At 45.1% G+C, this 55,543-nt stretch overlaps 3 protein-coding genes across 4 annotated transcripts; 1 reads left to right on the top strand and 2 right to left on the bottom strand.

Annotated features, from left to right (window-relative positions):
* Window positions 1-2,655: 2,655 nt before the first annotated feature.
* On the bottom strand, window positions 2,656-15,696 carry SLC45A1 (solute carrier family 45 member 1). The gene is made up of 10 exons (XM_065737872.1): window positions 15,660-15,696; window positions 9,864-10,276; window positions 8,953-9,045; window positions 8,316-8,540; window positions 6,786-7,525; window positions 5,447-5,600; window positions 4,653-4,829; window positions 3,967-4,172; window positions 3,017-3,901; window positions 2,656-2,983 (listed from the first exon to the last, which is right to left on the bottom strand). Exons 2-9 carry the CDS (start codon window positions 10,261-10,263, stop codon window positions 3,617-3,619), a joined length of 2,280 nt encoding a protein of 759 aa, XP_065593944.1. The 5' UTR covers window positions 10,264-10,276; window positions 15,660-15,696; the 3' UTR covers window positions 2,656-2,983; window positions 3,017-3,616.
* A 22,143-nt stretch (window positions 15,697-37,839) lies between these two features.
* Window positions 37,840-42,205, top strand: ERRFI1 (ERBB receptor feedback inhibitor 1). 2 transcript variants are annotated; one of them, XR_010622311.1, is made up of 4 exons: window positions 37,840-38,956; window positions 39,065-39,141; window positions 39,699-41,681; window positions 41,968-42,205. XR_010622311.1 is itself a non-coding variant. In XM_065737835.1 (3 exons), exons 1-3 carry the CDS (start codon window positions 38,835-38,837, stop codon window positions 40,895-40,897), a joined length of 1,398 nt encoding a protein of 465 aa, XP_065593907.1. In that variant the 5' UTR covers window positions 37,840-38,834; the 3' UTR covers window positions 40,898-42,205. The 2 variants fall into 2 exon arrangements, 1 of the variants encoding a protein (XP_065593907.1); XM_065737835.1 differs by having other exon boundaries at window positions 39,699-42,205.
* Window positions 42,206-48,151: 5,946 nt separating this feature from the next.
* PARK7 (Parkinsonism associated deglycase) lies at window positions 48,152-53,536 on the bottom strand. The gene is made up of 6 exons (XM_065737837.1): window positions 53,311-53,536; window positions 52,561-52,662; window positions 51,882-51,941; window positions 50,984-51,053; window positions 49,276-49,362; window positions 48,152-48,568 (listed from the first exon to the last, which is right to left on the bottom strand). The coding sequence occupies exons 1-6, from the start codon at window positions 53,398-53,400 to the stop codon at window positions 48,408-48,410; spliced, it is 570 nt and encodes a 189-aa protein (XP_065593909.1). The 5' UTR covers window positions 53,401-53,536; the 3' UTR covers window positions 48,152-48,407.
* Between the last annotated feature and the right edge of the window lie 2,007 nt (window positions 53,537-55,543).

Below are 55,543 nucleotides of genomic sequence, written 5' to 3' on the forward strand. Positions count from 1 at the left end.
ATTAAGAAAGACATCTCGGACCTGAGGACAATTTCCTCTTTTTTTCTTTTCCAATAAAAAAGTGCATCTCCAATTTAGTACATGATGATTACTTACATGTTAGTAGGAAAAGCATTTAAAATAACTCTTCAAGTAGTTCCTCACGAAGGCTTTGGGGCGTCTGGGTTTTTGGTGTTGCTGTGGCAGCTGAAGGAGTGTTGGTTCTTCTTACAGTCTATTTATTTTTTTCCTGGAAAATATCTTTTCCTTCATTCAGAGATCCAGCAGAAGTTCCACAATCATTAGGTTCATTCTTCTGAGGCATAGCACAAGTTGAGTGAGCTACAGATATGCTGAAATGGTTACTAGCTAAATTACAAACATGAAGCACTTCATTAGGTACTTCCTCTGCCCTCTCCCCATATTCCCTTCTGTACATGTCCTGTAAATACAGATGAGCACCACAAATAATTTCCATTAAGCAACCTTTAATGATAATGACTTAGTAAAACTTAAACTTCATACGGACTAAACTATGGCACAGCATGATATCACATTCCTGCCTCAACTCTTGCATCTTCTAAGCAGCAGCTCACAGATTCAGACTGTTTGAAGAGTCAGCATTCTGTGACGTAAACATCATACCGCAGCTCACAGTTCAGCAGTGACCACACAGTAATTTCTGTGAAACAGTGTTGTGGTTTTGATGCCGGTATTCCACATCAGAGCATCACGCAGCAGTGAAGGAGTTAATGCTGTGGGAGCAGCAGAGGGGCGGAGCTCCGCACCGGATGCCCTATAGCCGCCCCATAGCTACCCCATAGATGCCAGGCGGCGCTCTGCCTGGGCGCGTTGCTCTGGGCTGCCGTGGAGGTTCAGCACGTGTGCTCCCCCTGCAGTTCCTCCTTAACGTCAGCTCACGGCTTTTGCTTTGGAAACTTTCTCTCAATTGTTCCATTTTATTACATTTAGTAAAGTTCCCGTTCCTTCTCAGATCGTGCCGTTGTTTTTGTAGACCCATCTCTTCCCGCTGTTTCCCCTTCCCCCCCGGAGCGCGGCTCTGCTCGGGCGGCCGCGCGGCCACTGACGCAGTTTCTTTTTCTCTCCTCTCTCCCTTCTCAGTTTCCCTTGGGTCACTGTCACGGATAACACCGTGACACACAGCATGTATAACAAAGAATAAGCAAATAAGTAATTCCTGTTGGTTTTTAAGTTGTTTTTATGTATTTAGTGCAACTTCAAGGAACTCCGCATCATGGTGACGCACCGGACACCACCAATATCACCAGAAACCCAAATTAAGATACTGAGTTTAAAATAGAAAATGTAACATATATTCAATTGTGCCACGCACTTCGGCATAGCAATAGTTTTATAATTATATGTAAATTTATTTCCTACTCTTATTTACAGAGGGAAGGAGTGACAAATGCAGCCATCAAATATAATCCCAGAATATCCCAAGTTGGAAGAGACCCACAAGGATCCCTGAGTCCAACCCCTGGCTCTGCACAGCACCACCTGAAATCCAAACCCTACATCTGAGATCACTTTCCAAATGCTTCTTGAACTCTGGCGCCGTGGGGCTGTAACCACTGCCCTGGGGAGTGTGTTCCAGGGCTGGAAAACACACTGATATATACGTATTGACATATAGCTTGATAAATACATAGATGTAATCTTTTTATTTTCTTCTGTTTTTTTTAAAGATCCTTGTTTGCAACAAAATCATCTCAAACCCCAGCTACCTCAAAAAGGAAAGTGCTCACAATCCACTCAGTGCAACAATACTGTCTACAAAACTTAAAAGGAGAAAACATTTTGAGAACTAAGTACCCCTTCAATAGGAACAAAACAATCATTTTTGAGTTTAGAAGTTTGCTAAGATGAGGAATTAAAGGTTACACAGCAGACCAAGAAAAATTCCACAGTCACCTCTTTAGGTCGTTAGAAATCAGGCGCTTAGAAGCGCCAAACGTGCTGCTCACACCAATTCCAGTTCCATCCCAAACACTGTTGGAGACAAGATATCCCATAATGTCAGCAGCGTTACCCAGATGCTCCTGCAGGTGTGACAATGAGCCATGCTCTGTAAGCCAAAATTTGAACAGTCACTGACCTGACATTCCTCTGTCTCTGAGTGCTTGGTTTCATAACTTCAGAAGTGTTCATCCGGGGAAATAAATAGCAAACCACATGAAGCCTGCTTCTCACCACAAAATATCAGGGAACTAATAAAAAAAATGAGGGGTTCTCATACATTATGTTTTAAGCACTATAGGACACCACAACAGCTAAAGATTACATAAGTTATTTCATCTCGATATTGCACATCAAGTGTAAAAATAAACTTAAGTCAATGGTTGAAAACAACTCACTGAAAAAGGAGTGAACCTCCAGAAAAACTGCTTCTTCCAGCCCTGCTAGAAAAGAACAAGAGCCTCTCCAGGGATGGCCATGCACAGTGCTCCTGAGCACTAAAATGCCCCTCAGTCACAGGAAACCTTGGCACCCTACCTGAATAGGGAAGCAGGCTGACACGAATCCCATAAATGGTTCTAGCTTACCTGTTTTCATCTTTGTTCTTCAATTTAAGGATTCTAGAGATTAACTGGAAATTGTGTAAGATCTCAGGCATTCACCACCTTCCACAGCCAGAATATTAAGAATTTCCACAGGTAATGAAACACACTGAGATATACAGGATGTAGCTCTAGCTGAGAAATCATCAATCCCTATGTTGATTTTAAAGCATCAAAAGCTACAACTGTATGAAAAACAAGGATGATGTGCTAGTGGCTTTCAAATAAGTGATTTCTCTTATATTCTTAACCTAATTGTGAGAGGAAACTTCTACCCAAAGAAACTTGACACACAAAAAAAACCATCCTATGCATCCTGCTAACATATCACAAGCCATTGCAGTGCCAGTTGTATGTGCAGATCAGGAACCATCACTGTGGACCACAGCCCATCCCACAGCAGTTTCTTGGAGCAGTTCTGGCTGGAGCACATGGAAGCCCAGCCATGGGAATACTTGCACTATGCTCCACAGTTCTGAAAAGGGCCAGGTCTGACAAGGGCAGAGGGGGAGACCCACATATTGCCCCCACTGATCCCTGTGGTCCTGCAGGAGTTGTAGCCCTCAACCAAGGGCCAGGCATCTTCTGCTTACAAAGCTGGTGGCACACCACAGTCCCAGTGCTCCCACAGCAATGGAGCCCCATCCAAGACACAGATCCACCTTCTCAAGCACGGGTTTTCTGGGTCCCGTGCCTCAAGCCAAGAAACACTGTCCCCCCTGAGGAAAAATGGCACCGTATGGTAGTTGGAGGGAAGGTCCCACACTGCCACCAATGCTTCCCACTGCTGTGACCACGTGTCCTGGAAACACAGATTGGCCTTTACCAACTTGGAAAAGATGCACGGTACCAGGCACTGCCCTCCTGCAGGCAAGGAAAGTTCAGCAAAACCAGCACACACCTTTATGTGGTTTCCTATGCCCACTGCCAGCACCGTCACCCACAGCCCACCTCCAGTCGCTGCCATCCTAGGGCACATGAGCCCACCTTACCATGATGGTGGAGGACAAGAATGGTGCAAGTGAGGTAGCCAAGGCTGCAGCAGCTTCTCCCATTCACTGGTCCTGCACACAGCGCAGGAGTGGGCTCTGTTCCTCAGTGGGTGGCAGCTCCTCAGCAGACAGGGATGGCTCATAAATGACGCACAGGGAGGAGAAGAGACAGCCCAGGAAGGACACCAGGCTGGCAAAGTACATGGTGCCACTGGCACTGCCCACAGCTGTCGTCAGTGGCCCCATGGTCAAGGCCACCAGGATCTGTGCCAAGAAGTACTGGCAGCTCAGCAGGGAGATATCAACACCCATCCCACGCCGCGTGCCCTCCGCATGCGAGCCTGCAAACTGCAGGGAACAGAGTGAGAGGAGGTGTCACCAGAAGCCCCATTCCCCATCCTGCCGGGGCTCACCTCACAGCTCTGGTAGTAGTCGCAGAGCAGAGAGTAGGGCAGCGTGCAGAGCGTGGCAAAGAGAATGCCATAGGTCGTGCACAGTGACAGTACGACATAGATGTTTCTGGAGAGCGTGGCCAGCCCTGTACCCAGCCCAAAGGCCAAGTACGCAATGAAGTACAGCGTCCGCGTGCTGAACCGCTCCTCCAGCTTCTCCAGTGCAGCTGCAAGACAACAGCAAGGAAACTCACAATGAACCACGATGTCCCCTGCAGTTGGCAGGACTGCATCTTTGGGCCCCACATGCAGCAGCAACCATCAGAGCTTTGTGTAACAGTGGCTTGCCATGCAAGCACAAAGGCAGACACGCCGTGCTGGCGGTGCATTACACCACGGTGCTCTGTCACAGGCACGTGGACACTGAATGCCACTGCACCCAAACTATTGGAATTGTACACTACAGAATGTGTTTCTCACTGCTGTTAATTGTTGGGAGTTGTTTTAAAGTTGTTTTTCTCAAGGCTCTCTACCAATGGTTGTGTGATATTCTCTGTACGCCCCTGTCTTAAACACTATAAGAATAAGGCTGTCTGGGTAATAAACTGAAGCCTGATCACTCATGGACTGAGTCCTGCCGTGCTTCCCTGCCCGAGAGCAATCCACCTCGGACCCTGATATCCACAGCAGATGACCACACTCAGTACCTGAATAGAAAGCAGCACTGAATGCATAGATGCACATTCCCCAGCAGCCCATGGTGACCCCAGCATTGTACTTCTGATACTCCTCTGAGTTGTGAGGGGCTTTTGGATTCCCTTGAAACACTACTTCTCCCATGAAGTCAGTGTAGAAGAGCAACATCCCCTCGAATGACAGCCATCCTGAAAAAAGCCAGAAGTAACCCACTAGGACTGCAGATTATCATCCAAACTGAAAACAGTTTGTGCAGCGTGAGTATTACAGTGTTTAGACACATTTATCCAAGACTGCTGCTCCCTGGGCATTATGCTGTTTGTCAAAGATGCTCATGCTTTTAATTATCGAGATTTATCCTTTGAATTCACATATGGAATCCTATAGGCTTAATGCTGGCCATGGGCTGGCCACTTGTTCAGCAAGAAACAAATAATTTTGTGAAATTCTGCTCAGCAACTTCAGTTTCAAAGCATTAAACAAACCACGTCGTTGCAATTCAAAGTCCTTCTTAGGTCAGTGCTGTTTTTCATGGTAGCATAAACACTCAGTTTAACAGATGCACTAATCTAAACCAGTGTTATTCCCTTTCTAAGGATGTAGGTTTTACACTTCTGAGGTGTTTTTTTCATTGTAGTTTTTTCCTCAACATTCTAAGAAACTAAATAATAGAAAGTAGCTTATTGGAGAGTGCACATGGAACAAATTACATTCTCTTCAGTTAGCAGCCATTACAGTGATAAAACACAAAGAATCACAAAACAGACTACCTCACGGTGAAAGCAAGAGCAAACTTTCTCATTACCTAGGAAGTGGTTGATGCAGAGGTTACGAAGAGCCTTGGGCATGTGGCAGATGGTTGAACAAAGAAGTTTCATGGAGAGTGGTTGCTCAGGGATCTCACCGGATCCATTCAGCTCACTCTCATACTTTACACCATCCAGCAGGATATTAGCAACCTGCAACATAAGAACTCCCAGATCAACAAACACATTAAGAATAATCCAACTGACCTTTGAGCAAACCTGTGCAATATTATGCATCTATCTAATGATCTGAAGGTTAAACTCTACTGCTCAGTGGTTCATAAAGGGATTAAGAACAGTGTATTCAGCTAAGAACATCTGCAAATTCAGCCTCAGAACAAGTGCTAAAGGGCAGCACTGTGCTACAGCTTTCAGTGTACTTGAAACAGTACTCTGCACTGATCTAGAGTATTTGGCAACCATGTTCAGATGCTAGCATAGGGAAAGCATAAATTTACTTCATTTTAATATGAGCTGCACCCACAGAGAAGTGAATTCGGTCCCTGAAGTTTTAGAGACAGTGAAAGAAAAGTGGGTAGTTTTAACTGAAACACACTGTCACCGCTCACTGCCCTCAGTGGCTGATTTCTAAATGCACAGTGCATATAAAATCCTGACCCTAACAAAGCCTGCTCTCACAAACTGAAAGTACAGCAACAAAAAAAAAAAAAAAAAAAAAAAGAAAAAGCAAAACCAAAAATAAATAAACAAAAGAAACCAAAACAAATGAAACCTCTCCTCCCTCCCTCCCCAAAGGAAAAGAAGGAAAAAAAACTAAGCAGAGGACAGTTTACCTCATCCTGGATCATAAAAAAATGGGTCAGCACACAGAGGTCTCAGACATTCCAAGTAATCACCAACAGTGGGAGGTGAGGTCAGAGTCTTATTCCCTGGGTAAAGAAAACCTCACCTCCCTGATGAAACCAGATGCAATGACTGCCATAAGGAGAAGCTCATGGGAGATTCCTATCCCTGGCCCTATCTTGCAGGTATTTCTGTGGAAAGGGAAGATACAGGCTCAATAAAAATGCGTCCTTTTCTGCTCTCAAATGGTAGCTTCCTAAGTTGTGGAGGGCTAAAAATGCCAACCTAACTTTCACACATGGCCTGAAGGAGGGGTATGCTTCCATTTCTTCCTTCTTAACAAAGGCAGATGACAGGCATCACAATTCATATCCTACCCACTACTCACAGGTATTCTGTTCCCCCAATAACTTTTATAAGCAAACTGTCACGAGCAGTCTTTAACAATGAATTTGTGCATTAAACATTTAAAATCAAAGAGATTAAACAAACACTTGGGTTTACATGGTCATATAATTGATTTTCTGCCCTTACCTGTTGGCTGAAAGTTACATTTCTTCTTCTGCTACTTTCTGGACAATGTCCTGTTACAATTTCTGGAATGGCCAAACTCTGAGGTCTTTTCAGAATGCCTGATGACCGTGGCTTTACTGCATCCAGGGAGCCCACCCTCAGTGCCTCTCCGTCAGGCCCCGGAGTTACGCTCCTCTCCCCTTGCTCCAGAATTCCATTTTCTTGTTGGTAGCACCCATGTGGCACCCGAGGAAAGCTGACACTGACAGGCTGCCTGGGCAAGCTAGCTGGAAGTGCTAAGTAACTACTGTGCCCACCTGTAAAGCAGTCTATAAGCACACTGTCAATATTTGAAGTCCCAAATGATGATGCAAATTCATTAATTCCTGTCAAGGAATTGTCTCTGCTGACAAAACTGCCATACTTGGGTGTGAGTGGGCTGAGGGGAGAAACAGGGCTTGTAAAACTTGCATATAAGTGAGCTGAGTTATGAGAAGAAAAGTTTTCATTTACACCCTCTTCAAAGAAGAGAGGTGGAGAAGGAGGGAGAGGAAGACTTGGACTCTTCATCACCTTTTTCTTCCTGCTAATGGACCCTAGGGGTCTTTCTGGAATGCTAATTAGAGTCAGCACAGTAGTGATAGTCAGTATTATTGATGTGAAGACATAGATGACACGCAGTTGCCCTCCCACAGCTTTTCCAAAACTTGTTTTATCCCAATGTATTCCTCCAATAACATAACCAAAGCCACCTCCAAGACCTGGTGGAAAAACAGAGCTAAGATTATCTTCCCTAGCCAATCCATGAAATCAGTAACAGCACAGTACCATTTACCTAATGATTTACGAGTAAAACCCGATGTGATACCTCTGTTCTACCACTTACTCCCTTTTCAACTCAACTGCAGTAATAAACAGTTATTATCTGCACCACATGGACAGTCTTTCTGTACAAACAGTGTACAGTAAGAGGGAAAAGGTTAGTGATGCAAAAGCAATATATAAGTAATTCTAAATGCAAGATCTTTCTTTGCCAAGGACAAATCGCTTTACCTTCAGTAATTTCAGTCTGTAAAACAGAAATGTTCACCAACCTCGTGGCAAGGCCTTGCAATCAGTCAGCCAGGACTGTTTTTCTGAAATCTATTTTTCTTCATTCAGTTAGAACACAGATTACCTGTGTCCAAGACAGACCAAATTACTTCAGAAGTGTAGCAAGCTCATTATTCAGCAATGTGTCAAGCGTATGAAAGTGCCACTGCACTACTACAGATAAACATGAAAATTCTGATGCACCCCGTATCACAGCATTATGACACTTTCTTACAAAGATGTTTGAGAACACAAAACAGTCTCCTGACAGACAGGAAAACTAGAGTAGGACACCACAGAAGTAAGAGAGAAGAGTGCATGGTATACATGCTTTGCTCTCCAATACAGCAATTAAGAAAAAAACATTTCCCACACTTGTGATAATCTGAACCTGCTTTCCCACAGCAAGGCTTCTTTCCTCAGGTCTCATGTCATCCAGGAAGCACCAAGAAAGCATACCTGCTAACAAAGCATGGATGTTGAGGCCCCTGTCTTGATCCACTGGGCTGCATACATCCATCATGTAGGCATGACTAGGATTGTCTGCAGAATCTGCACTGAAGTCCATGAGGACAACACCACAGACTGTAAGAACGATCCCCCATTTGTGGTTATTCACAGTGTCAGACAAGGCACTCCCAATATCTCTGCCATTCAGCATAAGTGAGAGTCCAAGCAACACACCTGGGAATAAGAACAAGTGAAATCAGAATCAACCAACCACTCCTGAGCGAGAGAAGCCGCATCTTCCCATGTTCTCTGACAGCATTATACTACTTGCACAGCCTTGCAGTAAGCACTTTTGTTCCTGTTCATATCATCACAAACTTGGGAATCTATGTGGCCTACAGGATATACGTAAACCTTCTATGCTGTTAAATCTTACAAGTGCCTGGAGTTGTGGACAAAGGAAAGCACTCCTGACCTTCGAAACATTGTCTCTTCCATCTGCAACAAGACAGTGGATCTCCAGCTGACAAAGCATCACCTCACTGATACCACCTTCTTCAGACATACAGTACTCAAGAGACCCACAGCTACATATCATAGAAGAGATACACATGATACACCTTGCAATCATTCCTACAATACACACCTACTGCTAAGACCAGAATGAAAGGTCTTCTCCTCCCGAATCTTGATGTGCACCTGTCACTCCAGGCCCCCAGCAAAGGCTGCAGCAGGAACCCTAAAAAAAGGAAATTGCTATTAATTACACTGAATTCTTCTGCAAGCCTGTTTCACACGGGATTTAAAATAGTTAAGTTGGAAGACAGTTAAAGGCAGAACACCATGGCACAGAGCTATCACCAGTCAGTACCATTCACTCTGATGTATGCAGGGTATCATTAGCACAGTGGAATTTGACACAAGCTCAAAAGAGTACAACTTCAAGTCCCTTACCAGCTATTTCACTTACACCTGTCCTGTACTGGAGATCTTATACTAAATTAGCTTGGAAGATAGCAAGAATAAACACTGCCTGTGAGTAGGGGCCTACCTACACCCTTCTTCTGCTATGGTTCTTCCCACTTCTGCCTCTGTGCTAAGGAAAGTAATCCAACGTCAGTAACAGTAACAGATATTCGAGTACCTCATTTGTTCTGGAAACTTCAGTTACCGAAGGCAACATCACTCTGCTTTTTAAACACACCTCATGGGAATGTCTCCATATGCTTATTTCCACAGGGATGTAAACATATGCACACATCCTTCCTGCTTTTTTTTTTAAATATTTGAACTCAGTAACAAAACTTACTCTTGCACAATATGTGAGACATTGAGAAGCTGCTAAAAGAACAGACCTTTTGATCATATCAGGCCCATTTCAGGCAAGACACAGTAGTAATTATTTGCCATTCGACTGCCTAAAGCTACAGCTAATACTTCTTAACTGCAAAACCACGAGGAATAGACCCCCTGAAGACCCAAGGCAGAGAAAACCATATATACCCCCTGCAGGATGGAAAAAAGTAAGAGGAAAGAAACAGTGTACAGAAAAGTTACCTAGTATAGGGCTGATGAACCACACCATTCCATACAGCTGGTCTGGCAGCCCCATCTGAAGCAACACAGGTGTAACATATGCTGTTTCCATGGCATAGCTAAACTCAAGCCCAAAGAGAATACACCCATTAAAGAGGAGCTCCAGGAAAGATCTCTGAGGCTGGAGATCCCCAAAACCAATCAAGTCAATAGGACATGGAGTGTTTGGCGGTGGCGGTGGCGAAGGGCGGATGAATTTTCTTCTTTTTGGATGCCTCTTGAAGTTATTAGCCCGGTGACTTATGTGCTGTGTGACTGATCCAGAGTAGCTTGGAACTTGTGACCTCCAGACTTCCTGAGAAGCCACATTTGGCAAAAGCGCAGCATCGCCAACGGGGGCTGTTGCAGATGGTGCAATCATGATGGGTAGGAGTCTGGAAGAAAAACAGCTCCGAATAAAACGGTTGAATAAGAAAAACTGTGGAATTTCCTTTACTGAGCTTCAAGCCATTTCTGAGTATTTCACATACTGAGTGGAATACTGACGGGCTTGAACTCCAGACTCACAGTGCCATGAGATAAACACTGCCCTCTCATTTCCAGCTTAGCACTGTTTTTATTATTGACCAGGCAGGACACAGCACTTTGCAGCCACAACACAGAACTTTGCAGGGACACAGCAGAGCCTTAAGCTGTCCCCAGCGTACAACATCACCATCAGGGAAAACCTGGTTGTTCCTTCCACTCCTTTTTTAAAAGAGTAGCGCAAGCAAGTTTGACCCACTCCTTGCACTAGACCAAGTCACACACCATTAAACAGTGCTTCTTCCCTTTTTATTTTAAACTGCAATAAGTTAAAAGACATGACAGAAGGAAAAAACAAGAGCACAAGTTCTTCTGCCTCACACATGGAGGATAGCAAACACAGCAAAAAGAAAAATCAACTGCTATGACAGCCACAAGCACCAGCAAGGATCCCAAAGTCAGTGGTGACAGTAGTTACACTGCTCAGGTGGCACAAATGAGTTCAGGAAGTACATGCAGAACTCAGGGAAGAGTGCAAGGCAAGGCCTGCAGCACTCTGACAAGCTCCAGACAGCAAAGTGCAAAGTCTCAGGGAAGAACTAGTACAGCCTGGAGCAGCAGCCAGGCAGTTCTCTGAAAACAAGAAAGGATTCAAGGAACAGATCTTCCTCCTCTTAGTTCCCATCCCAGTGTTTTCAACTTGCAGACCCTGCCACTCTTCACTGGCTGCCTTTCCTTCTTAATAGCTTACTTTATCAGAGCCATTTTTTTATGATTTCCAAGGCTTACTTTTCAAGCTCGGAGGGGAGCTTATCACCATAAACGACCCCTAACCAACGCTTCCAAATTCACCCAGTTCTTCTGATAGTATACATAGCATGATCATATTTTAAACCAGCTCGTAAGTGAAGTCTGACCTTCTCTTTCTGCTTTCCTGCCCATGGATCAAGGACTGCTCACAGGGATGACCACACATCACCACAAACCCCTTAAGGAAAACCCTCACAGAACCATACTGGTTAAGCAAAACAAGCCTCCTAATTATTCAGAATTCCTCCACGGAAAAAGCTGCCAGCTGTCTTTTTCTGAGGAATTACTGAGAAAATCCTATGAACCCATGCCATAAGCAGAGTACTTTCCTTCTGGGAACAACTCCATGAACCTTAAGGGCACAGTAACAGGGACTCCATGAGGAGCTAAGAGTCCATCCAGCCTGACCTTGGGTGTCTCCAGGGATGGGGCATCCACCACCTCTCTGGGCAACCTGTGCCAGTGCCTCACCACCTTTATTTTAAAAATTTCTTCCTTACATCCAATCTAAATCTCCTTTCAGTTGAGAACCACTTCCCCTCGTCCCACTTCAACAGACCCTGCTGAAAAGCCTGTCCCCCTCAGAAACAGACATGCCGCTCTCAGCTCTGCCCTCAGCCCTCTCTTCCCCAGCTGCGCAGCCCCAGCTCTGTCCTCACAGAGCAGTGCTCCACCCTTCGGAGCACCTCTGTGGCCCCGCTGTACATGTTCCAACACGTCCATAAAGGGCACGGCATACCAGCAGCCACACACAACCATCAGGGTCTTGGGGACACGCAGCTCTGACACCCGCTATCTGCACAGTCACCATGTGTCAGGAGCAGGCACCCAAACCCATTTATGTCTGGGTCCCTGGTGGGATGCAAACCCACAGCCAAGGCTGGAACGGACACCTGGTGTCCCCACAGCAGCGCGCAGTTCCCCATCGCTGAACAAACTGTCCCGGCCCGGCCCGGGGCGCGTCTCGATGAGATGTACAGGTCGGCCACACACAGTGAATCGCTCCATCGCCGCCGCCGGAGCTCACCCGAGCAGGGCAGCGGAGGACCTCCCAAAAGCACAGCGGTGCGCACTGCGGTCCTCACGACTCCTGCGGTCTTTGTACCAGCTCAGAAAGCCGTCAGCCCGCTGTGGCGCACGCAGCCGGGAGCTGCAGCACAACACGTGCACGTCCGCGCCATCCCTGCGAAGCGTCCGCCCGCTCCAGGGGCCGCTGCCCGCAGCAACGCCCGGAGGGAACGCGGGGTCGCGGCAAAACGCCCTTCGGCGGCCGAGAGCTCCCGGACCTCGCTATGCCCCGACTACCGCCCCCGGGACGGACGCGGCCGTCACCCCCGCCTTCCCGCGACGGAACGTCCGTGCGAACGGAGCGCCGCCATCGTGATTCCTACAGAGCAGCCGCGCACCGAGCACGGACGTTTCGGGGTCGAGACGTCGCCGGGGCGGACTCCCACGGCCCCGCGAGCGGGGGCAGCTCCGGGCCCCACCCCGCACCGCCGCTCACCTCGGGCCGCGCCGCTCCCCGTCCTTCCCCCGGCGGCGGAAGCGGCCCCAGCGCCGCGCACCGCCCCCAGAGGCGGCTCCGCACCGCGCGCGCGGCCTGCAGGGCGGGCTGCCGCGCCTGAAGCGCGAGGGGACGGCGCGCCTCGGCGGGGTCTGTGGGGGCAGCGCTAGGGGAAAGGGGGTAAAGCAAAAGAGGGAAGGTTTAGACTGCAAGGCAGTTACACTGAGGCACTTTCCTGCGTAGCACAGGAAAGCACAGAACTTCGGTGCTCCGAAGGAAATGGCGCACGTTTCTCACTGCCCAGGGGGAATACACGGTCCAGCCTCATCTGTCACTTCTGATCACCCCAACCTGGCAGTAACCCAATGAAAGCCACATCCTTCATTCACTACTCCACACTGAGATGACAAGTTAATTACTGTCCACGTACTAAAATCTCACAAAAAGTAAAACGAAGAAGCATCTCTGACTTCAGAGAATGAGATTATGGTTGAAAGGTCATGTGGGGAGAAACACTCCTTATTCATTAATAAAGAAAAGTTAGGGTTAAAGCACTCAACTTCTGAAGAAATGCAGAGTATTTGACTGAGTCAGCTCTGCTGCACTAAGCCTCGGTGCCACAGCCAGTTTGGGAAACACATTAGCAATTATATCCTTCAGTGAGAGGGTGGTAATAGCCACAAACCTGCTGGCATTCAAGCAGCATTTGGACAATGCTCTTACATACCTGGTTTAATTCTTAGGTTGTCCTGTGTGGAGTCAGGAGTTGGACTCGATCCTCATGGGCCCTTTGCAACTCAGGATACTCAACAATTCTATGAGATTTAGTCCAGATACATGAGTGCCTTTGTTTCATTGGCAAATCCAAATGAAGTCTCCTTCCCATGTATAAGACACTGAAGTTTATATTACTGTCAGTGCCTGATCACATCAGCAAGGTCTGTGGCCTATGCTGCTGAACATCGTGCAAATACAAAGTATGACAAAAAGAACACGACAAGTTTAAACAAGCATTTCAATTATATGTTCTTAATACTCATACGGTGAGAGGAGTTTACCATGTAAATTACACCACCCTGGCTTCCCTTACATGTCACCTGAGTGGGTTCAAGGAAGTTGGTGGGAGGTTAATACGTGAGAACATGAAGTCACACAGATGCCAGTTTATACACCACCTGCATGTCTAGGTCTAGCGCATTATCACAGGACTCTAACAGCTCAGACAAATGAGTTCCTCAACATGGATTCCAGGCTCCTACACTGCCTACATTAATGAACGCAATTATAAGCTTAAAAATGTTTTAAAAAGCAGAAATATCCCAAACCACTGACAGATACACCAAGCAGAGCATAGTGAAAGATAGTGAACATTTCTTATTATTTCAATAAGCCAACTGTTTAACAAAGCACCAATTTGGTTTGTCAAAAACTGGAACACTGCCATGGGACAAACAGAACATCAGTAATCTGTCAGTCCAGGCTAGAGCTGCAAATACCAAACTGAAACAAGAGATTACTGTCTTCCCTGTTATGTTACCTGGACAGCTTGATTCCTTGCTTCTTGTATGAATCCTGTGAGCTACAGCTTCCAGCCATTGCATCCTGTCATTACCAAGATCAAAGCTTTCTTGGCTACCAGGAGTGTTATTTGTGCAATTCAGACTTCTACTGGAGCAGGAAAACAGAGTTCACATCATTAGCAAGTCCCAGAAAACCTCCAACCACTGCTTTCCTGAAGGCCAAGCACAGGGCAGCACAAGGAAGGATTGGGCCACTGCTGTGCTGCGGGATGGAGGGGAGCAATGGTCTGGTGAAGAACCCCACAGAGGACAGACCTGCAACACCCAGTTCCAGGCAAGCACAGTGAATACTGATCCAGGCAGGCCTGTCACACCAGCATTGCCCTTGGGAGAGGCACGGTCCTGCACAGCAAGTGGCACCAAAGAGGTGCTGCAGCAGGCTGCCTTCTCCATCAGCTGGGCCAGCAGGGGCTCAGGGCTGGCTCGGTGGCACACACACACACACACAGGGGATTCCAAGTTCATGCAAGAAAGCCAGTGTGGCACTGATATCAAAGGCACTGCAGGAAGACAGGAGGTGTGCCTGCCTTTTACTGTGCAGTTATTAAGACTTTGGTATATAAATTGGCTGTGTACTTAATTTAAATTGACTTTGGGAGCTTATGGGAAGTACTGCCCCGCTTCCCTGTGTTTACCACAGAGGAAATGAAAAACTCAGCAGGGGCCCTAAGGTCAATTACTTTCTTCAAAATCCAGCATTGCTCTGTGTTCCTGACTCAGTGCAGCGTTCAATTTTCTGCTGAGATTGTATCTCTATCACATTACAGGCTGAGTTGCAATAGCACTTGATGTTAATTGCAATGTGTGGACTGCTCCCTTCTGTCCTTTATACCAGCCATCAAGAAAAACCAGAAAGTCTACTTTTGCTGTTTTTAATTTAGCCTCTTCTATCCATACTGACTGCCTATCAGGCAGGAGTGGCAGAGGGTGACATCCATATTCTGCCTGAAAGTGTCAAGCAATGAGATAGAGACTACAAGGACATCTACATGCCATCCCAAACAATGAGTTACCTCATGGAGACAGATGTTGGGGTGCAGTACAGCTTCTTGGTATAAATAGGCACAGACATCAATATTCCTGGATGGTCCCAGGGCCACTCTGACGGCCCTCGTTGCCCCTCACATCTACCGAGGCAAAGAAAAATGCGAAGCAGCAGCAACAGAAAAAGAACACCCCTCTGGCATGCTCACAGCCTGTCTCAGGGCACTGATCTGCTTCATGCATCACAGCAATTCTCAAAGCACCAAAGTACAGCCACGTGCAGACTCCCACAGAGCACAGAAACAAGGAGGAGATGTATATCCTGACTTGGCAAGCGTATATGGCTCTGCAAGTTCTCCTATGGGAACCACATTTGAGAATGTCTGCCGAGTAGCGAGTACAATTTACCTCTACTGGAGAACAGTCAAAGGGGTAAAAGCTTTCTTAGCATCTTCTCTTTGTTTTCTTCCCCTCTGATCACAGCCCCAGGATACTTTAATCACTAAGGAGTTGTAATTTTCCCTTTAATGGAATGGTACGGATGAGAGTGACATGGGAGCCTGAATCTGGCTCTAGGGTCCACAGCTGAAAGACAGCAGAGAAAATTTAGGAGGAAAGAATGACTACATGCAAGTTGGAAAATATTTGGCAATCACAATAAATATCCAAGTGCACTAAGAGACTTGCTTGTGTGCTAGATCAGGCTAGGTGGAGACAATAAAATACAAAATCTTTTGGGAAAAAAAGAGAAGTGAGCATCCTAAGAAAATGCAATCTGTGTTCATTTAAACTTCAAATATCAAATCAATGTCCTTACTGAGTGACAGAAATCAGATTTCATAGCTAAGAACAGATGTAAGGAATAAAGGTGAAGGTGAATAGTTGAAATCTATACTGCATAAAGCAGTCTTCTGTTGCTAACTTCCATACACAGACAAGTTGGGTGGGAGAAAATAAGTTTGATGCATGCATCTTGCTGCAGATTAACTTGCTACCTCTACGCAGCTTCTCAAGCCCAAGGAGAAATACTGCTACCAAATCCAGTGCATGAACCTGAACCAATACCTTCTGTACTGTCAATAAAAGGGAAGGAAGCAACATACTTTAACATGAGTTAGTGTCTCCTTCAATTTAAAATCAAATCATTCTACCAAGCCAGAAGACTTTTTTTACCTTCTCTCTCTGCTCTGTTCCAGCATTTAACACAGAAACCCCACTGTGAGAACAGACCATCTCAACAGCAGCCTTTTCTCCATTATGCTTTGCTCTAATCTCACCGCAGAGTTTGTCTTGCTGAGAATGTTGCCCTCTCTTCCACACTTCACTCTAGGGTTTTGGGGTACCCTGTGTCATCTTCTACTTGTGTTATACTGACAGCGTTGCTGTGAATTCTGCCATTGGTGATTGCCTCAAAAACAACTGTTGCAAGTGTCTGCACTTACAGCTGATCTTCTGAAGCCTGTTGTCACCTTCCTCTATGGCCTGCTGACTGAAGACATGATCCCCACACCTGCTAACACAGACGGCAGAGCAGCTGTTTACCTCTGTCTTGCACAGCATGCACCTATGTAGCAACACACTGATTACATACTAGTAAGTCAAACTAAAATGAGTCAGGCAGCTAAATACATTCACTGTGTAGATGAGATTTTTACTCCCATCACCAGATAATATAATTGCTTAATTAGATCCTCCTGAATGGCTTGGCTATAGTAGAGGAATGTTCCCATGCAGGACATTGTAAATCCAAATACAAGAAGCAAGTAAACAGCACAAAGGTAAATGATTCCTCCACAGCAAAACAGATCCATCTTCCAGTTTTATTTCCTCTGCTGATCTGCTCCTTGCTGTAATGTTTGGGACAGGACAGAAACAAGACAAAAAACATAGGAGTCTGTTAAAAAAAACAAAAAACAACCCACCAAAAAAAAACTGTCAGGGGAATCCTCTCCCGATTTATTCCCAAAATTTAGATTCAGATCTTGCATAGATTTTTTTTTCCTGAAATTCTACTACACAGTTGTTAAGGTAAAGGGATAATCTCCCTGCTGACAGGGTTTTTGGAACACCTGCTGCATCACTGAACCTTATTTCCTTAAGGCAAGTGGAAAAGACTCATTAAAGTGGTGCTTATCACACAGAGTGACTCAACAGCCCCTATGGGCAACCCGTGCCAGTGCTCCATCACCTGCAACAGTAAAGAAGTGGTTCTTGATGTTTAGACAGAACCTTTTGTGTTCCAGTTTATGCTCAGTGACTCTTGTCCTGGCAGTGCGCACCACAGAAGATAGTATGGCTCTTCAGCACTCTTCCATTTATATTGATATGATACCCCTTCTCCTGAGCCTCTTCCAGGCTGAACAGTCCCAGCTCTCAGCCTCATCTTACAGGAGAGGTGCTCCAATCCCTTGATCATCTTGGCAGTCCTCCTTTGGACTTCCCAGCATGTGTAGGTGTCCCTTGCACTGGCGGGTCCAGACCTGGACACAGAACTCCGAGTGTGGCCATACCACTGCTGAGCAGAGCAGAAGGATTGCCTGTTTAATGCAGCTTGGTAGAAAGCTGCACAGATCTGGTGTTTGAGATCTACTAGCGTTCTTCCACATTGCAAGCTCATCAGATTTTAAGCACATTTCCATGCTTATAAAGCAGCTGAGCTGACCTAACACAAACGAATGCATAGGAAGCCACAGGAAACTGAAGAACAACCAATTACCTGCAAGTGAATACCATTTTTCACTGAGACAATACAAAACACTGATGAAATGCAGATACTCACTTTTGAGACTGTTTCCTGACTGGTGAGTTATGATTTTTCACTTCAGGCTACAACACCATTTGCCAGCTGACCTGCTGCTAGCTAAGAGTGATTCAAGGAATAACTGTGCTGACACCACTGCTTTCCCGGTTCTGCTACTTGTGATTCATGTTTTGCACTCCCCCTCTCCTGGGCAAGCACCCCAGGGGCCTCTCATTGGAGTTCTGATATGTGCTGCTCCACAGTAGCTCTCCTTTCATCCGAAGCATCACCTCGCTCAGGGGGCCCTGGGAAGTCTCCTTTTCAACAGTAACAAAGAGTTAAAGAGTGAGGAAGTGTTAGAAAAAAATAAATTTTGCTTTGGCTCCAGGGGAAAGGGAGCTGGCATCTTTGAGAGAGACAATTTCCTGAGTGATGCTGTGGGCGCTACAGGAAAAGCTGTCATGTTATGTCAAAGATCCAACACCCACTGCTTCCACAGCACCAAATGCTCCTTCCCCTTCTGGCTAAAATGCATGTTAAATATGATGAGCCTGCAACACTAAAGGGAGCTAAACCCCAACTGGATCGCTTTGCTTGGCTAGAAGTATTAAATACAGACACACACAAATAAAACTTGATAGTATTTGTGAAGCCCTGGAGAAGAAAACCCAGGTTGTATATGTACATTTGTAATAAACCTTCTATGGAAAAAAAGAAATCCACATGGGTGATGCTCCCTTCCCCAGGATCCCCACACACTGCCCAGACAGCAAAAAAGTTTTTGAGGATTCTCACACATTTGCTGGGACACAGCAGCTCTGAGACTTCTGCTGAATTTCCTCAAGAAATGTTTACACAGTAAAGATTTGTGGATATTTTGAGACTTTCTGGGATCAGAGGCACGCAAATCCCAAGGAGCAGAATATCCCAGTGCCATAAGGAACCACAAGAAAGGTCCAGGTTTTCCAATTCCCAAGTGAAAGTGCTTGCCAGCTGCTAGACAAGTGCTTCACAAGTCTCCCAACATCACCAACCCTTCACCTCATACTTTCAACTACATGCATCCTCACCTCATGTCTCATAGTTTGCCCATAAAGACCACAGCCTAGATTAGCTGCTGATCAAGATGGAAGCATCAATAGAAAATGGAAGGGGCCACAGAATAGGACAGACAGGTGGTCACTGAAAGGAATGAAAGACATCAACAGCATTAAGAACCTGGAAATAAGAGGGATCCATACAGAACTGAGTTAAGGAAAAATCTCTGTGCAGGAACGATCAAAAAGTTCTCTCAGCACATGTTCCTGAGTACAGAGTCCCACAGCAGTGTATCTGCACCACTGCCAAGACCTGCGTGAACAGTTTTCTCAGACTGCCATACGAGACGATGGCTTCAGGGATTCTTTTCTGAATATTCATTATGATACAACAGACTGGACCTTGGTGTATCTGTTAACTTTTTGAGTCACCTCCATGGGTTACCAGCCAGAAAACCCAGCATGAAATGTGGTCTGGTGTTTTGTTAATAATATACTCTGTGTTTGTTCAAGATCTTTAATCAGATGGTTTTGTGCTCTGTGGAACATCCTGTCTCTCTTGTCTAAACCAGTTCAGAGGTAAAGATGCTTTGGACTCAATCCAGACTACATATGTATGTTTCTGTCTTGCTGTGGAAGCTCTATGTCAGTTTCAAACCAGTTGGCACAGTTTGAATTACTGTATTTTCCTGGAGGAAAAAATGAATCTGCCTATGAGATGAACAGATAACCCTGCACACACACCCCTGCCCGCCCCCAGGAGCCCCCTTATCTCTACAAAGAGAGAAACTGGAGGGTAAAGGTTGGCACACAATACATTTGCTAGGAGATTGCTTTATAAGAAACAGTTGGTCTATTTCTATGTGCATGGGATCCCCTTCCAAACAGGAAAGCAACCTGTAGACTCTTCTGAAGTTGTGAATGTGTGTCCAATTCCTGGCCTCATAAAAGCAGATAAAAATAAAAAACTACCGCCAACCTAAAACAGCAGCAGGGTTGAGCAGTGGCTGAAAAACAGTTAAAAAGTCTACAATTACAACTGCATACACACTAAATATTAGCAATGCCTTTGAGATGTAACTTCATCCCTTCATAGGCATGCTTGTAGCCAAAGGCAAACTGAGAACAACGTGACTTGGAGTACAGGTTATGACACAAAGAACAATAACCATCTCATCAATTGGTTCATGGCATTAGGAAAGCGATCTCAGGGTGCAGTTTGTGTGCAACCTGCAGCCCAGAGCATTAGGTCCGAAGGAACGAGCAGGAAAGAGGCGGCTCGGTAGTTGTGACACTGAACGCCGCACACCACTGTGTGGCACTAGAGACCCAGAGTGGATGCGCACCCACTGAACAGCAAATGGGAAAGAGTGAAGTTCAAGGTAATCTCTTGCTAGTCTCGCCTTACGTTTTTAAGCATTATTTACCAATGCATTTTAAGTTGAATAGAAGAAACACAAACGGGAAATTCCAGAGGGAAGTTTGTCTACCCCTCAGGCACTCCCTGCACTAGTGACAAAAGCAGAACTCAAAACTGCCAAAAAAGCACTTCAGCTAATAACCTCTCGATTTTAAACAAGAGGTATTTGCCTTCAAAAATTTGTCTGGAAGCAACAATGCCCACCTTTGTGTTTCTAGACTCAGAGTTGCTGCAAGCACGTCTCCAATGAAGCACGCACAGGAGCAGGCTCTGGTTTTGCTTCATTCTGAGTCTCTCTCAACCTTCCCTGCTCTTCTTTGAGCAGAGCTTAAAAATATGTAAACATTCCGTGTAATCATACTGTGAGCTTCTAACTGGAATAAGAAGAAAGTGTGTGTTTGTGTTCCGTTTTGATTTTGTTTTTAATACGTAAATGCAAAGATCAGCAGAAGGAACAACGAAACAGCATCCTCTGACTTTTGGGAAGGCATGCCTTCCCATATGAGAATCATGGTGCTTAGCAGATGTATAACTGGGTAATCATTTTCCTAGTGATGCAAATGTTCCTTACAACTACAGGCAACATTCTGCTCATCTTGATGCTTGTAACTGTCAGGCTTGTGAAAGACTTACATAGCTAGGGGAAAATAAGCCGTTAGGACTGCCTTTAATTATTTGATTCTGTCAGGTGCCTATAGCACATTCAAAACCTGAGATCTTTAGGAATAAACGTACAACACAAACACTGAGGCACATGAAGACAGATTCTTCCACAATGGCCTTTTCCCTCCCTATTCAGCCTACAGCACCTCACTTTACAAATAAAAGACACTGCTTCCTGTACACAAAATCATATACAGTGAGATTTTGGGGAAAAAATGCTTATTTGCTTTTTAAAACCACAATATAAAACCCTCCCCTCTCACACACATCATTTTCTCTGCTTAAGACTCACAGCCTGCCTGCAGGTATTGCTGCCCTCCTGCCTGAGGAAAGAAGATAAATCCTATTACAAAGTAATTAAAACACGGAGCAAACTGTACTGTTACTTGAACCAGTACAGGTATACCCTGATACCTCTCTTATCATTGGCTTACTTGCCAAGCAAACTGGCCCAATGAGTCAGCTATTACAAGAAAATGATGTCACATATAAAAATTCTGAACTACTAACCTCCAATATTCTTTGAACACTTGGGGATAATTCCTGCATTAGTCAGGGAACAGTGAGCGTGAGCTGCCACTGCCTCAGTGAGTCATGAACAAAAGACTTGGCACTTCTTAAAGCTTTGTGCAACTCTCCTTGTATTCTTCCACTACAAGCCAACATTTCCCAAACTAGGCACTCAGCGCAAGTGCAGCTATGACCCTAGTTACATCTCTACTAGAGAATGACTCATCCAAGTACACTCCAATCCATTTGAGTTCCACAGTCTGTGCTACCCCGCATTTAGACATAGATATTCATTATATCAGATGCATTTCTGCATTGGATCTTTATGCAGAAAGCTTCCACCTGAAGACAAATAGAGTGTCTTACAGAAGCATAAGACTAGGCTTATGAGTGTTTTGCATCAAGAGAATTCATTTCCAATCCCTCGTTAAATCTACCAAATTACAAATACTCTACTCAGTTATGCAGTCTTTATTGGCTTTATCACTCATTCTGTCAAAAATGAAACTTCAAAACATGCCATCTTGGTAGGTGGTCCTGAAAGTGTCTCCATCAAGCAGGAGATGCAGTGCTGCAGATCAACACCAAGCCTACCTGGAGCACCTAGATATCTGTCAAGGGAACAAGTCTCTCAAGTCTGAGAAGGAAACAAAAGGTTTTGACATGTTCAGTTAAGAAAAAGCATCCGCTGCTATCTACGTGGTTTGGAATTTGCCTGCATTTGGACACCAAACCTGAACCAGCACTCTACTGTACAGCTATTAAGCTTAAATGAGCAAATAATGAGTATTAATGGGTATAAGTCTTGAATCTTCAGCAAGCAGTTTACTATACCACTGAATAAAGTATTCTCACTTCATAGCTCTTTGCAGACAGGCAGTGGCATCTGGCTGGTTTATAGGTGGGTCCCATTAACTTCTGAGTCACACAGATGAAGCTGTAGTTTCTGTACAGCACTTACACCTGGTGTTTGGTAGAGGGCAATGGGAGCAGAACAACAAGGGAGAATAGCAAAGTAGCTGAGCAAGGAATTCTCTGATCAGTACACACTGGGTTGCACCACCTCCCACAAATAAGAGATGGAGAACCTAGAGTTCTCAGAGGCTTCATCTTTGGAAACAGATCTTCTCTTAACCCCTCACCTGACCCTTCCCTGACACAGCTCCATGCTCAACACGTCAGTCATTGGATAAGCACTGAAAGATGTAATCTTTCCATCACTGGTGGCAATAAATGAGTCGAAACCTGGACCAGAAAAGGACTCATCTAATTCCATCTTCTCTGAGTGAGTTGTCAGCACCAGATTCCCTAAAGCAATATGTAAGTTAAATATTAAGCCTACATACAGATAAGAACTTTTCTTACAGAGAAAGAGCTAATCTGGTTGTCAAGTTCCCCATGTGCAATTCCCTGTCACTTTTAGGCCAATGATACCCGCTGTATTTTAAGCAACCACCCTGGCTCCAGTGTCTCTCTCTGCCATGGAAAAATCACTACCAGACTTAAGCCAGAGCCACTGTAAGGTCCAGCTCTCACATCTTCATAACCCTAGAAAACATCTGATTCATTAGTTTTATGTCTGGGGAAAACAAATCTTTTGGGAAGAACAACCACCAGGAGACCAAGAGGGGACAGGTGGGGAGACAAGATCAATAAGTAGAAATGCCAACACGTAAATTCTTTAATGTGGGTTTTAGGTAATAGCCTACCTCATCTGCAGATAGGATGCAAGTGGGGTTGAACTGTCTCTGCAAATTGACTTGTCTCCCTTGTCCTAATCCATAAGGACTTGCTTGTTCCAAATGAAATTTCTTTAGGAAATCTGCTGAGTAGTTATAGTGATGAGTGGAGTGCTGCAAGAGCCTGCTGAACAAAAGTAAAAACTGCTAGTCATGTCCATGGGCTGGAGTCATCCTTGAGGAAGGACTGCAGGCAGGCAGTTCAGCACTGCCATCATCACAAAGGACTTGTAACCATCTTCTCCAATACAAAAGGCAGCTCCACTTGTCCAAAAAGCACCAGTGAGCATCCTCAGAAGGCTGGTAGTGCCTTAGTACCCACCTCCACCAAGCCTGTAGCAGAATGGCTTCATCTTCCTCACTCAGTTACATACAGACAAAGCACAATTGCATTTTTTACATTTCTACAGAAAAGCATCACTCAAGGTGACACCTGGCCTCAGCTCATCTCTCATCAGTTTTCCAATTCAGCTTCTTCAGAGATGGCAGCCAGATCTAACATGCTTAAGAGGAAGGCTAGCCTCACCTGAATCCTATCCAACCTGAAATACCGGCTTTGCTGGCCAGAGGCCCAGGGAAAGCTGTAACTGTGACACTGTATGCAGCACCTACGCTTAACCTTTTCCCTCCCAGGTTACCCAAACGCATTTCAGATATACTGGCATCTTAGCAACAAAGAACACCTCACATGCAGCTTTTTATTTCTTTTTCCAGTTGAGGTTGAGCACTCCTAACACAACGCTAAGTAGCAGCTGCCATCAGAGCAATGCTTGCCAAACTGTGAGTCAGACTCTGGGCTATGACTTGAGAGCACTCAGTCCCCACACCACCCCCAGGGCCAGAGCCTTCTGTGCCGAGCACCTCCAGCACTTCTCATGTATGGGCTCAGCAACACCCTCACCTTCAGTCAACAGGTTGCTCCGTCCCACCCCTCCTGCCTCAGCTCAAGCAACAGTGAAGTCAGCAGCGTCTTCCCCTCCCCCCCAACTTTGTTTTAAAGAAACAATAAAGAAAAATAAATCATAAAACAATCCCTGTTCCTCACACAGGCATACTTTCAGGCAATCCTGCAACTGCAGTCATAGTCTGAGATGGTTACAAAGGTTTCTCTAGCTGTAACTAGCTCTGTATAAAAAAAGGAAACTAATTTTCCAAGAAATTAATGGGATGTTATCAGCAGCTGGGACTGGCACTTGGAAACCTTGTATTTAAAAGCTGTAGCCACCCCAGAGTATCTGTTCTGAGCTTCTTACTGAGAAAACTGATTTCGTCCAACATTTTAAGGCAGCTTTATGCACCATTTAAAATTAAAAAAGAAAATCTAGATGCTAATATATTTAATTCCTCGGTCTATCATTCACTCACAGAAGGAAAGTTTTCAAAAGTTAATTGCTGTGTTCATTTTCAGAATTGTTGAAGTAAGCAATGCACAGGGTCATGTAGATAAACTAAATTCAAGCAAGCTGGACAAAGACACTTAAAAATTTATTGTTTTCCTGCTTTTAATATGAACTGGATTATATGACAAATCAGAGCGCTGGGGTTCAGGAGGTCTCTCATCCATCCTCCTTCCCCAGGCAGGATCATCAGCCATGAGGTCACACCAGGTTTCTCAGGGCTATGATCTAAGAACACCTGTCGGCTCCCGCAGAGGAAGAGCCCATGCCACCTCTTTCACTTATTCAAAACTTTTATATTCTGCAGCCAAAAGCAGCACTGGAATCTCTTCCTCTCCTCTGCAGCATTCTACAGAACACCACAGAAAGTAGCTGTCCTGAACTGGCAAATGGTTTGCTCTCAGAGCCTGCCCTGAAGACTACCTGACAGAGTACTGCAGGTGAAGGCACAGCTTCCACAGTGAAGCAGTGCTATCACGACTCCTGTGGCACGTGCCAATTTCCAAAGAACTACAGGCAAATGAAAGAGGCAGTCCTGCAGTGCAAGTCTTCCCTGAAGGAATTCCAAGTGAATGTACAGTAACTGATGGAAAACGATGACTGCTTCCACACACCCACCCAAATGGAAAAAAAAAAATCAACCTTACAAACAAAGAGATTATAGATTGGGATATCCCAGCTACCTTAAGCCCAGCTCCAGCAGTCGAGTCATTACATCAGGTAATTTTGGGTCACTCAGCTATCAGGACAAATAATCAAGCCAATCCTTTCACTTTGACACCAAAATGTAATAACTCTCATGACATTTCTTCCCGTTTGCTTGCTTGTCAACTGTTGATATCTACTTTACAAAACAAACACCAGCTACCATAACCTGGTGTAAAAGCGAGCTGCTCCAAAACAGCACAATATAAGTAATTTACTCAGAAACTGTAAATTCAAGTGATTAAATATACTTAAAATATCTTCTATGGCACTTTCTAGTCTAAGGCAACTCGATTTCTAAAAAAGCAAAGCATGTTTTGAAGATTCCATATAGTCAAAAGCTCCTGGAAAAATCACAGGCACTCAGGAATTGTTGGTAGGACACAAAGCCCAGCTACCAGGCACAGAAACGAGCAGCACGTCAATCGGTCACCTGGACACAGATGGCAACTTCGGGTAGTCAGGCACCTCCAAGAAGAAAAGGTCAAGCTACACGCGATTTCTCTTCTCTAGAGCGATAGTTTATCCCAAAGCATGTTGTTCTCAGTGAGTGTTCTCAGTGCCCTTCAACACTCCTCAGCAAACAAACCGCTGGGGAAGAACTACACTGACATGTGCCAATATCCTTGTTCTCGACTGTCTTGTGGTGGGGCTGTTTACACAAGGAGCATTTCATCCTCACCTTGCTATGTGTTCTAATGTATTACTGTACATTTTGTTTTACATCAAACAATTTGTTTGACATAATGTTTTACTAAACTCCAGCCATGCATACTGTCACTAATACAAGCCACTAGCAAATATGAAAAGAGCACTCATCAGAAATGGAGCAGAGAGAACATTTGCCTTCTGTCCATTGCCTGCTATGGACTTAGCAGTCAGCTCTACTGACACATCACAAATGATGGCTTGTGGCCACTACCTGCTTCAGGTTCTCCTCCTCCACCAATGGAAGCTGAGGCACAAGAATATTCGGGACCAACCTTTCCAAGTACCATGAGCTCACCCTGCCCTGAAGCAGCACTTTTAATGGCTAATTTACTAGGACATGGGCCACCCTTTCCTTAAGCCTCATCTGTTTGTTTTAAGATACATGAACTCCTACTTTCACTACGCATACTTCTGGATTAAGTTTTCCATTGAAATACAGACTGTCACTTGGGAGCCAGCCAGCTGGCACCAGGAGACAGCACAGCTCAACTGCTGTCAACTACTGCACTGGAATACAATACCATTCCGATGGACGAGGAAAAATGTGTTTACCAGAGGTTATCACCTGTGCTCGGTGCATGCTGGGGACAAGCATATGAGCACACAAGCGTTCTCAAAGCAGCGAGAAGCTTGGGGAAGCGAGCAACAGTGTGCTGGCAGACAACTGAGCACACAGATCTCTGCATGACCGTGTTTGTGTACGTAAAGCTTATTTAGAAAGCTACACAGAAAGGATTAAGAGAAATCATTTACCTAACACTAGAAAAATCTGTTCTCTGCAAAACCCCAGTGTTCCCCATTGATATACAGACAGCACCTTTCCCTGCTAGAGTGAGAGGATAAGGTAAACAGGAGATAAAAACCTGTGTTACAAGAAATCATAACACAAATCCTTCACAAAAGCCTCATTTCAAAACTTCCAGGAAGCTTATTTTTAATCTTCCAGAAAACTGGACAGATCACACCAGCATTAGAAAGAGCATGTGTGTCAAATCTGAGTCACAAGCCCTCGCTTCATCAACAAAGTATTTTGATGGCAGATTTGGTTCAGCTTATTTACAGGTTTGCAGGTCATTTTTTAACTTGTCAAAACATGTGCCAGGCATGTGTGCAGCAGCCAGATAAGTTATCGTGTAGGTAGTTTCTGAAAACAGCATGCAGAAACAAACATTTAATACAGATGACTATCATTTATACTTTGATTCTGGCTTCATTCTACTATCTTTACATCACTGTAATTACACTCCACATTTCCTTCATGATTCATCGTTGCATAACAAACTAGATAGGTGCTTTATGGGTGTGTTGCAGGTTTGCACAATTAACTCAGTCTATTGGACTGGAAATGACGATTTGTATTAACTGAAAAGATCATGTGGCTGTGTAGTTTGTGGGTGTTGGTTGATTAGAATGGAAAGTGCCAATTAGAGAAGGAGAAAACGACAAACTCATTACATTTAAGGAGAAGTACTTATGTCTTCCTGGAAATTTTAAAGTTTACCTGGGACAGGATTCACAGTCACTAAGCTTCAAAGGAAATGATTCTTCCTGTGTTTGTGAGCACACATGGATATAGCAAATGAGGAGATGGAGGGATAACAAACATATGATCCAGGAACAGGATGAGAGAACAGACCAAGACCCTCCTAAAGCCTTTGTCTCACTCCTGAATGGAGATAGCTATTCCTACAATGCTAGCACCTCTGAACTCTGGTTACTCTTGATTTTTTTTTTGTCAGACTTGATAATAGATCCAATACACTGAAAATTGGAAGTATATATCATGCAGAAGTTATCTCAACGTAATAAAACAGTAGGGATTCCAACAATTAGACATCTTTGTACATAATTACATCAAAATAAACTATCTGCCAGTCAGCATACCCCCAGTCTTGCTTTTTCTGCCAACTTGCATTGATGACAACTGCAAATCCCAGCAATTGCGACAAGGTTCAAAGGTACAAACCACACACCAGAGTTTACTCTGCAGTATTTCTTAATAGAGCTAAATACAGTCTGTGTGGGCACTTGGATGCAAGAGGAAGCTCAACATCTGATCAAATGAATACAACTAATAAAGGCTTGAAAGGAAAAAAAGCAAACAAAAAACCACACAAGCTGCACCACCATAAGCTTGGAAAGGGAAGAGATGGCAAAATGTTGTACAAAAAGGTTTCCCTGAGAATTACTGTGATCACAACAGCTTTTCTCATCTGCTTGCAGCTAGTGCTGCTATGTGCAAGTATAGCTGAGACCTGTTCCACACAGACACTTGTGTGTGTGTGTGTGTGTGTGTATTCATCTGTCAAGTACCTATGAGGGTTATCCATGCTTCAGATGTTCATTTTGAAATGTTTTAGGGTAACCTGATCTTAAAGGCACTTGATCTTAAAGCACGCAGCTTCTCAGAAAAGCCACAAAAAACCCATACCTTATAGAAGTAAACTTTGGGCTCCAGGATTGTAAATGTCATTCATAAAGAGACATTAAAATCCCATCAGATTTTTGTTGTGACAACAAAACACAACCAAATCCAGTAGCATAATCTTGGGGGATGTCCATAATAAAGAATCAGAGTGCAAACGCAAACATCTATCTCAAACTAAAAACAGACAGTGGACTGTTGTGTCCCTTCCTCGTGAGCTGCTGAGGCAGAATGAGAAATATGAATAAAAGTAGCTGTATTATGTTTGGAAGCCAAGTTACTAAAGCACACATTTCTAAAACAGTACACTCAGCACTGCTTCTAACTATTGCTTCTCAACTGAGATCACTGCAGTGCACAGAGCACCCACACCTGGAGCCTTCCACACCACGTCCCTCATATCCTGCTGACCTTGACAGAGCCTAACGAATGCATTTTCCTTTGTGCTAGCACTAGTTCACAGCCCCTCACATCGGTCACTATTCTACCAAATGGCAAAACAGTTAAGATCACTTGGATCAAGGAAGAGACAGATTCTTCCCTGTCAGGGGTAAGAAACACAGACACACACAGGTGCTCGGCAGCTTTCAGATTCAAGCTCACCTTGGCCTCATAATAAGGGCAGTGCGTGAGTTAAGGGGTAACCCAAGCAAAGCACCATGCCACTATTCATGTAGCTCCTAGCTGTTGCAAAGAACAGACACCAAAACCTACACCTACTTGCAAAATACTGTGTGAATGCATCCTGTTGTTTTATTTCTTTTAGAAGAGCTGCTAAAAAACACACTCCCAAAAGACATTTATGTAGTGAGATCACCATGATAAAAAAAATAAAGCACACTGGAAAAGAAACAGAGCAGTAGACTCTGGTAATAGACTAGGATAAATTCTTGGGATGGATAAAAACAAACTTCAGCTGTGCTGCACATCCCCCTAACACTGCAAGGTTGTACACTCCAGGAACTTCCCCTAAAGTGTCACTATGAGGGACAGCACTGTGTGGAAACACTGCACCCAGCGGCCATACAAACACTCGGAGCACATCAGCTGGCAGCAAGCCCTCTGGCTCCGGGAAGAAAAGTGTAGACTGGGATTTGAGTCAACCCCTCTGTTCTGAGTGGTCCTCCCATTGAACAACAGCTGGAAGTTTCTCAACACTGCCCTGAAAGAATCCAATCTGACACAAAAGCAGCAAGTTGGGGGTATCCTGGCACACCAGGGCTAGGCTTCCTGGCGACCAGTTTGTGTGCCTGAAAGCAACAAGGAACTCGATTTGGAAGAGCTGTACAACAACGCCTTTACATCAGCAGTATTTATGTAACATTTCTCTGAGGCACTCCAGTATTACTGGATGGAGAGTAAAAAACAGATGGGACTCTGGCCATTTCTGGGAAACACAAGTGTGAACAACCACCTATTTTTAATTTATCAAGTTCCATTCCAGTCTAAGCTGCCACAGAATCTGCGTCAATCTTTGTGTCCTTTTTTGATCTCTTCCCTCACTTAGCTTATGCTTATGTACTGAAAAAGCCTGAGCACATGATTACCCCATCCAGGCAACATGCCTTTGAAATGGCTTTTTAATCTACACTCTCCACTCCCTGACAGACTGACTTTTGCTGTATGTCTGTATTTGCTGTCTAGACACTTGCATATGCTAACCTCTAATTTAGCCCTCCCTTACTGACCCATGCGTTTCCTCCCTTCTGTGGGTCTTCTGGCTGAACTGGAAATGCAGCACACTCATTCTACCCTATACCTGCCTGGTGCAATTGCATTCATACGAATCTGACCAGTGAAATAAGCATACGTTCATCATTTACAACAACAATGAATCCTCACACTCAAACAAGATTTGCAGTGCTCTCCTACTCCTGTGCCCTTCTTTACTGGCTCCAAACTGGAAAGAACAAGCGGTCCTTCCCAGAAGAACTCAGGATCTGCATAGACAGGGATCTGAGCTGAACCCTGCACTAGATACCAGATACATAGGGAGAAAATGATGGAAATATCTGGCCAAAACATGAAAAAGGAAAGGAGAATACAGATATGTCCTAAGAATAGCCAAAGAACAGTTCAAATCCAATGTCAATCTAAGACAGTATTGCCTCTAGTATGGGGAAAAAAAAAAAAGAACAGCTCTTTAGGTCAGTGGGCAACGTCCTCTCCCAGTTCCCAGTCTGACACAAGGCACTTCCTCTGCAACCTTAATGGGTGTTTTCTTTCAGTCCCTGCGTGCCCAGTTTTTCAGACCATGCTAATACTTCCGGTGTTTGCAGTGCTCAGACAGAGTTGTAATGAAGGTGTACAGATGAGAGCTCACCAAAGCCACTCTGTACTTCCACTTTAAATACTATCTTTGCACCACAAACCACTTCCATGTGCCTGAAGCATAAAAGATTTGCTATCTGTGTCAGCTCATACACATGACTTAAGAGGCAATTTAGCATTATTCAATTGCTTTAAAGTCTTATGTAGGGTGAGTTCATACAAAGTCTGAATAGTGGGCCCTACATAAGGCTGGATTTCAGCATCAGGACTACACAGTACCATATTGGTGCCACTCCAATCTGAGAGCCTGCACTACTAATCTACAGATACACGTTACTCAAACTCACTGACTCTGCCCTTCCTTGCACACCCACACATCTTCCTGTACCCCAAACTACATACCACAGAATACTGCATAACATCCCTTTGCACAGTGAGTAGTATCAAAGTCATCTACTTCCAATTTAGATGAGCATTTATTGACTCACGTACCAGCATGAATTCACTACTGCTGTGTGACAGACTTGGATTTGCTATCAGTTCAGTGAAACCATAGTTTTGTACAAGCTATGATTTCCTTCAAGACTAATGCATGCTCCAGTTGATTTCCCTCACTGGAGGCTGATGATATTGAAAGCTTAGGTAACTGAGGACTTTATGTACTGTGTCTGTTGCTTACATTCTCATAGCACCTTTCATTGCTACAAATGCTGATATTTTTAACTTCTCAAACAGAAATAACAACTGAAAATGTTAAACATTAAAAATGAAAAATTATCAAAGGAACAAGACCACTAACAAAGGTATACACTTCAAAACAAGCTAGAAACAGAAAGAGGACAGTTAGGATCAACACATCTGCAGCTTCACAGGGATTCCCTCTGCATCATGGAGTCCAAGGTACAGTTTTTCCACAAAATTCTGTTTTTTGCATTTATTAACTGTACATAGCTCTGTTGTCCATCTCCAGGACTTAGAATACCTTGTAATACTGTTTGGGCTGGTTAACATCAAACAACTAGAAGGTCCAAGGTCACTCAGGAGTTAGTCTTTAAGACAATTATCAAATTGCCAGGAGTAGTTCACAGCTGACAACAAAACTGCAAAGAGGTTGAAGAGTCCTGAAACACCGTGTATCACAATGAAAGGGTAGAAACTACAATGTAACTGCCAGCACTGAATTCAATTTCCCCTCCGCACAAGTTAGCACGGTATCTACAATAAGATTACGTTGTCTTAATTCTTCAGTACATTCCAACAGCAAGTGACACAACAGATAAATGTTTTTATCCACTAACGTAATTGTAATACCATAACGGGATGGAAAGTACCACAATAATAACAAGGTGGCAAAGTCTTTGGCTATAGCAAATGAGAAGCCCAAACACAGCAGCCACAGAAATGAAGGAAAAGAGCTGCTAAAGATAACATTTCCAAGCAAAACCTGAATGTCCTCTCCCTGAGACAAAGTTTCCCAGGCCCAAACAAGTTAAAAACCTGAGCATCTATTATTCTTCAGTTTCTACCAGAAGAGGCCACAACAGCAGTCCACCCTACTGAAGTCACATCAATGCTCTGATGCCCACTTTACAAAAGGGATGTCTTTCAGATCCAGTCACAACAGCACTTATGGTTATATGCACCATCAACAAGTATGTACATCAACACACCAGAATCAAAACAAAACAAAACCACCTTACTGCTCAACACAGTTATGGAGACAGGATAGAATAAGGCTTGGACTACACACAGTTCACTGCAAGGCATCATACTCTGTAGGCTGCCACTTCCTTTAACACGTGTACATCATGGTGCAGCCTCACTCTAACACACATCCTATTTAATCATAAAGACAAAAACTCACTTGATTGCTCTCCTTTCTTTCAATGGTTTCCATGCTCCTTGTGTATCTTCCACCTTCTCTCACCTACCTGTACATCTCTCCAGCTTTAGAGCTTTATGACTTCTCACATCTAAGGGAAAGAAAAAAAGAAAAAAAAAACCACTGAACCACCAGAAAAAAAATCTCTCCTAGTTCACATCCTTCCCCTTTCTATTCACATCACCCCCATTTATATAGCACTAAACAATTGTTAAGATGGAAATAAGCATGAGGATGACTTGGTATCCCCTAAAAACAAGGGAATTTTCACTGGAGGTGAACAGAAACCCCCATGAGAGAAGGGGGAAGTCCACGCCACTCAATGCATGAGTGAAAAAAGGAGACGACAAAACTCAGCTGTGATATATCATCACACGTTCTTCCTTGGCCACAGCAACCTGAACACAAGAACAGGGGATGTGCTGTTAGTTCCCAGTGGTTGGGATTTTGGAGTAGTTTGCTGACATCTCTTTGTCAGCAACGACTGTGCAGTAGTACAAAACAGAGTTAGAAAGAAGTTTCCAAACTAATAAACAGCTGTCTGTGAGAACTCATTTGTCTGAGCACAGAGCCCCGGAAAGAGGATGCTCGCAGGAGCAACTCGTACAACAGCGTCAGCCGCCCGGTCCTCTTCGGGGCGGTGTGCGTATTTTCGCTGCCGCTATTTCTGGGCGCTGATGAAGGACACGGCCCTCCCTGCCCCGCGCGTCCACGCAGAGCGCCTGACGCACCACCAGAGCGGAACGCACACACGAAGCGGCAGCGCTGCTCCCCACGCAGCGCCGGCGGGGCCGCGCTCCGCCCACGGGGTCGCGAAACCGCCAACTCCGGCTGCGGCCGACCGGAAATACTTGCCGGAAGTGCCGGCGGAAGTCCGAACTGGCCCCGCCCACTCCCTCCTCGCGTCGGTGCGGGCGGTGCGGGGTGAGGGGGGGTCCGTTCTCGTTCCGTCGACGTTTCCGCCCCGCCCCGCCCCGCCCCGCCCCACTCCGAAGCTGCGATCGCCGCAGCGCCGCGCGGCCATCGCCGCCCATAGGGGCAGCGCGGGGACGGAGGGGGCGCGGCGCGGGGCGCGGCTCCGCACGGTCCCTCCTCCCGCTATAAGGGCGGCGCGCGGCGCGGCACTGCCCGCGTTTTGCTGCGGCTCCGCGCATGCGCGTCGCGTCGGCGGCCGCGCGGGGACATGCGGAGCTGTGCGGCGCTCTCGGGGTAAGCGGCCCCGGCGGTGCTCGGCCCGGAGAGCTCCGCCGGCGGGGACAGCGGATCGGGGGCCGGGGCGGGCGGGCGGGCGCTGCTTGGGGGACGGCGAGGAGCGGTTGTGCCGCGGCGGAGCGGCCTCACCCCCGGGGTGCGGCGGCGGCACAGGAGTGGAAGCGCGGGCGGAGCGCCGCGTTCGTCCGTCGCCGCTTCAGCCGCCGCCGCTCTGCGCTGTTCGGTTGGGACGCGCCGCAGTGCCCTCGGGGACAGCGCATCCCCTGCGCGTGTGCGCTGCGGAGGGCTCGGGCCCTTCGCGCCCCGTTTACTTTTCTCCCCGCAGCGATTGATCCGCGGCGGCCGCTTTCGGACGGGGCTTCACGGCAGCGCCCCGCTCCCAGCGCTGCGGGTGTTATTTCTGGGGAGAGCAGTTCCCCTTCTCGTCGCGTTCGGTCGTAGCGCGGTGCATCTGACGCCGTGCTGATGGCCGAGCCGGCCCGACGGGAACTGCTTCCTGAATGGGACTGAGATTCACGTCAACGTTTTCCAGGAGGGCACAGAACCGAACCTTAAACGCTTCTCACATTTGACAAGCAGAGGCAAGGCTGTTGTCTCGCTGTTTAATTATTAGGTTTCTGCGAGTTCCTCCCGGTTTGCTGCGTAGGACCGTGGGACAGCAGTCAGGGCTTTAACCGAACCTGGTGAGCTGCTTCAGTATAACCCCACAGAGGCGGCTGTTAGAATCTTGAGCCATTGGTCGCTCTGTCCATCAACTGCGTTAGGGTTGTAGAATACGTTGTGTGTCACTTGGTATGATCTGAGCAGCGTTTGTCTCTGCACCAAGTGGGCACCATCTGAGGTGTTCTAGGGCAGAGTAATCCGTTTCTATTGGCAGATTTCAGTCTGCCTTCTCATGAGGCTGTTGTTGCTCGGTGGCAGTTGTCTGTAAAGAGAAAAGCACTTAAGAGATTATGTGAGCACCAGAAAACAAAGTTTGTCAGGGGGATTTTCAAGGGGGTTGGGTGTTTGTTTGGGGTTGGTTTTTGGTTTTGGTCTGTTTAAGTATTCTAGCAAGTAATAAGGTAATTCAGGTTGCTTGAAGTCCTATTGGAAGTCTAAAACACTTGAATGTTAGAAGGAGTGGCTCTATCTCAGGTATTTATGTTAAATAGAAAGTCAGAGGAGGGGGGAAAGGAAATTACATCACCTTGTCAAATAAGGAACGGCTAGCTGGAGTGGATGACTTGTAGGGCAAAAATGTGCCCCTCCTCCTGTGAATCGCTTTGGAGATTCATTACAGATACATGGTGGCAAGGTGAGCAAAAATAAGTTGTCAATTTAAGGTAGCTGCATATTCTTTCCTCTCCCAGAACTGTTAAGTAGATCTAACTCCCACACTTTCTTGTGTCTTACAAATCATGCATGAGCTGTTTGCCATTGCTGCATTTATAAAATCTGCCCAAGATTGGTGTAGGGATTCACAAAAATCTTCATGTCAAACTGCTGCCGTATCCACTTTGTGAAGCATTCATGGACGCGGTACAAACCAGAATCCAGTTTCCTTTATTATGAAACTAGTTTGCCTCGAACTGGTTGTAGCAATGGGGCTGGGGGTGAGCAGCAATCAGAGTAACAAGGTTTTGTTATCAGTGATTGTCTTGAGCTAAGGTATGTGAAAGTGCTGCTTTGTTCCCAAACAGAGGAATACTTGTAGTGTGGCTACAGTAATTAGTGACCTGTTCAGCATGAAAACTGAATATTCAGGATGCTTTATGGAGCTCAACTTGCTGGAGCTCTTGAGATTTCTCGGACATTCACATAGGCTTCCCTCATTGTAGAGATACCCCTCCTGTACTCCAGTGGGTACACTGGGCCATTTTCAGCTTAAGTGTATTCTTCTGGAGCAATTCAGGTGTGTTAATGGGTGCTGTGAGCACACATGGTTGTTGAAAGCTCTCCCCTTTGCGGGGTTGCCTTGCCTTACCCAGTGCACTCAAACACCGGAATTGCCATGGCTTGCATCTACGCTGTAGAATTAGCAGCTATAGTTTTATTTGCAACTAACCACGTTCTTTTTGAACAGCACTGAAACTGTACCACCTTCAAAAGCCCTCAGAGCACTTCGATCTAAGTGCTGTAATCTATGTGGAAGTAGGACAGAGGAGCAGAGTAACCGGAAACCCATTCTGAGTAACACACGTTGTGCAAATGAGGAGCAAACGAGCGCCAGGGATACAGAATGCTGCCTTACTGCATAGCGTCCACTTTCTTTAGCTAATGCTTGATGTTATTTATGGTAAATACAGCTCCTTACATCTTTAAGGATGCGGTAGTAGGCCAGCAGTGACAACTCCTCCATCAGATATCTTTCTGGCTCTTCTGATCGTTTGTTTAAATAAATCTACATGTGTTTTAAAATGTCCGAGCTCGGGACCGAAAAAAGCAACTGAAGGAGAACGTGCAGTTATGTGGGTACCTTACCTCTCCTGATACTCCTAGCTGGGGCCGTGCAGGACAGTTTCATAACTCTGTCCATTCACAGCTCCTCATTGAAATGTTGTGACGAGTCACCTGTGAATTCAGAGAGGGGGTGTTAGGAGCAGGCAAGTTTCACAGCTACAAAATATCTGGTTTATTTTCAAAAATAACAAAGCATCTATTGAAAAAAAAATACCCTTTCCTAGAGTATGTAAGTATTTAAATTCATCTCAGAAATTGCACTTGGCATTCCAGAGGGATTTCAGAGAGGCAGTTGTGCAACTATCAGTCCTGAGAGCTGAGATTTAGACAGCGTTCACAAAGCTGACACGGTAATTATTAGCAGTAGTTTTGGCGTGGGATCTGATGGAGGTTGGGCCTCTTAACAGGCCCTGCAAGGGTTGTATGTTATCATAGCAAACACATTACATGTGCTCTCAAATGACAGCAGTGCCGCCCCCCCTTCCTGTCTCATTTTTTTTATATCCTAATCAATGTCTCACGCTCTTGTCAGATCTTGTGTGCTCGCTGAGGCAGAGCACTATCATTTGCTGACTATTCAGTGTTCTTTATCAGTGATTTAAATGTGCGACTTATACCGGACTTCAAAAATACTGGAATAGAAGTGCAAAATCCTTCATAGGCATTCATCTGCATTACTAATAGTGTGGGATCTGCGAGGTGTGAAAAGAATCTGAGAGTGCAAGCTGATGGGATTGGTGTTTTGTTTGTGAACTGTGTTAAGGATAATTAAGGACAAATGTCATTTTAGAATTGGTACCGTTTACCCTGTGCTTCACAAGTCTTCCCCTTCCCAGAAAATGGTTCTGTTTGCTCCTGCGGGACAAAAAAGAAAATGCTGCTGTTCAAGAATTATGGGGGATTTCTGAATTAGTTTTGCTAAATATAACTACATCATTACTTTCTGAAACCATGCGTTTATTTTTACTTGTCAAATCTGCAAATCCCACTACTGGGAAGGGTCCAACTTGCAAAAGTTACCTGGCTTAAGTGAGGTGTTAAGGAGGTTACTGGAAAGGAAAAACAGTCTCGTCTCTAAAATCAGGAAGGCAGAAATCAATGCTACCAAGAGCCTGACGCTGTGCCACCACAGAAGGCTGGCTGGGGCCTTGCTCACTTCCAGCACAGCCAGTCACCTCCTGCCTAGGATTCTGAAATTGCTGGTTAAAATACTCCAGTGTCAACTAGGAAATAAAAGCCACTTCTGTTGACAAAAGTGTGATCACTGGCAGTCACAATTGAGAAAACCTTCCCACTCTTAAAAGAGAATGACATTAGGTATTGCAAATTATAAGCATATATACAGTCAGAAACTGAACTTCAGATATTATTTGCTTGGAAGATCAATACTGGGCTCAGTTCAACATTTTGAAAAGGATGACAAACTTCTTTGTCAAACAGTTGTTTCCGAAAGGCAAATGTTGGCGTTAGATTACAAATTAATCCTGCTGAAAGGTTGGCCAGTCGTCACAGGGAGGGATAATGGATCTTTCCCCTTAAAGGAAAAGGATGACATGTCTGTGTAGAAGAACTAGTTTATTTTTGAACAGATGTACCATAATTATAAGCCACTCCCTATTTCTGCACCCCGTTTTCTTGCATTGCCATACTGTGAAGGGGTTTTCATGGTGTATGTGCTGCACTGATGTAGCTGGCCCTCAGGTGCTGTTTGACTTCTGAAATCAAAATACAACAAGGCAGTTTAAATGGAGTTGACTTCAAGACACCAGAATTCTGACTGGAAATAAATAGCTAGAGGATCATGTCTGTTTTAAAGCACCGTGACGCTTACACTTCTTTATAATAGTCACTGCTCTCTATAAAAGCAGCTCTGGAATTCTAACTGAAATAGTAAATTGAGTCTGTTGATGAGTGGTTGGCATGTATCAATAGGTTGGTAGATGAAAAGCTTGACAGGAGCCAGCAGCATGTGCCTGCAGCCTGGAAAGCCAACGGCATCCTGGGCTGCATCAGCAGAGGGGAGGCAGTGGGGCAGGGAGCCCATGCTCCCCAGGGTTTGGAGCTGGATGGGCTTTAAGGTCCCTTCCAACCCAACCGTTCTGTGAGTCTATGAATATTTTACTTGAATGTATTTAACTTATTTCTTTACAGTTTTAAATCCTCAAGAGAACTTGTTTATTTTGTGCAGAGTACAGTCAGAGACAAAGTAAGAAATTCTGTAAAATTTTCCTACTGACAGTGCAGGGACAGAAAGCCTTTTTTACAGAGACATTTAGTTCCTTGAAGTCCTGAAAGTTCAGATCAGAGTCAACTCATACTTGCATTTCTGATATTTATATCCCTTTCTTTATTTGGCAGGGAATGCAAACTGCAAGAATCCTGTCACCCCTTGTGAGTTTCTAGAGTTAGGAGACATCGCTGCAGAGCAGTACACAATGTCAACTGCAGGAGTTGCTGCTCAGGAAATGAGAGTCCCACTGAAAACTGGATTTCTTCATGCTAGTCAAGGCATGGGGGGTCTGAAAACCTGCTGGGGTAGCCACAGTGGATTTGAGAAGTGAGTATGGTACTTGATCTATTGAACTGTCACGTATATGATAAGAATACTTCTCCTGGTACCAACCTATGGCTTATTTACAGTGAAGACTTTTTATTTCTTTTTTAGTACTTTCTTTAACATGGACCCTATAGCAGTGGCATATAACTTGAATCCATCAGCAGAACAACATTTACCATCCATTGGTAAGTAAAAGACTGATGATGTCTTTAGGTAGTGTAATGGATGTGTCTCATAAGGTGCTGAATGCTTTCTCATTTTGGATATAAGGCTGCCCTCTGGTGACAGAATGAAGGCAGTTCAAGAACATACTGCTATTAAAAAGCATTTCAAATAATGTGCTTAAGAAGAACTCTATGCTTTCCCTTGTATTTACAAGCCTCTGAGTTTCCATTACCCTCCCAATTTAACAATAATAAAAAAATCAGTAAAATATATTCTGTCTTTTGGGATTTTTGCAGCTGCAGTTCCATTTTATCATTTGTGCACGAGGTCTCTTAACTGCCTCATTTAAGTGGAGCACTGGCCTCAGACATGGTAATCAGCTGATTTCCTAACTAAGCACAAAACTACCAGACTAAAAGAGACCTGTAATAACTAATGCTGTTTCTGGTATTGTTAATCAGGAATTACTTATTTGTTGCTTTAGAAGGATTTAAACAGTTAAACGTGCAATGGCAAAAATAACATGGCAAAATGTCATTTACTTTAAAAAGTTTCTAAGGCTTTCTCACCTTTTTAGGGCACTCCTCCAGCTGCATTTCCTCAAATGACCACAGCTTTGCTGAAGGTTGCATCGAAGTCCCATCGCAGAAATCTAGTCCAGCTCCTGCAAGTCCCAAAAATGAGCAGCCAGTTTCAAGATATGAAGACCAGCTCATTCCTGGCTTTAGTAAACTGTCGTTAACCATGGGCTATGTTTCTGAAGAAACACCTCCTCACATGCCAATAAAAAATGGCCCAATTCAATGTCTGTCTGCATCTTCCCATGATCGTAGCTCCAGGCCGCTGCCCCCTCTGCCTGTTCCTGAGGATCTTACTCCAGACGAGGTTGACAGAGAAGTAGAATTCCTGACTAGCTCAGATACGGACTTCTTGCTAGAAGATTATGGACTTCCTCCTTTTAAACCCAGTGGTTCGAGTCGGCGGAGCTTTAGAGGTTGTGGACAAATCAATTATGCATATTTTGATGCTCCAACAGGACCAAAAACAGAAGATACCAACCCTACACAAAGCCTAAATGGATGCATATCCAGTATTTATCCTCCTCCACAGCAGCTGCATCGACGTTTGCGAAGGTCCCATTCAGGCCCAGCTGGCTCTCTTAATAAACCAGTAGTGAGACTATCTGGACACTTGAACAGGTCTTCTCCAAACTCTGATGAAGATAAACCAGAGATTCCCCCAAGGGTTCCCATACCTCCAAGGGCTCTCAAACCAGATTACAGAAGGTGGTCAGCAGAAGTTGCTTCTAGTGCATACAGTGATGAAGACAGGCCTCCCAAAGTGCCCCCTAGAGAACCTTTGTCTCGTAGCAATTCCCGTACTCCAAGTCCTAAAAGCCTGCCATCTTACCTCAATGGGGTTATGCCCCCGACCCAGAGTTTTGCACCTGATCCTAAATATGTCAGCAGCAAAGCTTTCCAAAGACAAAATAGTGAAGGATCTTCCAACAGGATCCCTTGCATTCTTCCTATTATTGAAAATGGTAAGAAGGCCAGTTCAACACACTACTATCTGCTGCCTGAAAGGCCTCCCTATCTGGACAAGTATGAGAAATTCTTCAGAGAAGCAGAAGAAACCAGCTCTAATACAGAAGTTCAGTCCTGGTCTGGTGACTGCATGGCCACTTCAGTCCCAACAAAACTGGACTCAAAACCTAGAATGGACATAGCTGGTCATTTGAAACGAAAACATCTGTCTTACGTGGTTTCTCCGTAGTCTCTGGGAGCACAGCTCATCTGGGTTGTTGAGGATGGAGCCCAATGTTAGCACGTTAAAAAGATCTTAATGTTCTCAAATAATGAAGTAGGACAGGTTTGTCCCTTGAGAACTAAGCAGTGAATGGTAAAGTCCTCTTAGGCTGTGTATCTCTGGTATGTTTCTTCATATTGTTTTTTGTCTTGGTACAGATGGCTGAAAACTGACAAAGATTGCACAGAAACATACAGAGATGGTAGTTGCAGTTGGCCAGTTATATGCTACCTTAGATGAGTGTATTTGGTAGTCACATTATCAAAATAAGTCTAAAAAAATCTAACTTTACTTATGAGTTCCTTATAAACCTGACAACAGAGCAGATAATGCAGTAGTTTTTGTATCAGGCATTTCTAGAATTTCTTTTGCACAATAACTCTGCAGAGAAGAGATTCTGTTCTCTCCAGCTGTGATACGCCAACCTGGTAAGAAGGTGACTGCAAGATCACTTGGATCACTGATAACTTTCAGGCCTGTCGAGCACACAAAGTATTTTTGCAATGCTGAATCCATTTCACAGCTTAATCGGTGACCAGCAGACTTACTTTCAGGGTGAAGCAGCACGGAACCGAGATGGGCTTTGTGGATTCTTTTAGTTCACAGACACTTGGCTCAGTTGTGCAGTTCTTCTTATGACAGACATGGACCAGATACTGCTAAGCTGCTGCTGCTGCTCTTCTGCTGGATCCTAGAAAGGTGTGAAAGTGTCATAAAAGTGGCAGAGAACATGAGCAAGTACACGATTGCTGTAAGTAGGCTGCAACAACTACATGCTCATCTTGAATCTGAAATGGGTATATTACATAACACAAGCTGGTCTTGTGTTCTGGTTTCAGTATTTTAGGAGAGGAGGAGAGTATGGGGAAAAATATGATTCCACTTCTGAACAGTGTCACTTCTGTCTGTCTCTGCTTCAGACACTGGTTCTTGCTGTTTAATTTTTCCTCATTCTGCTTCTGCGTTCCAGTGAAGTTCATTCAGTTGCCACATTCGTGCATTAGCAGTTTCTCTCGATTACATTTATCCTCTTGCAGATAAGCACAGAAGAAAGGGTGCTCTTCAGTGGAGGCACAAAAGACAAATGTGTTCCTCCTAACAGAAATAGACGAGCTGTTTACAATTTGAACTGCTGACTGAAATGTTTGAGCTATTTTGAAGCTTACTTTTTATTTTAGTACAAACTAAATGAAGGTGAAATACATGCTATAGAAATGCACTGATATTTCTGCATCATGTACAGTATTGAATAAAGAATTCACTTTGTATTTTGAATATTGTCATGTCTTGAGTTTAATAAAGTTATAATATACTTATTTATGATACATTTTGTTTTTTGCTTCATTGAATACTGTGTTGCATTTGGGCTGTGCATTTCGTGGGAAAATCAAAATGGAAAATGCTTCACATGCAACAAATACTGAATTGAGCTTCCACCCAGCACTGCTGTCAAAGCGTTCAGTAATTCACACTGCACAAATTAATTCTAACTCCTCCACAGTAACTGATGCTTAGTGTGCACAATCTTTTCCTGGCAATAAAGCACTATACAGCCTATCACAATTAAAAACCTTTATTTCCAAAGCGACCTACAGTGCATTAGGTACAGTCTTACAGAAATGGGGGAAGTAGTTTTCCTGACTTCAAGTTCTCATCTGTTAAAAAAGAACTAAGTTATACATTTAAGGGGTGAGTAAAAAGGAGTGAATCGTTCTAAAGACAAAAAACACCTCATTTAAACAATAAATTAGTGATTGCTTTTGCCTTAAACAACTTTTAATGTTCATCTCAAAATACGTATGTTTAACCATAGTAACCTTACCCACAGCTCAGATACTGAAACACACATCTCTGGTCTCTCAGCTGTGTATGGGGGGTAAATCCTTGCCTTGAACTGCCAGTCCAGAGTCCATACTTTCTGCAAATGAGCTTCTTTCAGAAAAAACACAGATTATTGCCATCCTTGGAATTATACTTAATGGATGCAGGTTAGGAAACAGTTCTTCACCACAGGGTGGTGGGAATGAAAGGGGGTCCCCAGGCAGCAGTCATGGCACCACTCAAACACAGGGTTTGAATTCTTTTGGTGATCCTGAGCAAAGCCAAGACCTGGACATGATGAGCTGTGGGGTTCTCTTCCCTGCCTGCCTTCTAGCTTTTGCTTCTGGCTCCTGCTCCATTCCTAACACCTGGAACCTCCTTTTTAATGGAGATTTCTGTGCTTGTCCTCTCTGCTCATTTCCCCTTAACCTGAGACACCTCGAAGGACTCAATTGCAGTTCTGCCCTTACTGGCACTTGCTGTCAAGTTAGCAGCTAAGCCATTCCTGCACAGGAAAAGCATCTCCATCCATATAGTACAGAGTAAAAAGGAAAAGAACAAGAAAACTTGTGTGTACTCCTTTCCTGCAAGTGTTGCTATTGCCTACTAAGGCGTGAGTATTACAAAGAAATTCCTCTGTAGTAGTACTCATCTGGAACGTGGTGGGAAAGCTGGCAACAACGGTGTGTCTTAACTCTTATTTAATAAAACAGTTCAATTTTGAAGTCACATTTACAACTGAGGTAAAACAGACTGAAGTGGAGCTGAAAACAGTGACCAGAACTGCTCTGCAGCAAATAAGTCCTTCAGCCAGATCACAGAACTCCAGCTTCAGTACAAGAGGACAGATTTATAGGCAACAGTCATACACAACGTGAGTAACATGGCCATATTCCCCTTAAAAATCCAAAGTAATGAGGTTTGTTCCACCGTTCAGTGGTTTCCTCCACTATCAGTGGGTCGCCTTGTTTGGGTATTCGCAGTCAACACAGATTCCTTGCTCTGGGGGACAAACTTTGCACCATCCAAAAGGTATATTCTGTTTTCCAAATGAGTCATTAGGCTCCAGAGCTGTGGGGGAAAATTTGCAAGTTCTGGCCAGAAGGCATTTCTCTGCTCATCCCCTGACACAAGATAAGACCTGTCAGGACACAGCGTGGTTTTGCAATATTCTGATCACATTTGAATATTTAGAGCTTGGGCTCACCTAGGCAGGGCCTGACAGATTCCTCTCAAGAGAGCTGGAGAGATCTGACTGAAATAATCACATTTCAAAGCAGTTAAGACTTGAGACGCAAGTCTGAAGAGTCAAGGTATTAGTGTTAAAACAAGAAAGATACACATTTACAGAAACACAATGCTTCCACAACTCCCTGAGCTGAGAGTGGGCTGCACACCACCTGGAGGTCTCTTTCTTGCCTCAGCAGCACTGCTGTGGCCACAGAGACGCATCATCAAGGCCACACGGTGAATCCATGACCATTGAACAGACCTTAATGAGAAGAGACTGGCAGCAAGGTCAGTGCGAAAGGAAACGGGGGACACAAACCTCTGTCCCCATCAGAACTGTCAACACCACAAGAAAAAGTTCACTAGATAATCACTGGAAGCAAGAAGTATCCACCATATCTATACTGTGAGAGGGTTAATTGGCCTAGAAAAATCAGCCAGGAGTTAAGCCTAGCTGGTAACTAAAGGATAAGCTTCTTCCCCTCAGTATACCTTTTCCTGATCAGAAGAGGTTGTGTCAGTATCCAGTGACTTAAAAAAATGCCATTAACTGAACTTTTCCACCAGGAGAACTTGCTCTTAAGCAGCTAACATCAGGGGATATAGCACAGCTTTTATGGGAGGTCACTTAAGAAGGTCTCCAAACTGATAATCGTATCTGAAATTCAGGATCAAGCCAATAGCTGCACGTGGTGCAACAAACACCCAACAAAATCATGACTATAGACTGAGGGCCAGACAAACACTTCTAAAAGACACACTCTTGTTTCCCTCCTGAAAGTACTCCAGTGATCAGTTAACAACATGCAGCAGTCTGTCCACAGGGAAATTCAGTCTGGTTCAGTATCTTTTTGCCCAATAGCTTTTTTTCCCCACAAAGAACTTATATTCATTTAAGACATTTGGTAAATTCTCTGTTTCTCAAAGTTCTTTGGCACTAAATCTAGCACACAAATTTTAATTATACTTATTAATATTTGCTAAACACCACTGCAGAGATTTCTGGCTGCTGAGCTTGTGATTAGCACTCATATAAACTGAGCGAGGTGTTACCACCACCCATCCTGCATTGTAATTCAGGCTTTGCATAATAACTGCCTAAATGCCTATTTTCATCCACACAGCTCATTACTTCTTCTGAATCATATATGGAAGCCACACCTGTGATTGCTCATAGACTGTTGCTCTATTATTTATATATTGGCATGCACCTTGATCCTAGTTGTGGTTAATTTTGAGAAAGGTGTTAGGCATTCCATATTTTAAGTGGTGTGCCACTGAAACATGGTAATCATAACTGCTATTCATTTTCTTACAAAGTGATTCAGAAGAAGAGATGCTTCCCTGTTTAAAACCTGCAGCTTCCTTCTGAAGATCACTCAGCATTATGGCTGTCACCCACAGATTGTCAGCATCTTAAAGCCACAGAGGAAAAAAGAGTGCAAATATACTGTTGTGAAACATCAGAGGAAAAAAATAAAGGTGTCAAACGATCCCACTGCCATCACCCTGAACCTACTCACAGACACACACTGAGCCAGCAGGACAAAACACTTTGAGACCATCTATGCACAAAACCTCTGTACCAAGCGTACAGCCTTCAGGCCTACCCCCCCAACCCCCAAAAATAAAAAATAAAAAAAAGAGAGACCTACACAGTTTATTTTACCTTATTAATGCATTCCTTATTCTCACAGCAACCTGAAGGGAAGGGCCAGCACTGCTGAGCATCCTTCCAGAAAGCAAAAGCAGTATACACCCAAACCTACATACTGAACAGTCTTTACGCCTTAAGAATAGGGAAATTCCCAGTTTCAGAGAAGGGCACACCAGTTCGTGCCACACTGAATCTGACCATCACATTGCATAGCAAGGTGTGAGCGAGACACTGGTGATAAGCAGGTTGCTCGTTGCAGTCCCTGCTTGTCATTTACTGGATGTTGGGCAAGGTCCAGAGGAAACCCAGGACTCCAACCATATTAGGTTGCACATCATGACTTCATTTGTCATCTATCACACTGACAAGTTATTCAAGAAAACTCTTCCTGCATCCTGCTTGCACGCCCCTGTCTTTGGAGCTTAAGCAATTTGAATTGGTATTCTGCTGTTATTGATGCAGAATCAGTAGCACGGTCTTCGACACGGTCCCCCACAGTATTCTCCTGAGGAAACTGGCAGCCCGTGGTGTGGACAGGTTCACTCTTCTCTCGGTGCAGAACTGGCTGGAGGGCCGTGCCCAGAGGGTACTGGTGAATGGAGTTAAGTCCAGCTGGCGTCCTGTTACGAGTATTCAGTTTTGGGACCCATCTTGTTTAATATCTTTATTGATGACCTAGATGAGGGAATTGAGTGTACCCTCAGTAAGTTTGCAAATGACACCAAGTTGGGAGGATGTGTCAAACTGCCTGAGGGTAGGGAGGCCCTTCAGAGGGATCTGGATAGGCTGAACAGCTGGGCTGAGCTCAATGGGATGAGGTTCAATAAGACCAAGTGCCGGGTCCTGCACTTTGGCCACAACCCCATGCAATGCTATAGGCTTGGGACAGAATGGCTTGAAGAATGTAGAGAGGAAAAGGACCTGGGGGTGTTGGTTGATGCTCGGCTCAACATGAGCCGGCAGTGTGCCCAGGTGGCCAAGAAGGCCAACAGCATCCTGGCCTGTATTAGAAATAGTGTAGCCAGCAGGAGCAGGGAGGTGATCATCCCCCTGTACTCAGCTCTGGTACGGCCGCACCTCGAGTACTGTGTTCAGTTTTGGGCCCCTCACTACAAGAAGGACATTGAGGCCCTGGAGCGTGTTCAGAGAAGGGCAACAAAACTGGTGAGGGGTCTGGAGCACAAGTCTTATGAGGAGCGGCTGAGGGAGCTGGGATTGTTTAGTCTGGAGAAGAGGAGGCTCAGAGGAGACCTTATTGCACTCTCCCACTTCCTGAAGGGGGGTTGTGGTGAGGAGGGGGTGGGCCTCTTCTCCCTGATAACTAATGACAGGACGAGAGGGAATGGCCACAAGTTGCGCCAGGGAAGATTTAGATTAGACCCCAGGAAGCATTTCTTTTCTGAAAGAGTGGTCAGGCCCTGGGATGGCCTGCCTAGGGAGGTGGGTGAGGCACCATCCCTAGTGCTGTTCAAGAAGCGTTTAGATGAGGTGCTGAGGGATTGGATTGAGCAGTTGGGTAGGGATAGTGATAGGAGGATGGTTGGACTAGATGATCTTGTAGGTCCTTTCCAACCTTATGAACCTATGAACCTATAATCAGGCCAACTTGATCCAAAGCCGTCCCTGTGTAAGGCAGGCTGCTGCTGCACACTTCGGAGCAGCGCAGAGAGGAAAGAAAACTGCTGCATCTGAAGCAGCCCAGTGCCAGGGATGCAGCAGGGGAAGCCAGGGACACAGACTCCACACGACGGTGAGCTCATGATGCCCTAGGCTTCTCCCATCACAGCACTGCATCAACCTCAGCAGTGCCCTTCACCGCAGCCACTTCTCCATAGTAGGCAACTTCCAACTCCCTCTCCACAACCAAAAGAAAAGGACTTTGTAAAGCATAGCAGAAAAGCAAGTGAGTAACATGCTAGATATAACAAGGAAAGCCAGCACAAATAACACTTCTTCTGTTGCCTTTTTTTTTTTTTTTAAATCAGGAAATCCGTTAGATGGGGAACTGTTGCCTGTAAGAACACAAATGATGGTGCAGTAATCAGATTCATTTGATGCAGTTTGCCTCCTGCCTGCCAGTCACTATCTTGCCTAGCTGAGAGTCCTCACTGCAAGAGGACCTCCTCCAATTTACATTACATTAAAAAAAAAAAAATCACAGGAGAAAGCAGGAGTCTGAACTGCACACACATGCAAGTAAGCCACAGTTTCTTAGCAGAGCTCACAATAACTCAGTTATAATGGTTTCAGAACTATCTTCCCCAGAATAACTCACTGAAGTGTAGCAGTACAGGGAAACCAACTAGCATAACTCAGAACCTCAAAAACATACCTCTTCTGGGCACAGTCATTCAGAAACTACTAAACTCCAGAACCTTTGAGCAGTCCCTTTAGAAATTAAAGCACTTCCAACCAAGCCACATAGCAGCAAGCATCTTTATTACCAAACACAGAGCCAGCAAAGATTTTATAGGTCTGAGATGGGAGAGAACACACAAAGAAACAGCACACACTCAAGACTGCTTTGTTTTTATTTAATCAGCAAACATTTGTTGGTGCGGTTTTGAAATGACAGGAGCTAAGATTATTTAGATGCTAATGGAGTTTTTTGCTAAGAGCATTTTCTTCCAGGAACAAAAACCTGTAAGATGTCCTAATTTAGGTGAGTACAACTGATAATTTCATCCACAACTACATTGTGCATCTTTCAGTTATTCTACAAAGACTCTCCACCTGAAATAGCTCTACTCCGTGTCCCACAACAGCACTTCAGTCTTTCAGTATTAGGGGTGCCTTCACTTGTTCAGCCACTTCCTTCCCCATCAGCGTTTCAACAATAGCCAACCCAAACTCAAAGCTGGTACCAGGGCCACGGCTGGTGAGGATGTTCCCATCTTTCTCCACACGGCTCTCGGAGTAGCAGTAGTGAGCTTAAAGGTGACAACAACAAGAGGGTCAGTCTCCAGTACAGTGCCACAGGGTGCAGACCTCCCTGCTCACAGACTACAGCAACTGAGGAGCAGCAGACTGCCAACAGCACCACATTATAGAGCATGCACTCAGCCACTCACGTGGGCCAAGCCCACTCTGGGCTCTGTATCCCTGTCCCTGCAGAACCAGGCAACTCACCACTGCATGCAGTCCTCAGAGAGGAAAAGGCCATGCAGGGAGCCCTCCCAGCTTGTTCACATGGCGTACAGGAGCACCTATCTACAAGTTTACCAAGAAGTCATCAGTTCACATCTTTCTTTCCTCTAAACGCATGCAGAGGAAACTAGAGGAATCCTGCCACCTCCTTCCAACCTCCGGATCTGTGAACATTCATATATCTGAACAGTGTTTCACCTGCACCTTACTTAGAAATGAGAAAGATAGGTGGGCCTGCTGGCTGCTCACAGCACCAGAGCACTGGGAAAGCAGAAAAGGTGCTGCTAGGTTTTGCTGTTGGAGCCACTGAGACAAAGAACCAAAACAAGAAGCAGAACAGCCTTAAAAAGACAAAAAAAAAAAAAAGCACTAAGGAAACTTAGATACAGAATGAGATGCAAAAACTCTTCCTTTAAAGAAAAGCAAATAGTAAAGATAAAGCACTCCCTGAGAAGAATTTAGAAAGAAATTTGTAAAAATAATTACATACCTCCATTCATCATTTTATCTTTGGCCAAAGGATGCGTTGTGACTTTGCTTCCAAACCCTATTCCGTGCGCCAGAAGGGCAGTAGGACCTGTAAGGACACACAGTTATATCCGTGAGAAACTTTTCTGCTACAACTGCTTAACAACAGGCACACAGCTCTCAGGGGCTCAAATCTCACTGCCTTATTAAGCCTCAACAAATAACAATTCACTTGAAAAGGCCCTCATGTGTCAGAACTGTGCACCAAGCAGTACTTTGGACAGATGAGGAGTTAACAGCTAACTTCTTGGTTTTAACATTCGTTCTCTTTTCACCACTTCCTCCCCAGCCTGAATTGAGGAAGGAGCACGTGTTAAGTTGCCTTAAGTCACCCATGAAAAAATCCTTACGGGAATTCCAAAAGAAAATGAATGTAAGATTTGCCTGATCAGAGTGTTATTTCCACACATTTGATTCATTTCAGAAAATGAAGTAACAAGGAAATAACCTTCCCTGTGCTCAGCTAGAATCAGCTCTGAGGGGCATTAAACCTAAAATAAGTGAATCATCCTGATCTTGAAGACAAGCAAAGGCCTTCACCAAGAAACTGAGAGCAATTACGGTTGTTCTGCAACAAATATGGTTAGAGAAGGAAAAGACTACCAGTGCCACATTCAGAACTGTTCACAGATCGGCACGCGTATTGCTCAACCAAAGAAAGAAAGCAAAATAAGGAGTAGCTATGCACCAGACAAAATGTGAAAACACATTCCACAAATACACACCATTAGAGTGTCTCTTACACAGTCATCATCACTCTCATACTCCCCCACATACACCAAAGCCTATCTCTCTGCTCAGCTAGGAGTACTGACAGTCATTCATCTTGTTTTTTCTTTCCATGCAAATCCCATAAGGAAACTAACTAGATACCTAGCTGTGCAGAACATGTAAGCAGACAACCCGCTCTGCAGAGTAATTCCATCTTTCGGTACCACTCTATTGAGGCTGAGTCTGTAACACTATACTTACAGCCATCCTGCTGAAGCTAAAGGGCAGAAGAGGAGTCATGAGACAAGTTTACAGTAATGATGTTCTGCCAGCACTGTGCCATCACAGAGGGAACAAGCAGATACTTTGTAAAAACAAAAAACAAAAAAACCCAACCCTACAAAAACAAATCCTAAACTAAAAACCTAGCATTAAATGGTAGTGCAGTGGAAAGCACAGCAATGACAGCAGAGTAACAAAGTCCCAGGCTGCAACAAATGAGGATGTCCTCAAATTCAACAGCCTCAGACACAAAAAACAGCTACTTACCTTCAAAAGGCCTCAGATACACATGGATCTCCAGCAACAGGTGCCCTCACCTCCACTGCCAACCCTTAAATGAGGATTCGGTAGGGGTGGATCCTGGCTCCATCCTTTCTGATCACTCACATACATTGCATGAACCTGAGCTCCCCCGGGCTGGCCCTGCCTTCCCATCAAGTGCTCCATCACTACTTCAAGACATGACTGAGCATTTCCTCTGCACCTAGCAAATTAGTTTTCACTTTTTAAGACACTAACCCAATTGACAGGGAAATTCCAGTGCTGATGGGTTTGTCTGCAGCACAAATGCCTGTAACTAAGTTACAGGAATACAAATTTCTACGCCAGGATAACTGCCTGCCTGACCTTTCAAAACACCCAAGTATTGATCAAAGGAAGATGTGTTACTAACCCACCTGCACATATAGCAGCAATCAGGCCTTTTCTGCTTTCCTGATCCTTCAGAATGTCTTTAACAGCAGCAGACTGTACAAAGATAAAAAAGTCATTGCTTTGAGTTGATTATTTGGGTTGATCATATGAAGCACAATTGAAGTATTTCCTACTGCAAATTTATGAACAAGATTTACAAAGAAAAACAGCTTGACAACACTCCATCGTTCCTCAGAACAGAGAGAGCAATGAAAACCCTAAGAAGGGAAAGAATTGCAACCAATAAATACTTGGTCCACCAGGAAAATGCACAGAAATCAAACTGCAAGGAAACTCTCACCCTACATAACAGCAGGTAATTCTATGGCCATTGGAAATCACTGTTGGAGAACTTCACGGGACAACTAGAAAGGAGTATTCATTAGCTACCTCCAGACAGTCCCTAAAAGTCTCAAAAAGTTTTATAAGGGTTAATTGTCTCATTCCAGGGCTTACAAACCAGGCGATACCATCCAAGTTCTACCCAACAGATTCACTTGCTCATCTGTCTGCCTTCAACAAGGTAAATACCACAACAGTTGTGCACCCCAGACAGAACTCCTGAGTAAAAGAACACAGTCCTCTGGGTTTAATCTGCTTCAATGTTCATGGAATCAGATCTTCATTTGCAACCATTTCACACAATATTGAGTAGCCTTCCATTTTTATGCAGCTTAACCAGGTCATCAGGTACAAGAATTTACATCCCTCCTCTACATCTCCAGAACAGCTTAATACTATTAACAACTACTTACCCTGTAATCATTCACTCAGAATAGAACGTTCAGATGTTTAACTGAATTTGCATCATTACTACAGGAGTGCAGACCATCTACAACACACAAGAACACTTCTGAATCTTCTAAGATATCAGAACTTTACCTCTGACAAGTTCTGAGCTCCAAGGTTACCTCCAGGCAAGACAATGACATCGTAAGGTCCCTAAATAAACAAACAGATAAAGTTTTGTTCAACAGAGGGCAGTGTATCTCTGACATTGTTTTAGGGACAGTACAGCTAAGTGAACTGAGAAGCAAAGGGATCCTTTGCTGAGAAGCCTTTTCTTCCACTGAGTGACACATTACAAGCAAATAATTACTTCCAATTATGGAAACAAATATTTTCAGGAGCAGCCTATGAAGTCTGTTTCAGAACAAACTTCTTAGTCTAGTGAACTTAAGAGCTTCCAATTTAAGAGCAAGCAAATGGTAGCGCCTGCATTGCAAAGACAAGTGTTTTTGCTGAGCTTACTGCAGCTTTCCATCAGAAGCTTTTTTTTCTTCTTTTTTTTCCCCCCAGTCACAGTATTTTGGTGGGCTGACTAACATGAGAAATAAAGCTCTATGTCTGACACTGTGCAAAACCAAATCTGATCTTGGCCTGCTGTGAAGTAAGACAAGACCGAAGGAACCACAGCACAGCAAGATGTGCAGTTCTGCGAGTCACCGTGGCACAGAGGGAACATCACATTCAACACAGTTCTAAAGGCTCTAAGAGTTCAGTTTTGGAAATCACAGAAAGGCCATATTAACCACTGCATCTGTTCAAGGTGATGACCAACCTCTTTTCTGGCATCCTCTAGACTGGCGTCAGGACAAATGAAGACATCTCGACTACACTGCACTGGTTCTTTCCCAGTTAGGCCTGCAACAGTCACCTTGATCTAACAGAAGAATACATCTGTTATTACAGTTCAAGAATTAAAGATATTTGACAAGCTTGTGCTTATAGCACCCAAAAAAGGAGAACATTAACAAAATCATGGCAGCACTGGGGAAAGTTAATTTTTATTTTAGTCATTTCTCTCAGCGTTCAGTTACTGTATTTACTTAAAATCTTATTTTCCTACCTAATTAGATGATAATACTGCATACAACTACAGATGCAAAAGTACCAAACAGCACGAGGAATCCCACCAGGCAGAGTTCTAGTTAATAACATCATTTTAAAAGCTCAAAGAGGGTTATGTAACACCATAAGCTTGATGAGAACACAGCAGTTCAGGACCCTACAAAACAAAGGAAACTGCTCTGCATGGAAGCAGACATGTTTGGTAGAGTAAGACTTGGAACATCTGCTCCAGTTTAATTCCAGCTCAGATTTTAAATGCTTCCTAAGGACAAATGTCATTCATGCATATTTGGTGCATAACACAACTATTTGCCAACCAGTAAGAAGGCACAGGTGAGCGTTCATCTCATGCATCAGATTACACTCTGAATTTGAATTTACACTTGAATTTGAGGCACGGATTTTGACTTTACCAAGTATCCATGAAAAAAAAAAGACTTTTTGTCATCTACACACTCACCCCAGCTCTTCTCATAACATCAGTGGGGATAACGGTTTCCATTTCCTCCGCCCCTTTTGCCAGGATCACCAATGCCCTTTTCGAGGCCATGTCTTAATGGACTGCAACCAGGAGAGAAGTTTGTGAGCACAGAGTGACATCAGAAGGCAGATCCCCTGGTATAAAGTCTTCCTAACAGTAAAGTTTAAGAATAATTTGCATTTCTGCATGACCTTTCGCTTAAGCCATCCCAAACTAGCTCACTAGCTTTAACTGACATTTGCAGCAGTGCTACATAACTAAAGAGCTTTTTTACACAGCATACACTGCAGCATGAAGGGATTAACACACAGCACGTGGCAGCAGAACATCAAACAACTCGGCCTCATCACGACTTCAGTCTGCCACAGAGGAAGGCTGAGGTGGGTGGTTGGGCTGTTCTCAGATTGCCCTCACTCATACCCAGACTACCAACTCCTACCCAGGTCAGCATTTATAAAAAGAGCTTCTGTGAGCTTTGACCTCATGTCTGGTATTTAGTTTCCACACAGTGCCCTTCATTAAGTTTCCCATGAGTTAATAATGACTCCACCAGTGCCCCTGCAAAGCCTCAGCGATAGATTTTCTGAGCACTTCATAACTGAGTGGCAGAAAAACGCGTGCACACGTGTGATGGGGGAGCAGACCACAGAATATAGAAAATGGAACAAACTGAACTCAGCTTAACGATATTTTTTTTAGCTGCCTGAGTTCACCTTGAAGTAAATGACCAAATTTCCATTTGAAGGCTAAGTAACATCATCATCTATGCATCCATGTTAACTTATGCCGGTCTGGCAGCAGTCCCTGCATGGATCTGCAGTGCAGAAGGCTCTCCACAGCTCAGGCACATCTCCTCTCCTCTGCAGGGAATTCCCATTCAGAGATGCAGAGTACCCAGAAGCTCTTCATGGAATGAGAACCACGCTCGGTTGTCTCCACCAAAGAAAACCACCCCCCCCTCTGCTTCAGCTGCTGTTATTTCCAGTGGGCATCTTTTAAAAGCCGTTATTTCTGGAGCGTGTCCAGCAGAACCGCAGCATCAAACCCAACCGACCCCGGGCACCGAACGCTGCCTGCCGTGTGCTGAACGACACACGGTGCGAGCCGCGCCAGCAGCACAGCCCGCACACGCTCCAGAAGAGCGCTTCTGGACGGTGTACGTTCATTCTGCGTGGATTTTCCTACGGATTTCACTAACGGGCAGCGGACGGTGGGAGCGGCCACGCCGCAGTTCCCAGCTCGTTACGCGGCACACACGGGGCTGGCACGGCTTCGGGGCCGGCAGCTCAGCCCGCCCCGACGAAAGGTCACATCTGCACGCGCTTATTTTAGGACTCGGCACCGTTTCGGTTGGAACTGGATCATCTTTAAGGGCCCTTCCGACCGCAGCCGTTCCACGGACTGACGCAGCGAATCGGAAGATCAAAGCGGCCATCAGAACGCAGCACCACGCCAGCAAACGGGAGCCGGGCCTTCCCGCCGTGCTCGCGGCCGAGCGGGGCCGTCCAGCGGCCTCGGGGCCCGCCCGCACCCCCCGCCATTGAGGGCACCCCCAGCGCCGCCTGGCGGCCCCACACCCCCCTCCCCACGCACACACACACTCACGCGCACACACACGCGCGCGCGCGGCCCGGCCTCACCTCACACCGCCGCTGCGCCGCACAGCTCCGCCCCGAGTGGGGCGGGGTCCACGAGGAGCGCCGCGGTCGCGGAGAAGCGTGCGGTGAAGGGGCGGTGCGGGACGCGGCCGCGCTCGATTGATGGCTTTAATCTTTCACGCGTGCTCTGAGGAAGCGCTCCGATTCGTCTCCGTGGGACCGTGGCAAAACGGCACCTGCGCTCCGTGACGAGCGGCGGCCACGGCCACGGCCCACGCACAGCGTCCGCCCTGCGCGCGCCACTGCGCTCACGCCGACGGACGGCACGTGACGCTGGCGCGGGCGGGGATTGGCTGCGTGGAGCCGCAGGGGGTGAAAGGCCGCGTGCGCTGCGCTTTTTTCCACGCAGCGTGGGGGGCGGCGCTCCCGCCCACGGCCGTGTTTCTCTCCCCACGCGTGGGGAGGCGCGCTCAGCGATGCACCCCCCCCCCTCCGCCCTCGGTGGCCGCTCGCGGTCGGTCACACGGGACGGGGCCGGACCGGACCCTCGCACCCACCGCGGGGATTCCTCGGCGCTCATCGGGAAGCCCCTGCCGGGAGCGGCGGGCTCTGCC

Source organism: Cyrtonyx montezumae, unplaced genomic scaffold (assembly GCF_038088225.1).
Source record: "Cyrtonyx montezumae isolate F1298 unplaced genomic scaffold, pur_monq_1.0 scaffold_21, whole genome shotgun sequence".
Lineage (NCBI taxonomy): Eukaryota > Metazoa > Chordata > Aves > Galliformes > Odontophoridae > Cyrtonyx > Cyrtonyx montezumae.

Bases quoted from the DNA above. Each gene is read 5' to 3' on its own strand.
- SLC45A1 (XM_065737872.1), bottom strand. From the start codon at position 10,263: ATGATTGCACCATCTGCAACAGCCCCCGTTGGCGATGCTGCGCTTTTG. The intron at 4,830-5,446 runs GTAATGAGAAAG...GGCTTTTTTCAG, and splicing joins CTGCATCAACCACTTCCTAG to GATGGCTGTCATTCGAGGGG. The intron at 3,902-3,966 runs GTGAGCCCCGGC...TGTTCCCTGCAG, and splicing joins ACTACTACCAGAGCTGTGAG to TTTGCAGGCTCGCATGCGGA.
- ERRFI1 (XM_065737835.1), top strand. From the start codon at position 38,835: ATGTCAACTGCAGGAGTTGCTGCTCAGGAAATGAGAGTCCCACTGAAA. The intron at 38,957-39,064 runs GTGAGTATGGTA...TTTCTTTTTTAG, and splicing joins AGCCACAGTGGATTTGAGAA to TACTTTCTTTAACATGGACC. The intron at 39,142-39,698 runs GTAAGTAAAAGA...TCACCTTTTTAG, and splicing joins ACAACATTTACCATCCATTG to GGCACTCCTCCAGCTGCATT.
- PARK7 (XM_065737837.1), bottom strand. From the start codon at position 53,400: ATGGCCTCGAAAAGGGCATTGGTGATCCTGGCAAAAGGGGCGGAGGAA. The intron at 52,663-53,310 runs GTGAGTGTGTAG...TTCTTCTGTTAG, and splicing joins ATGTTATGAGAAGAGCTGGG to ATCAAGGTGACTGTTGCAGG. The intron at 51,054-51,881 runs GTAAAGTTCTGA...ATCTTTGTACAG, and splicing joins GAGCTCAGAACTTGTCAGAG to TCTGCTGCTGTTAAAGACAT.